Genomic DNA, 72,089 nt, shown 5'->3' with positions numbered 1-72,089 from the left:
GGAGCAAAGCGTTCATTGGGGTCTGAGGACCAGCAGTTGCTTTCTGAAGTTTGCACCTGATGTCTGGGTCAGACTGGGCCATGAAATGCGTAGCCAAAAGGGCCTGTACCTTGGGGGAGGAGGGGTCCATGTTCGCTCGGGATCCATGGCCCTGTAGGGTGAGGTCCCCTAGTTGGCATTCTAGAGATTGTAAGAACAAACGGTTTTGTACTTCTCCAGCAGCTTCCATGACTGGGATAGACTGAGATGTTTTCTGTGCCACCGTGGTGTTTGCCACAGAATATGGCAATATCTAATATCTATTATATATTAGATAATATTATCTATCTAATATATCATCTATTTATCTAATATCTTTTAGAAAGTCAGTCAACTTGTTCCCCACCGTCATTGTTACCTGGGGCTCTTGTGGGGAAATTAGAATTGGATGCCTCAAGTCCAAGGGAGTCCCCTGGACTCTTACAGGATATTGGCGCAAGGGAAATTGCCCTGCTGTGGAAGTGGCTCCTGGTCCAAATTGTGTGCTCTGTTGGTTCTTAGATGGTGATACTAAACCAGGTTCCTGGGTTCCAGGGGTTAACATAGAAACTACTATTTGATCCCCATGGGTAGGGGAAACAGGAGGCGGTGAATATGTTGGCGGCACGGGGGGGCAGTTGGAACAACTGCAGGTGCAGCCTGTTCAGCTGTTGGGGGAGCTGGATAGGCTGGAGGAGGGGGGTTTAAGTTTTGAAATAATACGTCCCCACTCTCATTTTCTCCCTCTTCTCCTTGTAGAATAGCTTACCCATAGGTTTTCTTTCTGACTGCTGCACCATAAGGTGGCAGCCCTCTGACCCTTTTCCTCCTGATGCAATAGCATAAATGCTTCTACATATGGAATCTCATGTCTTTTCCCCACTCTTTTGCAAAACACTTCTAACTGCGAGATCATAAAATAATTGAGTGACCCATTCAGGGGCCATCATTTTTCTGATCCTAACATATATTGGATCCACACCCTATTACAATAGTATATCATGTCTTTCTTAGTCATAGGCTCATAGCTATGTTTTGCCCGTTTATCTAATATATGCCACAAAGCTCTCCTTCAGGATAGATGGAGTATTTCCCATTTCTATAAGCTTGAGAACGTCAAAACACAAAAGACGCAAACAAATTCCAACACAAAAAGCACAAACAGATTCCAACGTCGATGCACACAAAACCAAAAGCAAAACCAACAAACCGGTTCCCAAGGTCAGGGTAGAGTCCAACAACGATTCCCCTCTCCAACAGGGTACCCCAACCAAACAAATTGGCTTGTCCTGTGAAGGAAAAGCCCAAATTGAGGGGGGAATATGTTCCCGGCGTGCACGCCAGAGCGTTACCTTTCAAAATCAAGTCGGTCGACTCGTAGACTGACTTGATTCGTAGTTGAAGCAGTTCCTTGCTTCAACTGCCAAGCGCTGGGGTAGCTGGTGCCCCTTTGGGGCATTTTGAAGGGAAAATCCTTAGGACATATGGTTCCGGCAGCTGCTAGGGCTTTGCCCCAATGTTCCCTGACGGGGACCGGCTAGCCACAAGCTGCAGGGCTCCTGGCTGGCTAAGCCAGATTTGTTACTGAGTCCAAGCTCGCTCGGCTCGCTGCACAACAGATCAATAAGTAGGAGACGAGGTCCTGAGGCAAGGAAGACGACTTTATTTGCAAAGCCGGCAGCCCGAGAAGATGGCGAACTAGGGTCCCCATAAAACTATCTCATCAGGGTCTGGATGCCAGTTTCTTTTATAGAATCAGGGAAGTAAAGTAAAAAGGCAGAATGGAGAGGGAGAGGCGGGGAGGAAGCAAAGTAAAAAGGGCCAACAGTCTTGCAAAACGTCTCCTGGAATGACCAGCCTGGGGAGGGGATGTGTTAACTACTTCTTTCTTGCAGCCATTCACAGGTGGGTAGGGTTCCCAGAGGCAGGCCATTATGTATGATTATAATAACAAAAGCAATGAAAAGCAAAGGCTAAAGTCAAAGAAACAGATCTAACATGGAGTCAAAATTGGCTCTTCCCTGTTACACTATGTGTCTCTAGTCTCGCAGCAGACTAGTCCAGGCTTGTTCACATGGCAGTAGTTTCCAACAAAAGGAAGAGTCTCGATTCACAAACATTTTTCAAATCTCCCAAGGACCAAAGCAAGTCATATGAAGCAGCTCAGAGACTGTGCGAGAGGGGAAGGCTGAAAGGGACAGATAGAGGGAGAGGTCAACACACTGTCGACAGTTATTGCAATAATCTACCACTAAAATTGTGCTTTTCTTTGGAGAATATTTTCTTTCTGGAATTTTTTTGCAGGTCCTCAAATGAACATCTCATCTATCTCATCTTCTCTCTCAATCACTCTTGTTCTTGCCGGTACACACACACACACACACACACACACACACACACAGACACACACACACACACACACACACTTTCTGTCATCTAACAGAAATGCAGTATCCTTGATGGAGAACATGTAGACCAGTAGTGTGCTTCAGAATGAAGACAGTAAAATGTTCATTTCTCGCCCCATCTGAGCTCTCCGATATGCCAGTAGGTATTGGAGGCTATACAACCAGATTGCTCTCAAAAATAAAATCCTTAAATTAGCCTTTTAAAGGGAACAAAAACTGCCTGTGGACTAGCCGTCAACAGAGAATTGCTGACCACAGCAGCTGGAGCAGCGAGGCACTGCCGGGCAGGAGCCGCAGCCCAAAGGCCCTCCACCCTCGCTTCCGTAGCTGTTCAACAGGGGGCCCAGGCAGCTTTCAAGTTTGAGTTTCTATTTGTGCTTTGCTTCCGTGTTAACTTCCAATTTAGGCTTTTTAAATGGAAACTCAATCTCAAAATCAGTTTGGATGCCAGAAAAGCAGTTTTTGAAGAGGCAAGGAAACGAAGACATTATATGTATATAAAAAATGGATGAGGAACTGTAATAAGAATTTCAAGAGGGACTCTTATTCTAGGGTGCTTTTCTTTGTTTGTTTGTTTCCCTACGACGGTCTCTTCTTTATCACTAAATAACTCAGAAACTTTGATTAAAAAGTTTTAGAGGTTACTCCAGAAATGTATATTTAGAAAAACATAAAAACTATATGATCAGCTCATTTGTCTGAATATGAAGTATCGACTGGATCTCTGGCTTAACATGTTTAAAATACATGTTTAGATTCAGTCCTTCGTTTGGTGCCCTCTTGGGCCACTTTCTTATTCAGGCTAGTGTTCACCAAGACATTAATCCAATAATTAAAAGGAGAGGTACTAGGCCAGTCTAAACAGTATTTTCCTTCTGAAGACACTCAAAATAATAATGAAAAAAAATCTCTGTCAAACAAATCATACCTACAGATATTAATTCCTAGCTTAAGCACTTTTTATCCTTACAACAATTAAGTGAATTTGATAAGTTCCCCCTATTTTATAGAAGAACTAAATCTCAAAGAAAGTAAGCATTCATTCTTAGCTGGTGGAGTGGTGAGGCGAACTCTAAAACTCGTACTCTTTCTATTGCTCACTCCTAGTTTCCCTTAAAAATCAACAGAAACATCCTATCTCCTATATGTAGAAAATGGTAAGCAGTTGTTTGTTAAATTGAACTAAATTAAATGTTTGCCTTTTCCGTATCGATCACCTTGGCCGAGGTAATATACTACTTCCATTACTTTCTACTAAAATTACTTCTTCAAGAATTTGTCATTTTAAACTTTTTCTTTTCTTTGAACACATAGTTCATCTTAAACAGCAGCAGAAGAGGTGTCTTTTTAACTTGAAACTCATCATGGACAGATATTTTTGTAAAATACAATAAAAATTAATCACTAGAAAAATAACAAAGACATAAAATACAATCCAGGTTTTAAAAAAGATTGTTCGATTCAATAGACGTCAAGTTACATTGCCAAATTACTAAGGAAAGTTTGCAAGTGCACTTACTTTCGGTTTGTATCCCTGTCTCCTTGAGGACTGGTAATACATAGTTGCTGAACCCACATCAATCCACTAGTCCCTGAAGCCACTTTAACTAGTACTTTCCTATACAATTATTGCCCTCACAGAAAACACCTTGTTTAGTGCTCACCTTGGCGACACATATTCTAAAATTGGAAATGATATGGGAAAAATAAAGCATTTCATATATTTATGAAATGATAAAAAGTCTCCAGTATCTATTGTGAAGTAAAAATAAAGTGCAAAAGAAGTGTGGATAGTATGCTACACTTCGCGTAACAAAACAGGGAAGTAATAAAATACATAAGTATCTGCTCATTTTTCTAAAAATTTACCCAGGAAAGATAAACTGGATATCAATGATTAATTACCTAATGCTGGTTGGTAGAAGTAGAGTTATTAGGACATATGTCAAAAATTGGAGACAGATTCTATACTATATATTAATGCTATAGAGATGTTAAATTTCCTGAGGTTTTTTTTTAACTTTCCTTTTTTTAATTAAAAAAAGTTTTTTAACATCTTTATTGGAGTATAATTGCTTTACAATGGTGTGTTAGTTTCTGCTGTATAACAAAGTGAATCAGTTATACATATACATATATCCCCATATCTCCTCCCTCTTGCATCTCCCTCCCAACTCTCCCTATCCCACCCCTAATTTCCTGAGTTTTATAATTGTACTGTGGTTGTGTATTAGTATGTTCTTGCCCTTAGGAAACACACACTGAAACATTCATGTGTACAGGGCCCTGATGTCTACAACTTATACTCAAATGCTTCAGGGAAATAATGTTAGCAATTAATGTATCTGGCTGAGGGCTGTGAAGATGTTTTTGGTTTCATTCTTGTATCTCTTCTGTAAGTTTGAAATTCTTTCCAAGTAGACGGGATACTTTGTTAACTTAAAAGATAGATATTCAAAACTGAAAAAAGGAAGAGAAAAATCAGTAGCTAGCTTTTTCATCAAATTCACCAACTTCCCACACTTACTACTGCATTATACTTTTTATTTTAAAATACAGTTGATTTACAGTGTTTCAGGTATACAGCAAAGTGATTCAATTTTATATATATTCTTTTTCAGATTCTTTCTTTTCCATTATAGGTTAGTACAAGATACTGAATATAGTTCCCTGGGCTATACAGTAGGTCCTTGTTTGCATTGATATACTTTTAACCTTGAGACCTTGGGAGGAATAATACAATAAATTTTTAGCCTGCATTTACCCTGACAGAATTGTGTGCAGTATTTAAAAATCATGCACTAGGGCTTCCCCGGTGGCGCAGTGGTTGAGAGTCCGCCTGCCGATGCAGGGGACACGGGTTCGTGCCCCGGTCCGGGAAGATCCCACATGCCGCGGAGCGGCTGGGCCCGTGAGCCATGGCCGCTGAGCCTGCGCGTCTGGAGCCTGTGCTCCGCAACGGGAGAGGCCACCGCAGCGAGAGGCCCACGTACAGCAAAAAGAAAACTAGACGTTGCATCTAATTAATCTCCTGCCAGAGGCTTAATCTGTGAAATTCAGCTGCCACGGAAATAATTTGACTTCAACTGTTAATAGTAAGGCTATTTGAATATGTGGCAGACAGGGCTTCCTAAATATTACCCCTCACGCCTACAGTTTCTAAGAGTGGGTTTCAGATACTTGAATTCTTTAATATCCTCTGTTTGAATAAAATAAAACCATGGAAGGTATTAGATACTTTCAGCCAACACATTTGTCAACAATCAGCTAAAAATGAGACATTTTGAGAATGGAAAATTGAAGATGTTTCTAACAGTGGGGAGTGGCCCTGAGGACTACCTCATATCTTAATGAGGTTCTGTATGGTCAGGCCACTCAAGATGGCTGTTCTCTTGCTCTCTGTACACGCCCTGCCCGACCAGTGCCTGCTTCATCTACACCCTAGGCAAGTGACTGGCCTTCCTAGTACTTGCCCCGGGCCCCAGCTGGTGACTGTTCTCATCAAAGGGGCGGTGAGGGGCGTGCTCCTCTACTCGTTTCCCTGGTAACTAATGAGCCCACCTGACATCAATTCCCCTATAAGTAGTAATCTCCCCTTTCCCCTTCCAGGAGTGAAGACTGCCGCCTCGTCTTGCCTGCCGTCCGTCCCATATGGTGGGGTGTCGCTCCAGGACTTTGCTTCAGACAGGTCAGCTCCCCCATCCGTTAAGCCATTGATGTCTCTGTTGCTGACTCTGGGCTCTTTCTTCCGTCTTGAGGCTGGGCAGGTGCAGGCCTTGTAGGCCTGCGGGGTGCAGTCCAACAGGTTCTTAGGGCCTACATGAGGCTCAAGAGCAGGGTGACAGTCAGCAGCAGGAACGTGTGCCGGGAGAGGTGCCTGTTGCGTGCCTGACATGATTAGAAAGATGAGCTTAAAATTAAAAGCAAACAAAAATGCACAAGCAAAACCTAGCTCTGTGAAAACAGCCAGGTCAAAATATTTGTTGTGCCGAGTAGGGGAAAGGAATCAGGCCCAGAAGGGAAGAAAGGGTGTGTGTTTAAGGTGTTGGGAGAAAGAGAGTGTGTGAAAAGCTACTTGTATTCTAAAGGCTCTGAGACCAGAAGAGGCGGCTGCAGGGGGCCCACCTGTGCAGTCAGAAAGGGTCGGTTAGATGGTTCTTTGCCTCGCATCAGCAGTCAGGTGACAGCTCTCAGTCACCTTGTTGTCTGGGGTTAGGGGTCTTCACATGATGTACAGGGTGACTCCACCTGGGTCACCTGGTTCCAATGACTGTTGCTGTTTTGTATCTGGTTTTATCCATTTACCAGGGCTTGTTTCTTGTCTCCGAAGAAGTTTCCTGCCCAGGTTCCAATCACAGAAGGTTTCTCCCTATAACGAATTGGTTAATGCCGTCAACATTTTAAACAGTCTGAGATGAAAATACATTAGTTTAATGTCTATCATTATTATCTCCATGACAGCTTAGGGCCTCCTAAGGGATCGCTAATGGTACCAGGTCTCAGAAAGCTCCAACAGAGGAGAGGGAACCAGCGACAGACATTTCCAAAGAGAAATTAGATGATTTTTTACAGATCAGGGCTACAGAGAAGAAGAAATTGTAGTTTCATGCCGCGGGGCTCTGTGTTCTATCGGCCCCACCTGTAAACTGAAGCTTAAGCCCAGGTCTTTCTCTGTCTCAACAGGAAATTGAGATTCATTCTCCTTAAAGTCAGTTGACTGGTAAAAGAAAAGAAATGATCATGTCCTTAGCACAAAGAAACCAAGATCACTGAAGTGAATAATCCAAAATTGAGCAGTCTAATATAGTAGCCACTAATACATGTGGTTATTTAAATTTAAACTTTAATAAATTAAAATTAAGTAAATGTCAAAATTCGTTTATCAATTGCACTAGCACGTTTCGTATCTTCAGACCACATGTGGCTACTGGCTACCATATTGGGCAGCACAGATAAAAAAACATTCTATGATAGTGGAGAATTCCGTTGGATAGCACTAATAAAGACTTTATTCATGCATGGTGAGATTAATGCCTACATTTATTGGAGCTCTGATTATGTGTGTTCAGTTTGAGCCCTGAACCCTCTTCACTGATGATCAGATTTCCCAACAAAGAATTTGCAGCAACCATGTGGCAATTCCTCACTCCCATGGGTACCAAAATTCTTAGGGGATTCACAATACTTGAAGAGCCATCTCTGCCCGTAAAGAAGTCTGGGCATCAAATAATGTCCTTCTATCTACAGTGCAAAGTAGTCTTTCAGGCATAAAATCTTGTGGCCGCAATATTGTTTCTGAAGAAGAGAAAACTTATTAATTTGGTTAAGGCCCCATGTGTGTCTACTTGACACTAGGGGGGAGGGCTAATAGCACACATTATTCCTCTTCACTTAAATAGTTTCATACTCAGAGTTTCTTCATAGCTACCAGGTGACTGAGTTTGATTGCCAGTCATCCTCTAGCTTTCGAGTCTTGTACTAGAAATTCTTTCAGCTCAGCCATCTCATCATCAATTCCATCCAGAGAAGGCTCATCGTTGCCAATTCGGGATCCTCCAGGAAAAACAAACTAAGTGGAACTCAATGCTCTAGGGCCTTAGAAAGTCATAGAAGTCAGTGCTTGTATATTTCTTGTTTATAGAAACTACATAGTCCTATCATAAACTTCAGGCTTTCTTGATTGGCTCAGCCAGCCCACCTCTCTGCCTGCCTTCTCTCCTCCTAGAAATATTTGTTATAACTTACTGCAGAGGTGACACATTATTAATTTATTAGGTCTTTGTGTGAATGTCATCAGCCATGATCTTTTCCAAGTATGTTAGTAGTTTAATCGTTCTCTCTCATTGATGAATTAAAGGGCTGTAGCTCATGCATAAGGACTTTCAAGCCAAAGAAAATATGGTGGTGCATTTTTCTCCTGTGTTTTCTTCTAGAAGTTTTATAGTATTAGTTGTTCCATTTAGATCCTTGATTTCTTCTTAACAGTAAAGGGATTCCTTTTGTAATATGATCTCTTTGGTGCATCCAAAAAAGACATCCTTTATAATATGAAGGAATTTCCCTCATGTTCCCTGTTGGCCTAATGGACACTTTGAATCCTCATCTTCCTTGATGTCTCAGCTGCTTGAATAATTTCCTTTCAACCCCCTGGGTTCTTATTCTCTTTCATCTATTCCTCCTCTTTTTCTGACTTCTACCTATTTTCTGCGATCTGCTTCTTGTCTTTCTCAGTGCTCTGATTTATTCTCTTCTCGTGGTCTTGAGATAAACGTGGCTGCTTTAGGGGAATAAATAATCATGAATAACATGGTTAGTTATGTACTAAAATCAGGCTCCTGCTATTTGAATACTGAGGTGTGTGGCTATTTGAATACTGAGGTGTGTGGCAGAGAATAAATTTGCAGGCCTAGCCAGCGCACGTCGAGCCCTGCTGACAAATGCAGCAGGAGGAGAGCCACAAGCCTGCCTTCTTGTAGTCGACTTGGGCCTGACTGAGTGGCGTAGCTCTTCACGGAATCCTGTCCCCATAAGGGGAGCCTCGCAAGGCTTCAAGCTATGCATGCCCATTTTTGTAGTCTAATTTTGTTAAGCAAAAAACTCATCTTACCTCCTTTGGAAAGAAATGAGGGAGGGAAATTGGGGATGAGTCCAAGTTATTTTCCCAGCGTTGTTCTCTCCGGGGGAATGGAGCAGAAGTGAAAATGTGGAAATACGAGGAGAGGGCACTAGGCCTCCTGTTAGAACCATTTCTCTGTTTATTACTTACAAGTATATATCTGCAGCACAGACCTGTCCTCGAATTTTCCAATTTTAACTGTTGCTGTGACTTTTCCACTGAGATGTATGGCTGGCAGCTCAGGGTTAGCGTGTCCATCTTGTTAGCATGTGTCCTTCTACTTGTTAAACTCTTCATAGTATGAGTCACCTCCACCTACCTGATTGCTCTGGCAGGAAATCTGGGAGTCTTTTATTTCTCTCTTTCCGTCCTATGGGCTTCATGTCCAAAATAAGTATTTGTCTCATCCGTTCATCTCTGTCCCTTCTGCCACCAGCCTTTTTAAATAAATTTATTTATTTATTTTTGGCTGCGTTGGGTCTTTGTTGCTGTGCACAGGCTTTCTCTAGTTGCGGTGAGTGGGGGCTACTCTTCGTTGCGGTGCATGGGCTTCTCATTGCGGTGGCTTCTCTTGTTGCAGAGCACAGGCTCTAGGCACGCAGGCTTCAGTAGTTGTGGTGTGTGGGCTCAGTAGTTGTGGCTCGCGGGCTCTAGAGTGCAGGCTCAGTAGTTGTGGCACACGGGCTTAGTTGCTCCGTGGCATGTGGAATCTTCCCGAACCCATGTCCCTGCATTGGCAGGCGGATTCTTAACCACTGTGCCGCCAGGGAAGTCCCTGCCACCAGCCTTTGCAAAGCAATTATCACATGTCATCTGGACTATTACAGTATTTTTGTGTTTCCTTCCCTGCCTCTATCCTTACTTTCCGCCAATCGGTGACCCATGCAATAGCCACAGAGAACTTTTAATCATGTAAATCAGATTTGAACGAGCCTCTGCTTTAAAAGCTTCCATAGCTTCTGATTTTCCTTAGGATAAAACACACTTCCCCTGATTACTCCATATCTCAGGAGCTTCTTTGTTTCCTTTTTTACCTTCCGCGCAGTCATCATTTTCTTTCAAGCAGTGTCTTAAGTAGATGTCCTCCACTCCTCTACTATAATGTCAGCTCTGTGAAGGCAGAAGCTGTCTTTCACCTGGTTCATCACTGTGTCCCCAAAACTGGGGACCTTATGTGAGTGAATGCTGGGCTGTGGGGAATGCTTTGGATACATGATTTCATTTGATGCTCACAGCATCCTGAGGAGGTTGCCAATATCTCCAGCTTAGATGTGAGGGAAAAAATACCCTGAGACTTAGCATGGCTCAATAACTTGCCCAAGATCACACAGCTCTTTAAGTTATAAATGTACACATGTGGTATATGAACCCATCCACTTTTGTTGGCCCCAAATTCTGCGTACCCCACCACTTGCTATTCTGTTATGTGCACGTGTAAACTGGGAAAAAAAGTAAAACATCTGCCCAACCCTTTTCTTTCCAAATGAAGTTACCCAACAAACAGCTAGGCTCAAGAAACAAGACAAAGCAAAGCCAAAAACAGAAAAGAATAACTTTCCTTTCTATAGGGAATATTTTAACAGGTCGAATAATTAAATTTTAGGGGACTGTCCTTGCCTCTGAGAGTAGAACATTTGCTGTTGAAGAGAAACAGCAGAAGCACAGTTGAATACAATGCAATATTACCACAATCTGCAGAAATGAGCTCACCCTCAGATACTTAGAATCGAATCCATTCCTTGATTTATAATTTTAAAATTAGGAAACGATTTGAGGGGCACTTACTGTGTGTCAAGCAGTATGACTTTGTGTTATAAGGGTTACAAAGACACCGGCTCTGCTCTCAAGGAGTTTAAAATCCAATGAGAAATGTGATGTTGTCAAAAAAGCTACAGTGAACGTTGGACACAGGAGCCAAGTGAAAGAGCTCCCAATGGCCAAAACTAGAACAATTTGAACAACAAAAAGTAACGTAGTATTGGATTATAACTAAAAGCGTTAAATACCTGTGAGTCCATATTGATATTAAGTTAATTATCAAATAAATATATGTGAATGAGAGCTGACAAATATGCAGGAAAATTCCAAATAATTGATGTTTGAAAATTGATAATTGAAATCAATTATCAGTTGATATGTGAAAATTCCAAATAATTGATGAAGGCCCACTCAAGGAGTCAGGGCCTTACTTTTTGCCCCCCCAAATGTGGGCTACGCTGAGTAATTTCCTCCAAAGAGTGTAGTGTGGAATGAAGGGGAAGAAAAAGGAGTAACTTTAGAGTGGAGAAACGTGACGAACACTACCTCAACCACGTGGTCAAGGTTAACATTAACAGTGATGTCATTTTGACAGCATGTATCCTTTGTAAGATGTGATGAAGTGGAGCTTTACCTCTGTGGCCGTCCTCTTCAAAATCTATAACTCCAGACTAATCATGAGAATTATATTAGACAAATCCCAATTGAAAAATACCCTTAAAGCTAACCAGTATTCCTCAAAATGCTCGACCAATACTCCTCAAAACTGTCAGGATCGTCAAAAATAAGGGAACTCTGAGAAAATGTCACAGCTAAGAGAAGCCTAAGGAAACATGATGACTAAGTGTAGTGTGACATCCTGGATAGGATCCTGGAACAGAAAAAGGCATTAGTTAAAAACGACTGAATAAACTATGAACTCTAGTTAATTATTGTGTACTAATACTTGTTTATTCATTTTAACAAATGTACTGTAAAAATATATGGTGTTGCTCCTAGTGGAAACTGGGTGTAGGGTATATTGGAACTCTCTGTACTGTCTTTGTGATTTTTCTGTAAATCTAAAACTGTTCTAAAACATAAAGTTTTTTCTTTAATTAAAAAAAAAAAAATCTGGGGACTTCCCTGGTAGCACAGTGGTTAAGAATCCACCTGCCAGTTCAGGGGACACAGGTTCGAGCCCTGGTCCAGGAAGATGCCACATGCCATGGAGCAACTAAGCCCGTGTGCCACAACTACTGAGCCTGCGCTCTAGAACCTGTGAGCCACAACTACTGAGCCCACACACTACAACTACTGAAGCCTGTGCACTGCCACGAAGAGTAGCCCCCGCTCGCCACAACTAGAGAAGGCCCGCGTGCAGCAACGAAGACCCAACACTGCCAAAAATAAATAAATAATAAAATAAATAAATTAAAAAAAAAACCCAATGAGAAAGACAACTGGGCAAAGAACTAAATGAGATACAAGTCAGAATAAAATAAGAACTAAAGCAGAGGAATAAGCCAAGCATCTTTCTGACGCACGGTTTGTATTCTGAGTACTGAATGCACTCATGCATAAGATACCTGATAAGCTTGACGATTTCCTTCAGTCGTTTTGTTTTACTAAGTCAAATGCTTCACACCTTACATTTTTATTTGCCACGTGTCTCTCTGTATATGAGACTGAGAACGTGTAGCGTGCCGTTGAAGACAGAGAGTTGTGACGGCACCGACCAGCGTCCCAGTGTCTGCGGTGTCTACAAGCTCTGTCTCCTGGGGCAAGTTCATTAACTCTGTAAGCCTTTCCTTCCTTATTGGTGAAAGAAGATAATAATAGCATCTAACTCGCAGGGTTTGGGGGAAGATTAAAGGAGACAGTGTCTATAGAATTCTCAGGGTTTTTGGCACCTAGTAAGTTCTGAATGGCAATGGCTGTTATTATCATGATGGTAATGCACGTTGAAGGTGGTATCGAATTCCTTTCTTTTTAAATTTATTTGGCTGCGTCAGGTCTTAGTTGCGGCTCGCAGTCGTTGCGTTATGCAGGATCTTTTGTTGCGGCATGGGGGCTCTTCGTTGCAACACGTGGGCTTCTCTCTAGCTGTGGTGTGCAGGCTCCAGAGCGCGCAGGCTTAGTTGCCCCGCAGCATGTGGGATCTTAGTTCCCCAACCAGGGATTGAACCCCTGTTCCCTGCATTGGAAGGCAGATTCTTAACCCCTGGACAACCAGGGAGGTCCGCTGTTGGATTCTTTATAAAATACAGAAACATGCGTGGTGTGTTTTTTTTTTTTTTTAAAGCACCTGACCCCTCCCCCCAAAAATCACATACCGTTAAGCTCTAGTTCTTGCTCTACTGCTTTCTACTCAAATGCCTTTAGTGATGTTCATCCTTGATCTGTTCCAGACAGAGGTACTGTGGTGACAGTAAGGCAGTGGAGGTAGAGACCGTTCCACACACACGGGTTTGTTTGAGAAGCTACTTTCTCCACAGATAAACTAAAAGGTAATTAAGTGTGTATACTTAAATTTGTTGTTTATCAAAGGTTACAGATCCTGAGAAGTAAAAAAAAAAAAAAAAAAGTCTGCATTTCTAGTGTATATGATTGCTTTATTCTCATAAAACTTCCAATGGCCTTCATAAATTTCATAAGTGAGATATGTCAAAGGACTAGCCATGCCCTTCCAAGGGGATCTGAATTTCTTGTTCAGTGACTATGTGCTAATGTCTCCCAAGTGGAAATCTACAGCCAAGATCCCCTTAGGTCCCCCTCATTTGTACAAACAGCTCCTCTATCATAAACTCTTCCAGCTCCCTTTGTCCAAAGCAGGTGTTCATTGTTTGGTTACACAAGCCAGTTAGCCTTATGCTTCCATATTAGACAGTGGCTTTTTTTAAAAAATTTTATTTTATATAGCATGTTCTTATTAGTTATCCATTCTATACATACTAGTGTATATATGTCAATCCCAATCTCCCCATTCATCACAGGAGTGATTAATCAGGAGTGATTTTGCCTGCCAGGGGACATTTGACAATGTCTGGACATATTTTTGGTTGTCACAACTCGTGTGTGGAGGGAGTGCGGGGGGGGGGGGGGGGGGTGTGCTACTGGCATCTAGTGGAGAGAGGCCAGGGGTGCTGCTTTCGTAAACCTCCCACAATGCACAGGACAGCACCCCTCCTCCACCAAACGACCTGCCCCAGAAAGTCGAGAGTGCTGAGATTGAGCAACTCTGATATTTAGGTGATTTCCACCTGGAGGCCCAACGAGAAACCTGGGAGGCATCTTTGATCCTTCGTCCAAACACACGATATATAGTTTTTATATATAGGACAATCCAGCAACAGAAAATTTTCTGTCTACTCGTCCTTTCAACCTTCCATTACCATTTCAAGCCAAAGTAACTATAGCCTCCAGCTTCTACAGTTTCCTCTCAACGGGTCTTCATAACTCACTCCTTCTAATCCACTTTCTGTTTTGTTTTCAGAATTACTTTCCTAGTGAAAGGTTGTGAATGTATCTATTCTACTCGTAATATTTCAAGATTAAACTAAAACTGCTAAGGACAGACTCTAGAAGGCCCTTCATCATTAAAAACCACTAGTCCATCTCTCCAAGACTACCTCTTGCCCAAACTCTATCTGCACCCTAGGCCTCTAGGCTCCAGGCGTGTTGGAGGGCCTGCCATGCTTGAGAGCTCTCCCTCTATTCCCATCCTTTGCTTTCTCAAGCCTTTGTGCCTTTGGCACCCTGGGCCCTCTTATGGAAATGTCCTCCCAGCAACTCCCAGTCTTCCTTCTAAGGTCTTGCTCAGACATTGTCTGCTTGGGAAGCTTTCTCTAACCCTTATGTGTAGATTCAGTACCCCTTCTTTGTAAATTCCTCTGTAATAATATTTATCATACGTATTGTTGTCCTAGATTGTGAGCTTCTTGAAAGCAGGTCTGTATTTTAGATCTTAGTGTCCCTAGAACCTAGCAGTGTCTGGAAAATAGTAATTGTACTTAACTTTGTTGAAAGAATAGAATCAAACTAATGTTTATAGAATGTTAATAAATTGAAAAAAGCATGGCTATATCAGAGTGTCAGCAGGAAACAGATGGAATACTCAGATTAGATAATTTGAAGATCGCGTAATAAGGGAACTCTATACATGGGGGTAGGAACCAGGAGAGAAGGTGCAGTGAATTGGGGCTAGGTATATCAGGGAGGTTGATGGTACCATGGCCTGTATGAGCAAGGGGTGCGAGCCGTTACTGGAACCTAGGGGCTGGTAGGGGTGGGCAGGGAGAGAGAAGGAGAGAGAGAGAAGGAAGGAAGGAGGGAGGGAGGGAGGATGAATGAGAGAATGAATGAATGGGAGAATGAGAGAGAGAGGCAGCTTCTAGATAGTAGCTGTCAGATCTCCTGCAGGGACTCCCTTTGGCTGAACCCAAACAAAAGCTGGAAGGAAATGGAGCATGTTGACGTAGTCCCCACGGACCAGGCTCCAAGACCAAAATCAGGCTGTAGAAGGGTGGAAAGTAGACCTGAACAGGGTAACTGGGAAACATCCAGCACCCTGACATAGTGAAGACAATCGTGGTTTCGAAGTCTGACAAACCTTAGTTTCAGATCCAAGCGTTTGTATTCTCTAGTTGTGTGGTCATGGGTAAGACGTTTACGTATCTAAACTTTAGTAGTCATTGTAACAATGCCTCTTCGAGGTTATGATTAGGATTAAATGATGTGTGTATATATGTGCCTTATAGTTTGTCTAACATAGGGTAGGCCTAATAAAATCAAGATGTCATGTTTTTATATTTTAAAAAAGTTAGATTTTTTTCCTAAACTGAGTTAAAAAAAAAAAAAAAAAGATCGTGTGCCTTATCTTTGCCAGTCCTCTCAAGTCCATCCACAGATGGTGGAACTATAGCAGAACTAGTGCCATGAATGGAAAAATGTTCCAAATCATCCCGAGTCAGTATTATCCTCACGAGCTTTTGTGTATATGTACATACAAAATGAAGCTGGAAAGCTCAAAACTGCCTGCATCTGTACCTCTACTAGCTGTTTGTTATTTTACAGTGATGCACAATTTGCTGGAGAAGTATTTACATTTTCCTCATATAGGCTATATCTGCTTTCAGAAGTTGTCCAGTTTAAATAGCAAGAATTCATCCATTGAAGATACACAATTTGGTCAAAACATCTGTTTAATATTCTGTGCAACGAACTTCATCTATTCTTCATACAGAAAGAACACATTCTTATAATAAACGTTTTTTTTTTTGGTCACGGCAATCACGCAGCTGCAGGAAACATGGTTTATCATTAGATAATCACATCCTTGGGGATTGGATGCACCCGACTGTGTCTTATGGTTTCTGTGTTGGAAATTTAATTTTCTCATAAATGTCAGAACTGTTGCCTTGCCGCATATTGCTTAATTAATAATTAAACCATAATTCCATCCTCATAAACTATATTTAAATCTATATGCTATATGTCTGTATACATAATACGAGCGGGACTAAACATAGATAACAGAATCTTTTGTATTTCAGATAACTGCATTTACATTTCATACCCTAGTATTAACTTGTACTCGTTGGTACATTATTCCATCAGTGAAAACATCGGCTCATAAAAATAATTTTATTGAAGAAACATAGCCCAATTCTTAATATCCTCCCCCTGCTTTCTAATATGTATCATCAGCCCAGATTTTTAAGAGCTCAAGCTAAGGGTAAGAATGACTGTGAGTAATAAGTAAAAGTTAACTGATCACTTTTGAGATGGGCCTTGAATCTGAGTCATGATTATGAACAGACTAGAAATATTTTGGCCATTCAGAAATGATTGGCCGCGTGTGTTGTTAAAGCAGCAAGTGACCCATCGTTTTCCTGTATTTAAAGTGGAAAATATCTGTCACTGCTGTGGTCAGATTGCTGAGAGCCTGAAGATCTGTGAGGACCTTCCTGTTATATCAGGTGCAAGTTAACTCAGTTTTGGAGCAAGATGGCCCCTGAGCGTGTGCCTCCAGGGTGAATCCTGGTCACTAGGGGGCAACAGAGTGTGGGGAGTTCTGAGCTGATGAGCAGGGTTTAGAGGTGGACAGCTAAGGCCGCTTCACACTGGAATTCGTTTTAGTTGGTAAGAAACCAAATGGTAAATTACAATGAAGTAACTTTTTTTTAACTATTCAGTATTTCTCTCATTAGCATCTCTTCTCACTATGGGACAGATATACTAGTCCCAGGAGGAGGATGAGAGCCACACAGAGCAGAGCCATTCCCCGCTGAAGCCAGCGTAAATCAGTTGAATTTCCAGGTGGCAGCAGACACGGGTGAGCCCAACCTAGATCAGTCGACAGTCAGCTAAATAAATGTTTCTTGTGCTATGCCATTGAGATTTGCTGGTTGTTTGGTTTGTAGCATGATTATGACCATAGTTAACTGCCCCTTGCCTTCTTGATCTAAGTCTCCCCTACCAACATTCGTGTAGATTTGTTGGATAGTAATGGTGGTTACCATTCACTCTATCTATTACCCTCTATGCGCCAAGTTCGTTACGTGTGCTAGCTCTGATTCTCACATAATTATTACCCAGTGTTAGAGATAAGCAGAACAAAGTTCAGAGACATGAAGTTCATCTGATTGCTTGCTTGACATCTCCACTTTGTGTTCTTACAGGCATCACAAACATTTGTTCAAAACTGAGCGCCTCATCTCCCCCTACCTCCGCCCTCCACAACCCCTAGTCTTCCCCACCTCGGTTAATGGCAGTTCCGTCTTTCCGCTGCAAAACCTTGGGGCTGTATTTGATTTTTCTCTCAGACCTCAAATCCAGTTTATTGATGAATCCTATTGACTGTACCTTCATAATTATTTCTAGAATCAGATCACTTCTCACCACATCCACTGCCACCACCCTTGTCGAGACCATCACCTCTTGCCTGGATTATTGCGTTAGTCTCTCTTCCCCGCCCCCCCCCATACACGGGCCTTTCACTGCTGTGGCCTCTCCCGTTGCGGAGCACAGGCTCCGGACGCGCAGGCTCAGCGGCCATGGCTCACGGGCCCAGCTGCTCCGCGGCATGTGGGATCCTCCTGGACCGGGGCACGAACCCGTGTCCCCTGCATCGGCAGGCGGACTCCCAACCACTGCGCCACCAGGGAAGCCCTGCGTTAGTCTCTTATCTAACCTGGCCACTTTCACTCATGCCCTTCTGCAGTTGATTCTGCACATAGAACCTAGAGTAATCTTCTAAAAATATTTGTTAAATCATGTCACTCTTCTGTGAAAAACATTCTCAGAATAAAATCCAAAGTTCCTGCAGTGATATGTAAGACTCTACACAAGTTTTCTGTAATGGAATATAAGCTTTGTGAGGACAGGCGTTATTATATCTTGCTCGCTGGTATTTCCACGGGGGCTGAACGATGCGCAGTACGATTGTAGGTGATCAATAAATATTTGTTGATTGAATGAAGGCAGGTAACCTTGAGTACAGGTTATTCATTTAGATGGAATGTAAATTCGGTTTGACCTAACTTCAGTAACATTCCAGTTTTTCATCACTCAGCCTATGTTCAACTTCTGTGTATTATAGACAGATATTTTAGTCCTTTCCCTAATGACTTGTTTGTCTTCTTCTTTCTTCTGTTCTTTAATAAATTTTACCAGGTGAAAAATGGATTGGTAGCTGTGGTAAGGATGGGGGTAGCTTGCTAAGATGTTTTGTTTGCATGATATTAGGATCGGAGAGTGAAGGGTATGACTGTTATCTCCTCTCTTAGCGGCCAGAAATGAATCTGCAAGGTAAGGCGGGGCTGAAAGGGCTCCCATGGGGGAGCTTGCCTCTCATCTTTGATGGTGACTTTTAGTTTTATGTAACTACAAAAATTTCCATTATACAATCTGAAAGCAGTGTTTTCTAAGCTTGTGACAGAATGTCTCACAGCCTTCTACCAGAAAATAGGTGGTCTACTTATCTTTCAATATTTCCTTTTATTCTGTCGATACCAGAGATGGAGCTCACTTCTTTTGTAATAAGCCTTCATGTTTTAGAGATCATTATTAAAACACCTCCTGTTTTTCTTTTCTTTCGGTTTAAATTATGTCAAGTCATTTAACCTTTATTCCTCAATTCTATTTCTAAATCTTTTAATCATTTTCATTACTTTGCTGTAAGTCCTCATCAATTCTTCACATATTAAAAGTTGAAAGTCCTCTATTGGTATTCTTCAATAGGGTATTTTTCTATTTTAGTGTTGAATATATAAGCACAGACACGATTAATTACACAGACTCTTCTGAACTGAATACTTAACCGGAATACAGATATATTCATAGTGTAAATACTATATAATGCTGCTTTATGTCATAGTGATATTTTTGACTTTTAGTTTTTATATTATTATTCAGTCAACTTTAGAACACTTAAAAAAACCTCTCTTTATGTACATACCATACTCTAAAACTTTAAAAAATAGTTTTAAGTAGCTTTCCAGGGCCTTATGATCTGTGTACCATTATAGTTTTTAGATTTAGAGCACTAAGCTTTTTTTTTTTTTTTTGCGGTATGCGGCCCTCTCACTGTTGTGGCCTCTCCCCTTGTGGAGCACAGGCTCAGCGGCCATGGCTCACGGGCCCAGCCGCTCCGCGGCATGTGGGATCTTCCCGGACCGGGGCACAAACCTGTGTCCCCTGCATCGGCAGGCAGACTCTCAACCACTGCGCCACCAGGGAAGCCCTAAGCTTTTAATTTATGAGTGAAATGACTATTGCAGTGATATTGCAAAAAAAGAAAAATGCTTTGAGGAGTCCCACCAAAAAGAAAAAGAGGTAGTTCTATGATATTTGCTTTGTTTCCACATACATTACCAAAGCACTTCCTTTCCACTAGGCTAAGAAACACTATGATCTGGAAACAGAATTCTCAGAGATTCCTTAAAAATATAACTCCTTCCTCCACCCCCTGTAGCATAAAAACAATGAGTCAACAATTTGTTCATGCTTACTTTCTGATCTTATGTTTTTAAGAATTAAAGAGATAATGCGCATCCCAGGTATTAAAGGCCAATTACGGCATAATCTCTTTTACATAGATTTAACCAATAAAAGAATTCTTGGATTATCCTTAAAATACAGGAAAAAGACATAATTGGTGCACCTCGATTAGCTTTTAAGACTTGCGGATTTATTTGACGAGGAGAATATAACTTGCTTGAATTGTCCATTTTGACATCCATCCTCTCTTGACTAAAAATGAACTAAGAACTATGTTCTTTGGGAAAGGGAAGAGACAGTTTTTCCTAAGTCCCTCTTTGGCTTTGAAGAAAGATGATTTCTGAGAAAGAGGCTTTGCATTTGTTTCTAGAAGAATTATTTTACAACCTGATTTTCTGTAAATGAAATTGTTGTTAAGTCAGTTTACTTAGAGGCGCTTGATCCTATGTTGAAATCTCTTCTTCCTTAAACATCATTGAATTGCCATCAGGAACATCCCTGAAAACTTTTATTAGCCAATGTCTGGCTGATCATATCCACTTTTTGGAATCAGTATATATCATGGAACTTGGTTTTATAGAACAAGGCAGAGATGGTACATTTTGTTGGTTTTGGAAGACAAAATTTTTTATTGTTTCAAACGAGAAAATTCCAAGACATGGACTGCATCCAATGCAATCTTCAACCTACGCTAATCTTGAAAGTTTATTTTTAAATTAAAAATCGTCAAACGAGCCAGTGTCCTTTATCGCCAGAGAGTAGATGGAAAGTATACCTAAGTAAAAAAAAGAGAATTTTTATGCTTAATGTTAGATATTCGGAGCAGTGCTGCTCAATAGAAACTTCTGTGAAGACAGAAATGTCCTGCAAGAGGGAAGAGATATGAGGATATATGTATAGGTATAGCTGATTCACTTTGTTATAAAGCAGAAACCGACACACCATTGTAAAGCAGTTATACTCCAATAAAGATGTTAAAAAATATACAAAAAAAAACAAAACAAAGAAATGTCCTCTATCTATGCTGTGTAATATGGCGGCCTCTAGCCACAGGTGGCTGTCAAGAACTTGAAATGAGGCTCATGCAACCGAGGAATTGAATTCATAATTTTATTTCATTTATAATTTTATTTCAGTTTAATTTAAAGATAAATCATCCCATGTGGCTACCATAATGGACAGTGGAGAATTAGAACAGTGACCGATTAGGACCAGTCCCCTAAACATGCCAGTGAACAATCTTGACCAGACTTTCTTATTCAGAACTCACATGCGCTTTCTTGGCAAAAGATTTGATCATTATTAGAGTTTCTTTGTTGACTTGAGCAACCTTATGGGGCCTGTGATCAGTGAGGAAGAGAGTCTCAGAGAATCCAGGCAAATAAAGAGGCGGAGAAAGGTCAACTGGACTCTAGACCCACCTTCTAATTGCAGAAGACATAAATGTAGCTATAAGCAATACTTTAATCTTAGAAGCCACCATGCTGTGTAGGACTCTACAAAGACGCATTTTACCGTCCAGGGTTCTTAAGATAGTGAGTTTTTAAGCCGAGGGATGGCGAGATACCAAGGGCTGCTGTTAGCATTTCATTTTCATGAGTTTCTCAGGGCCCAGTGGGAAAAGAAAGCAAATGAAGCCTGCTTTGGTCAAGGTCCCTTTTGTTCCAAATTTGTAGCTTGCTAGAAGAGCCTGTTGCAGTCTCCGTGGCAACACTGAGAGGGCACTTTTAGGCAGGTGTCCTTACTTGGGGCTCATGGACCAGATCTATTCTGGTTATCTATTGCTGCATAACAAACCACCCCAAACTTCGTGGCTGAAACCAACAATAAGCATTTATTTGCCTCACACACCTGCAGTTTGGGCAGGGCTCAGTGGTGACAGCTCATCTCAGCTCCATGTGATAAGGGCTGGGGCAGCCAAAAGTCTGGGGATGACTTAAAGTTTGGGGGCCTGATCATACAAAGGGTCATTTTTCTTGTTCAGTTGTTGAGGCTGGCGATTGGCTGGAACACCTCCATGTGGCTGCCTGGCTTTCTCACAGCATGGCAGTGAGTTTCCAAAGCAAGCCAGGGGGTCCAGGCAGATGCTGCGCTGCCTTTTGTGACCTAGCCTTGCAAGTTATACATCACCACTTTCGTGACAGTCATGACCCCATCCAGATTCAAAGGCCAGGGATATCTATCCGACCTCTTTATGAGATATGGATGGTTGCTTTTGAGACATCTTGAATTTGTAGGCAGATTTTGTTTTCATTTCCTTTTTCCTGTGGGTAGCATCCATAACTTAATATGATTCTCAAAGTAGTTTAGAGATATAAACAATTTTCATAACCCAAGGGGGAAATGCAGACTTCTTCACCACCTAACTAGGGGCACAGTCTTGGAAGTTAAGGAATAGTATAATAGATGATACTGCTTGATGTTATGTAGATTAGTGTTTCTGAAGCTTTACTGTACGTACAAATCAGGATCTTGTTAAAAATGCAGACTCGGAATCAGTAGTTCTGGGTGGAGAGCAGGCCTGGAGTTGGTCTTGAAATTCTGTATTTCTAGTAAGTTTCTGGGTGATGCCGCTGTTGCCGGTCTGAGGTAGGCTACACTTGGAGCAGCACGAATATAAGCATTTTTCCCCTCCCGCAACTTTGGAGCTTTGTATTGCTAGAGATATTATCATATATTATAACCCAATTATTAATAAATAATAGTTTTAATTACTAATAATTATGCAATCAAGGGGTATAACGTGAGCGAAGTGCTAGCACATAGAAGCTACGAAGGATTCATTTCTAAATCCTTCATCAACCCAGATGTTCTCCTGGAGTGACACAGCAGCAAGGTCAATGCTGTATTCACGGCAGCCACACACAGTCTGGGCCGTACGCTGCACACCTGTAGTGGCTGCCATTTGCATAGACGAGGATGTGAGCATTGATTTGTGGGGTTGTGAAATACAGTGGCCTTGAATGTTCTCAAAAAACAAAGAAAAGAGAAGCAGTGTTATTTAGAAAAGTCATCCCAATTTTCTCTACTGTTGTTCCTTCCATTTGTTTTGTTTTGAATTATCCATCCCGATTTGGGTCCTAGTCTTGTTAATTCACTGACTTCTAACATCTAGAATTGGGTAATACTATCTGAAACCCAGTTTCCCCCCTTCATTCCCAGTTCTTACCCTTTTATCAAAGTTCTTGGTCAAGGACAGTAGGTACTTAGATATTGTTCGTATAAGCCACAGTACATATATAGAGGGCTTTTTTTTTCAGCTCCTACTCTAGATCACACAGTGGTTGAGGATGAGGGTGTCTGGAGCCTTGTTGATGGGGTTGGAAGCTGCATGACCTTTGCTGTAGTCTTGTTAATTTCACATTTTCCTCGCAGAAGCTATCCACTATATACAGGAAGAGTACTCTCAACTTTTAAAATTAAATAATGTGCTATGGAAACAACAGTAACAGATTTCTTGAAATAATTACATTCTGATTTGGGAACGTTGAGGTATATCAGGTGCTCTGGTCCCTGAAGGGCATGGCTGAGCAATGACAACATTGGAGCAGCTGCCTCATTAGTATAACTGAAATGATTTTAGCAGAAGTGTAACTGGTTTATAATTTACAGTCGCATCTCACACGTGTGTGTGTGACTTTCTTTCTTTTGTACAGAACCTTAGTTCACAAACCCCCATTTCTACCAATTTTTCTAACCAAAAGTAACTTAATTACTTCCAGATTTAAATGTGGTTAACTCAGAATTTAAACTCAGTTAATATAATATTTTCCATTTTCCTATTCTCACCTCTACCCAGGGATATTCTAAGGCCTTGGAGAATTTACATTCATAAATTGTACATTCACACATTTCTCTGGTTGTATCAGTTAGCTATGGCTGTGAAATAAGCCACCCCAGAACTCGGTGGCTGATACAATAAACATGTATTACTGCTCATGAGCCGTCAGCTCGATGTTGTTCATGGTCTCGGGGGATTCACTTAGGTATCTGCAGCCCTGGGCTAGGACTCACTCACACATCTGGGGTTCATCTTGTCAGTCGTCAGGTCTAGGATGACTTTCGCTGGGTTAACTGGGCTCTCCTGCACGTGATCTCGCATCCTCCAGCTGGGTAGCCTGGACTCATTCAGGCGGTAGTGGCAGGGTTTCTAAAGAATACGTAGAAGAGCGAATAGGCCCTTGACGTTCAGGCTCAGAATGACACACTCGTGGCTGCCCTTCGTTCTATTAGCCAAAGTCAATCACAAAGCCAGACCAGTTTCGAGAGTTGGGGAGATAAATTCTACTTCTGGATGGGAGTTGCTACAAAATCACGTTGCAAAGACTGTAGATACAGGGAGAGGTGAAGTACTGTAACCATTCTTGCAATCGATTGACTGCACTGGCACTGGGGGAGAAGCCGCAGGTTTTTTCTGAAAACTCCCATCCTTGCCCACCTCTCTCTATTGTACTTTGGCCCCCCAGGTTGTTGAACCTCAAGCCCTTTGCTTAGATCTACAACTGGTGGTCTAAATTTCCTCTGATGCCCTTTGATCATGATGGCGGCCTACTCTGTGTTCTCCTTATCCTGGTGCGAGATTCCTTTTGGGTGTCCACTCTATTTCTTGACCAGTTTTAAGCTACCCGTGCACTACGTTTAACTTCATTCACAGTTATTGCCACACAACTTACTAAACATTTTACTGAGTTATCTCATTTTGGGGGGTCTGTCTCTACCACTTAGAGTGTAATCTCATTCAGAGAGGGATTTTTGCCCTTTTTAATTATTGCTATATCTCCAGCACCCAAGACCAGTTCCTGGAACATGATAAGCGCCCAGAGAAGTTAGCTGAATGGCTAAACGATCACATGGGAGGACTCAGAGAGTTCTCCCCTTCATGTCCATCTGCCTACACATCTTCCTCATTTTTTGGATTCTCTACTACTTAACTCTCAGCCGGCTAAACAATTGCTTGATAAGTCTTTATAACAAAAAAACAAAACTTGTCTCTCAAGTTTGTGGCTCTTGAAATTGAGAACAAAGGCTTTTGGAAATACTGTCTCTGCTATTTTTCTGTTTCATTTTTACTTCCGGTAAAAATGTAATTGATCATGAAAGAAGATCAATTAACTTCTCGACTGTATTCGTACTCCCCTTGTGGTTGCCGAATGGTGGAGAGAAAAGTAATGGCCTCGAGGAAACTTACCCAGGAAAAAACCCGTTCATTAACATCTCAAAATATCATCCTGCTTTACAAGTTAAAACTTTGCCCTTTCTAGCCGATTCCAATTGTGATGCTTACTTAGAAGACTGAAAGTTTAGCTGAGCCAAGCAATTTCGCTGAATTAGTTTCATTTTTCAGAATTTAAGGCAAAAATATCATGTGTAAACTAATTTGTAATGGATGAAATGGCACTAAGTTGAGTATCAAAAATCACACACGTGTGTTTTTGCTGTTCTTATACTACGTTTGTAAAATTTCATTAACACTAATTGAAGGAAACCCCAGTCTGAAATACTGGGTAAATATCAATAACTATATTACGACAACCTACAAGTGCACATGAAGAATAGATTAAATTTCCTATACACCATGTTTCCCAAAATCTAGTCCCACAATTACTGTCATCATGTCGGGTGCTCTGCCTTCTTTGGTTTGCCTTTCTGATCTGTTTTGAACGATGTCAGGATAACTTTCCTCAACTTCACATTATATCAGGCCACTGGCTAAAAACTAGAAGTATATCAGTTATTACCCATTAGATATAATCTAGATTTCTTCAGTCTGTGTTCAAGATTTGCTACAGGATGGTCCAAATACCTTTTCTTACTTTATATTCTGTTTTTGACCACCTCCATGTGACAAGTTTACTACACGCTGTCGTGAAACTCAGTCTATGATGTGGATGTGAAGTGGCCCAGAGATAGATAATATTGTATTGAACCTAGTAGAAGATGTCACAGCAGCACACAGTGGACTCTAGAATGCACTCTATATTAAAGCCTGTCCTAACTGATCCAAGAGAAGAGGTATGCATATTACGGCGGTCATAGAATAATCCAGACAAATGCATTTGGATGGGTTTTCTTCAGTGCCTCGGGCTCACAACTACTCACCCCTTCCCAGGATGCTACCAGTCATGTGATTGATGCTAGTTTGTTCACATGAGCCCGGTCAGCCAACCGATTCTTCTTCTTGTTGTCAGAAGCATTCTTACTTATTCAAACAAGAAAGGAAACTGACATTTATTGAGAACTTTGTGTATGACAGTTTCAGTCCCACAGATTTGACAGAATCTATGCCCATTGTACTTCATGTTAGTGGTAGGTGTTTGGTCCTTCTTTTCTTATTTTTCCTCTTTTGCATGCCATCAGCACAGGTAAGCTGTTGACTGTAGATAAATGTTACTTAAGATTTAGATTGTGAAATGCCAGTTTACATTCTGAATTATGACAACTTCCAAATCTTAGAAGATTTATGTAAATTATTGTTCTTGGGAGTGTTTAGGTCTGTATGCATAGATCTGATCAAACTTTGGCTTTTCATTTTCTGAGAGTGAGGAAGAAGGTTTTAGTTAGCTGTGTCACTCTATAATTTTTTCTTTTTGCCAGTCTTTATGCATGTTTTATATTTATGGATGGACAGCAAACAGTTAATTTCTAGATTTTTCCAGGAGATGAGCATCTTGGTTGCTGTTTTTGTTTTTGGCAAGATGCAGTGGAAATGACAGAAAAATGTAAGAATGATAGGGGAAAATAATTCTAGTTGTTAGGCACATACAAACAATAGGAAGGACAATACTTATAAAATTGAAGTTGCTACACTCAAAGATGTTGTAGAGCAGTAAAAGTTAAGAGAAGCCAGTATTTGAGGGAATTATGGACAAAGACATATCTCCTTGTATATTATTTGAAGCAAGGGGGACTTGCACAGAGAATATAATGTTGTTAGAGCTATAACATGTACTCTCTTTCAGAAAAAGACAACTGATTTGTATCATAGCTTCTGAAACTAAAATTTTACTTTAAAAGAATTTCACATTTTGGGAACTGGGTATCTATAAGACTATTTGCCACTTAGGGACAGAAATTGCCTCTTTCTACTAATTAATCATCAGCCATCTACCGAGTACTTCCTACACATAAGGGCCTTTGGTGGACGCTGGCCCCATCCAAGGACAGTGGAAAGCACGCCTCTTCGTAAGGGGGTGTATAGTCATCTGGAGAGGATCACTTGAACAAATTTTCCCTTCTTTTCCAGAATACTCTTATTTTTTACTGTTCTTTCTAGATCTCGAGATACTTTTTGCCATTCTCCTCTTTTGGGGCCCTCTTCCTCCACCTTTCTCTTGTTGTTGGTATTTCTCAGGTTCGATGAAAATCTCCATTTGTGTGATCTCGCCCTTTACCTCTGCTTTACCTACTACCCATGTGCTGATGACACCAAAAGTCTTCTCTCTAAATTGAACACAAGTGGCCTAAAATCCTGTGCCATATAACTAGGGTGATGAAACTGGAACATTTGGGGGGATTGAAAATAGTGCTATTAATTTTTTTTTTTTTTTTTTTCTGGGGCAGTGACCATAAACAGAAACCACCCTGGGCAAATCTGTAGCTATGGTCACCCCACATGTACCCAGGAGCCCATTGGATAGCTCTACTTGGGTGCCTTTCAGGCACTAAAATATGATGGGCTGAGAGAACTCCATTTCCTGCCCTTCTGTTTCTGCTCCTCCTGCATTTTCCACCTCAACACAATCATCCCTCCAGTTGCCCGAGCCAGAAATAGGGTCAGTAGCCATGACTTTTCCTGATCCCTCATCTTCTCTTTTATGGGTCACCAAATTCCATCATGTGTTTTTCTTAATAATGACTTCTAAATCTGTCCCCTGGGTCCATGTCTCCATGCCTGTTGCTGTTGATTTAGTTGAGGCTCTCAGTTTCTCACCCGGATTACGAAATAACCGATTAAAAGTTTTACTGCAGACCTTCTGACATGAATTCCTTGAATCCTTTCTTCAGATTGCCTGTAGATTGTGTGTGTATCTATATACATCGCTCCTCAGTTTTAAATCTTCCAGACTTCCTCCAAATTTCTTTCAGGATGACGTCTAAATTCCTTAGTAGGACATTAAAACCCCTTATGACTTGGCTCTTGTGGGCCTTTCAGCCTCCTTTCTCATCGTTCCTCACCTAAACCACACCTTTGTGTTTGCTCCTCCCTCAGCACCCGGACTGGCCTTCTCTCCTCCATTCTCTCATTCAGGATCATTCTTCACATCTCTTATTGGCTGCTACTTCTCCAGGAAACTGTTCCTGAACCTTTATTGAACATCTGCATTTATTCTTCCTTAAAGAGTAATTCTGATTACAGTTTTCCCTCAAATATTCAATTATCTATTTATTATGTTTTTTACAATTGCATAATGTATATACAGTGAAATACACAGGTCTTCATTGAACTATTGGATGAGTTTTGACAAATGTATGCACGCATTTATCCAACACTCCATCAAGATATAAAACATTTATTATCACCCCTGAAAGTTCCCTTATGCCCCCTTCTAGTCCACCCCCATCAACCACTATTCTGATTTTTATTGCCACTCATTAATTTTGCCTGTCTCTTACTTCATAGAAATTACTTGTTTTCACTAAGCAATAAGCCAATATTCATGTTTATAAATGGTATTGCTTTATTAGATTTTTGGTGGACACAGTTGATTTAAATGTCTAATGTTGATGAAGAAAACTTTCTAAGTATTGCTATTTCATAATGTGCTTGCTATAACCAACAGAAATTATGGTCATTGTATAGGCTGGTTTTACATTTTCATAGACTGCTTAAGGCCTATGTTTTGGGAATTCAATAGTATCTTCTTTTTCTGTTATAAAAATGAGGAAGAGAGTGGGTGTCTGCCTCATTCAGCAAGATGCTGCTTAATAAGGCATACTCGTAATGTTAGAAAATATGCTAGCTATGAACCAGAATGCATGTAACTTGAGCAAGACTCCTAATGAGCTCTGTAGGGGCAATTGCGCATTAGAATTCCAAATAAGGAGAAGCTAATTGTCAGCCACATTTACAGTCAAAGGAGAAGGATTAATGATTATATTAACGTCAAGATGGGAACTGTATTGCATATCAGGATGAAAACCTAGTGTGTTCTCACACATCACTTCTCAATTGAGGCCACTTTTATAACAGAGACTTCTACCCGGAAGTGGAGCGGGGGAAGACTTTGTCAAATTGCAAAGCAAATGGATTCAAATGAAGGCAAGAACTTTATCCAGTTCATCACCATTAATTGTTCCACAGCACTAAGAACAGAGTCTGACATAGACACTTAATAAATAGTTAATAAATAAATCATTGTGGTTATTCCTAATGTATGGGAGTAGCTATTGAATTTTTGAGTATGCTGTCACATTTAATAATCTTCTGAGGAAAAGAAGTACTTTCATTTCTTAAAATAATATCTGTTCAGCTCTCCAGTGAAATATCGTGTGTAGAAAATGGAATAGTTGAGATGTTTGGAGGGGCTAATGAGCCTTGCTGGTATTACTGAAGAAGTAGTCTTGATAGTTTTAAATGATCTGCATTTGGAGCCAGACTCCTTCCACCTGACACTAAGGTTAAAACAGCCAGCAGGTTTTTCAACTCTTGGCCAAAGCACTGAATTTCCACCCAGCTATAGTTCAGTCCCCATTCAGTAGCCATCTCCACACACACAGTGCCTTTCAATTGATAGCCTCTGAAGGGCTATACTTTTGGAAAAAAATAATAATTTTCATTTTCCTCAATGTAACCCATAAACCATACGAATACCCCATATTTTTATGAAATTGCTATAGAACTGAGAAAATAGGTATCGACTGAGGCAAAGGACCAGTTCTGACACTTCCTTTTAAGAACGGGGTAGCAGTTTGTCAGACTATCTGGAGGTGTAGCTTAGCTGGTGAATGTTGCAGATTTCAAAGTCACTCTGCCTCTAAGGGCTTCTCTGAAAGTAAATTCTACATTAATGGGTGTCATTGCACAGTTGTTTATCCCAAAGAGAATGTGTTGTCTATTCAGGTGAGCAGGTATTTTGTGTATGCTTCCTTGCGAAGTTTAAAGCCCATTAAACTAATAATTATACATGTTTATTAAATATGTTAAATGTGTCATTTGGGAGTCTGATATGGGATAGTGGATAGTGGAATTAAGAAAATAAGATTAATCAGTTGAGTGGACCACAGAAGAAAAGTAAGAGGTGTGGCTCGCTGATAAAGTCATTTGACTTCCTCAGATTTCAAGTCCCTTGTTTGTAAAACGAGAGGGTTATGTTATTCAGTCTTTGAAATCCCCATATCTCTAACTAGCTGAGATGTTGTAAGCATCCTTGCAATGAGAATAAGAAAGATGGAAGTTGGCTTTTTAGAAAGAATTATGAATCCACTTAAAAAACCAAAGAGACTAAACACCGGTGAATAGGACCAAAAAAAAAAAAAAATCTTGGAGGAAATTTGAAAGTCTATAAAATAGTCAAGGAGGTTAATTCCTTGGTTCCTGTTAAGCTGTACTGTAAGATATTCTGTTTGGGTCTGAGCAATGATGAAATTACCTTAACATTTCTTTGAAATGAGTATTGGGTCATTAAATATGGGACTGTTCTATTTCTTTAGCAGGAAAGTCATCAGGAGGGGAGAGACCATGGGGTGAAGGCGGGAGAGTGAATAGAATCTGGGTGGTTAAAACCAAACAAGTTCACATCAAGACTGAAAGGGCCTGTTTTTAGGGCATCACAAGTTCCTAAAGCACTTGAAATACAACACGAGTCAGCTTAGTTACTTTATAATTATCAATTTGTTTTGGCCAGGGAAATGAAGTGTTCTTATGGAGATCTTTTCTGCTCAGCAAGTAGAGTTGAAATGTAGGAAAACAGAGCGATGAAAGAAGTTCATGCTGTGTGTAGGGCTGAAGCATTGCCATTACCGAGCACCATGGGCCCCATGGGCTGGGGTAGGTGACTCTTAAGCATTAGTTCATATTTTTCCAATTAAGCATAAGTTGTGTTTCTTTCTGTGTTACAAAAGAGTTAGTTATTTAGTCCCCATAAGGAGTATTTTATCAAAAGCAACGATTATAGCCAGAAACAAAGGAGTCTGTAACTGGGTTATAGGCCCTCCCCCCATTCTAACTGGATTCAATTCCATATATAGCTAATTGTGATGTAATGGTGATAGCTTTTGGAATGAAAATAGTTGTCAATAGAAGAGGAAGCTGGCAAGATATTATGAATGAAAAGATGAAATGAGCAGATGTATAATGTAAGCATTTAATATTTAGCTTGACTTTTTTCTTAGCCTGTTATTTGTTCAGTCTGTATGAGTTCGTCTTTCTGGGTCTTAGTTTATACTTATAGCCCTGAGACTTACTTGGAAGAGATACATCAAATAGGTTAGATATCTTCAAATTTCAATTTTAGATGTAAGTTAAAGATTATTTGTTATGTCACAATGTTGTTTTAATCTGAAATCTATGTTTTATGCCTACTAACATCTACATTATCTATTGCCCTCAAAAGGAGAAGGAGTCTCCCACGTACATCATTCCAAGATAGATCGGGATCTCCAGGTTATACAGGTGGTAGATCAGGTGATGATCACTCTGTAAACATATAAGATACGCTTCTCTGGTTGATTCATTCAGGCTTTGCTCTTACACGGGCACCAAATCAGATCCAATAGCCCATTAAATGGGAGTACAGTCTGGTTGTGGTGTCCATCATTCCCTTATTTGCAATAGAACATGACGGTTGTGAATTTAATTTTGTGTTTCGGTTCAAGACCCACCGCTTCTACCAACTAGTTATGTTTCTCCTCTGAAAAAGCAGAGGTAAGAATAATGCAATCAGAGGACTATTGTGGATAAAACAAGGAGATAGTAGTTAAAGGACTCAATAGACCAGCTGACATATACTAAAGTCTCAATGGATCTTAGCTATGATTGTTGCCAAGGGTAATCTGACCAGCCAGACAGGGAATTAACCCTTCCCTTCATGTTCCCTACACTGTTTCATGTGCATGTGCTTCTCAAATTTGGGTCAAATTAGAAGTTCTTCCTTGTGAGAATCCTACTTGAGGGCATCAAGAGAGGGAAGTTTTGTCTATTTATTTTTCAGAAGGCAAAATTAAATCCTGAGTGGCATGGTGCAGTTAGTTTGGAGTTGTGGATGCTGTGTTCTCATTCGATCTGATCATGCAATTTCTCTGTCCCATGTCATGTCACTGCTGCTTCTTTCACTGTGGCCAGTTATGGGATGGGGAGGATGTCCAGTGCCACAATATTTCCAAAATAATTGTGTAGCAGAGTAATATTTTTGAAATATCAGCCTATGCTTCTTTCTCTTGAATTTCCTCCTATCCTTATACTCCCCAGTGTTTGGATGGTTGGGTTAACTCTGTGTTCACAGCAGACGGCAGAAGTCAGTTTTTGGTGTTTGGATTTCAAAAGCTTAAATTTTAGAGGGGACGAAAAAACCCGGGGCGTAAACAAACATTTTGGAAAAATTGTAAGTCCTGGAGTAGGTCTTTCCTCCTCTCAAGATTAGCTAGATGCCCAAAATGAGGCAGGAGGAATCAGAAGCTTGGAAAAAGAAGCTTGGTTTGGGGGTTCCCAGATAAGGGGCCCTGCGACCTATTAATCCCCACTTTCCCTCGAATCTTGCCTAGGTTTGTGGAATTCAAGGACAGAGGACGCTTGTAGTTCACGCCTGTCTCCTCCCCTTCCTGGAGGGAGCACAGCAAAGTGGGAGACATGATTGTGTGGTAAAGATAGTGGATTTGAGACCCTGTCACAGAATTTCCTGGTGCCCCATGCAGGGCACGAGCAGCAGAATATGTTCTATGCCCCTGACAGTGGCATGAACCTGGCACAGGTAGCTGGTGCCTCTGAAGAGGCCTTGCAGTTGAGACAAGGGGTTCAAACAGTGACCTGTGTGGAAAAACCAAACACATACACCCAAATGATGGCATTTTGGACTTCACGGTAGAAACCAGCATGAGAGAGTATTGCATGTCACCCAACACCTTGTAACTATGCAGGCCACCTACCTTTGGGAAATTTCCTGGCATTTCAATTTCTATCTAATGGTAGACTGGGAACTCAAACTGTGGTGTACGTTCAGATATAGAAAGACCTAAGTTTGTGGAATGAGATTATTATCTGCTCAGGTACAAACATAGTTTGGGGACCTGAACACTGAAGGGCATGCCAGTAAAAAAAGCTGAACATGCAGTCAGATTTAGATTGTATTCCGAGGTAGAACAGAAGCAATGACAAAGGAAATGGGAGAGAACTGTCATTAGCATGAGCACATCCATTCCCAGTGTGTGTGCAAGAAAAGACACACAGTTGGCTTAGGTCTGTCATGTGGCTTCAGTTCATTTAAAAGGCAGATGAAGCTAGTTTCATTCTGGCCTGTGTTACCAAGGAGAACAGGAGAGGTAAGGAAGCTCTGTGGCAGAAGCCAAATGAGAGCCGGGCTCTGCACTGTGTGGGCCGGCTTCTTAGAACGTGTGTGTGCTGATGGACTTGACATTAATGAGACGACCGACGTGCTCTCAGCTTGCAGCCACAGCTAGTTCTGAAGAGGGAGCCCTAATTTGAAACAGTATTTCTCCAACCTGAATGATCACAGAAACCCCCTGGGCACTTCTTAGAAATAGGAATTCCTAGGCCTGAGTCCAGATGTCCGGGGTCGAGGCTTTAGAGTGATATTTTCAATATGCGTGTCAGGTGACCCTGAAGAGAATGCAAACATAGACCAAGCATAATTTGGACTTAGATACAAAATGTCGCCTAAGTATATCAGAATGAGTGACAGTTTGGGGTAGGGCCAAAGACAGTGGCTCTGGAGAAGATTGCCTGGGTTTGAATCTGTGCCTTCGTTCTCTCTCCTGTATGATGGGGACAGGAGATGCTAACTCTTGGGCTTGTCGTGTAACGTGATAGAAGAGCACCTGGCACACGGTGAGCCCTTAATCACTGTTAGAGATCATTGGGATGCTTTTTGAACACTCCACCAGGAATGAAACCATAAGGGCGTGTTCATTGAAGAGTAGCAAGAGCTAACATGTCTATAGGTCCTTCTTGGTTTTAAAAAGTATGATCTTATTTAATATTCATAAGTTTGAGATCTGGGCTGCGGGAAGCCCATTTAGTCCGGGAATTTCAGCTTCAGGAGAGCTGGGTAACATATGTGACGTGCCCAGCTGGAAATCCTTGAGTGCATCTCGGCGCTTGGGGTGATGACACAATGGCAATAAGTACTGAGCTGAGCTTTTCAAACTTTAATGTTCATAGGAATCCTCTGGGAGCTTGATAAAATATAGATTCTGATTCAGTAGGTCTGAGGTGGGCCTGAGATCTAGCATTTCTAATGACCTCAACGTGATGCTGACACTGTTGGCCTGCAGACCACAACTTGAGGAGCAAAGCATTCCTTTAAGCATCTTAGCGTCCCTGATGTATATCTGGCATATGAGCTGCACTTAGGCTTATGAGGATTCCCCAAAGGGCAGTAGACCTTTGCTTCCTAGGAGCAAACATAAATGATTTCTTGAGACAAACAATGTAGCCTCAGTATACTCTGTTATCCATGCGGTACAAGAGAGACCAGCTTGTTCTAATTAAGCAAATTGAATGGTGTTGTATGCACCATGCATGATCTTCAGCGTTTGGAGCACTGAAGTTCAGTACTATATGTGTAGCACAAAAGCTGCACTGGATATAATTTACTATTACTGGTGAGGGGGTATTTTAGGGTCTTGTAGATATGTTGGGATCATTACCCTGGCAAAGAGTAGAAGAGCTGGTTAATAGAGATGTCCAATTGATAGAATGCTGCATAAACCGGCTTTCAGGATACTTTTGGTGATGATATCCAGATGAACTCGGAGAGATGACACACCAGAAATACATGGACCGGTATCCCATTATCAGTCTTTGAACGATCCCGTTAGATTCACAGTTTATCTCTTCTGTGGCCTAAAAGCCAGATGAACAAGGACAAGCTATTACTTCAATCTGCAGTTGAAAGGCTGTGTGGCGTAGAGATTTACTGGGTATCTGCTTCAGTCTCAATCATGTTAAAAGTCAATGTTCAACTACACACACTCTTAAAAAGTGTACTGGAGAAGAAATTTAACTGTGGGGATATTTGTGTATGTTAAAGCCTTCAGATATGTAGGAAAATATATCTGAGTGTGAGAGAATTGAACTACAGTTCATTGGCCTTTAGTAAAGTTATTTAGCTCTAATCCTTAGGTGGATAGAAGAAAATCAGAAGTGCTTGATTCAGCTAGATGCCAAGTAAAATGAAAAGGACAAAAAAAGCCTAGAATTCAAGGAAAATAATGCTATACAAGCTTTATCAAATCCTCCCTACCAACACTGTAATTCTCAATAAACCTCAGCATGACAGTTCAAAATAAAACAGGGATGTGACAAGACAGTAATTCTCAGAGCATTAGAGTAAGGTTCAGTAAGTTTCCCTTCTCAGTGTTGGTTTTTTTTTTTGTTGTTGTACACGGGCCTCTCACTGTTGAGGCCTCTCCCGTTGGGGAGCACAGGCTCCGGACGCTCAGGCTCAGCGGCCATGGCTCACGGGCCCAGCTGCTCCGCGGCATGTGGGATCCTCCTGGACCGGGGCACGAACCCGTGTCCCCTGCATCGGCAGGCGGACTCCCAACCACTGGGCCACCAGGGAAGCCCCCCTTCTCAGTGTTTTCCCTGGGATTCTCCGAGGCACCTGAGAGAGCCAGGGAAGGGTAATATAATTTATTTTTACCTGTCCAGGGACTGATTTCTTTTCTTCCTTTTGTGGCCTCTTAAGGCAGCCAGCATTGTGATTATTGAACTTCTCTTTTAACACCTTAACCATGAAGTGGGAAGGGAAGTATGAGTTACTGTGGTAACAGCAATGCCGTATAACAAGCAACCGAGAAATATCCCCACCAGTATGCATTGATTTTGCTCATGAGTCTGGTGATTGGCTGCGAGTCAACTGGTCTAGCCTGGGCTCAGAGAGGGTAGCTGCATCCTCCTTCTGGGAGTCTTCTGCGAGTCATATAGTGATGCTGAGGTGCAAGTGGACAGGAGAAACACCCGCAAGGTTTCTCAGTGCTCAAGCTGGGAAATGGCACACTGTCATGTCTGCCCTGTTCTCTCGGTCAAAGCAAGTAACATGGCTGAAGTCAAAGTCAAGGGGTGGGGAAATAGACTCTTTTAAGAGGATGATCTGCAAAGTTAGAGTGCCCAGGTACGTGGATGGTGAAGACTTGGGTTGTTACTGTAATATACCTTGGAAGAGAGAAGGACCTGAAACTTACATCTGTTTTAAGTAAAAAATGACCTGTGTGGGGAGGAAGAGAAGACCAAGATGATAGAGTTGCCCAACAAATTACAGGCTGCTCAGTTCAGTGTGAGTTTCAGCTAAACAATAATTGTTCCTGTCTAAATGTGTCTCATGTGCTATTTGGTGATTGGCTGGAGGTAAACTGGTTTCTATGGGGTCCATGCCATATTTTGGACATACCTGTACTACATAATTCTCCGTTGTTTATCTGAAATTCAAGGTGAACTCAATGCCACGTTATTCTGCTGATCTGTATCTGGCGATCCTAAGGCTGAAGTTGCCGAGAGTGAGAACTGTGCCTCCAAGAAGCCAAGGAGGGGTGACTCTTAGAAAAGCTTTGAAAAACTCTCTTCTTTCCTGCCTCCCAAGATACTCTACCACATTCCTACCTTTCTTCTTATCTGTTTCCCTCCAGGGACACAGTTTTTGGCAGAGAGATATTTGGCCGGTGCCAGGACGGTAACCGGCTTGCAGCCTTTCTGATAGATTGGGCAGCCGAGTGGTTGGTCCCACACCCATGCAGTATCCGCTGTTCAATGTTTTGATTTTCACTCCTGGTTATTGGCAGACATGAAGGCACCTGAGTGTGAGTTCATGATGTAGGCACACTGAGAACGCTGATAATTTGGTGCTTGACAAAGCATTCATCTTTTTTTTTTTTTTTGGCCTTGCCCCCTGGCATGCAGGATCTTAGTTCCCCGACCAGGGATCGAACCCGTGCCACCTACAGTGGAAGAGTGGAGTCTTAACCACTGGACCGCCAGGGAAGTCCCAAGGCATTCATCTTTTAATGTGCCCTAAAATATTTATTTAAAGGTGAGACTAAGCATTGTAGGAGGAAAGAGCAAATTGGATGACCCCCTCAGCAAATGGAAAAGCTGGATGGTTACAGGAACTACGCTTCTAGAAAGCAATTTAAAATGTATCTGTGCTTACCTGACTATTACTTTTCTATTGCTAAATAATAAATTGGCACAGACTTAGTGGTTTGAAACAGCCCTCATTTATTGGCTTACAATGGTCTGGGTCCAGCATGGCATGGCTGAGTTCTCAGCTTAGGGTATCACGGGCTGAAATCTGGGTATCCACCAGGCTGTGTTATTTGGAGACTCTGAGGGAAAATCCACTTCCGAGTGCGTTCTTGTTACTGGCAGAGGATTCAGTTCCACTCAGTTGTGGAACTGAGGTCCCCATCCTCGTGCCGGCTGTCAACAGAGGCCACTCTGCTCTCGAGGCCACCTTCATTCCTTGACACGTGGCCCCCTTCATCCTCAAGCCAGCAACAGCACCTCAGATCTCTGACTTCCTCCTCTGCACCCAGCCAAAGAAAACTCTCTGCTTTTAAAGGGCTCGTGTGATTAAGTCAGATCCACTTCGATGCTCTCTGTAGCTGCTTTTTTGGCCGCACCACGCGCAGCTTGCAGGATCTTAGTTCCCCAACCAGGGACTGAACCTGGGCCCTCAGCAGTGAAAGCGTGGAATCTTAACCATTGGATCACCAGGGAATACCTTGCTTGCTGTATCTTTTTTTTTTTTTTTTTTTTTGGTGTGCTCGCCCCCCTCTCTTTTTTTTGCCCTCGCTTGCGAGGCAGAGGCTCCGGACTCGCAGGCTCAGCGGCCATGACTCACGGGCCTAGCCGCTCCGCGGCATGTGGGATCCTCCCGGACTGGGGCACGAACCCATGTCCCCTGCATCGGCAGGCGGACTCTCAACCACTGTGCCACCAGGGAAGCCCACTTGCTGTATCTTAAGATCAACTCATTACAAAATTCCTTTCCAGCAGTGCCTAGATTAGTGTTTTCTGGAGTAACTGGGTGAAGGTGTGCGTACATCAGCGGCCGGGAATCTTGGACTAGCATCTCAGAATTCTCGCCTACCCCCAGTGACCATGTCTTATAAGGGGGCTTCACAACATTTGTCCCACCCCGGAGATTCCTCTCCCATCTCCAAATCCAAGTATTCCATTTAGCCATGTGCAACACTGTCTCAGAAATGATTGCTTCTTTCTTCATAACATTAACTTCCCAGGGATGGCTTCAGCGCCCCTGACTAAGAACTCTGCCCTACCGTTTTGTGACTCTCTGTTTGGTCTGCTGCAGTAATATTCTTTTGTCAGCTACTTCATTCCATTTTATATTATATGTACCTGGTAGTCAGGAAGAATATTAAAAAAAATTTTGTCCATCTCTCCCACTTTCCCATAGCGAAGTGGTTTGAAACTACTGGGATCTTATGATTCACTTTCCTTCAGTAAATTTGTGGCACATATTTTTTCCTCTAGTTCTGTCTCATTTTTGTATGTATCTTATACATGAAAAAATTCCACAATGGCATGAGCTACCCACGTAATCTTGCTGCTGGAAGAGAGGTTTGCTGCCCTTATGCAGTTGTTCATTGATGTCAGCAGTTGACTCCATGTTAATTTCTTCTTTGATGATTAACAGCTCAGATTTATTTGCAGACATTTCATTTTGCTGCTTGCACGTGGATGATCTATTTTTCCTCAGGACTCTGGCTTTTACAAACACCATAATTATGTCCTATTGCATTTATTCCAGAAGATGGCGCTGCTGCTGCTTCTTCAGCAAAAGAGCATAGTAAAATAGGATGCAGAAAGCCTCGGTGGATATTTTAGCGTTTCGAAATAATACAGCAAGCATCCATATTGACAAAAATATATTTAAAAGATGGCATTTGAGAATACCTACTACATTACTTTTCCTCCTTATGTTGAGTTTAGTTTTATAGAAGAAATCACAGCTCACTCATTAAAAGAATTGGGTTGAGGCAAAAGGGGTAGAGACCCTCTGTGGTGCTCTGTTGTCACAGTCAGGACTCACTTGGTGACTGACTTGAACAGTTATTCTTTTTAAGAGGACAGCAGTGGTGTCTGATACTAGACACACAGATGCCCCACAGAGGCTGTCTTAAGTGATTCTACTTTTTTTTTTAAAATTGTAGTTAATTTACAGTGTTGTGTTAGTTTCAGGTATACAACAAAGTGATTCAGTTACATACATACATATATATATATATATATTATTTTTCAGATTCTTTTCCCTTATAGGTGATTCTGCTGTGAATGATGATGTCACCGATGGTTTCACTTAATGAATAAACTGTACACACTGTCATTCATAGAAACTTGAGCTCTTGCCTTAAATTATTTACCTTTTAAAGAGTTCTTTTTAAAAACTACATTAATACTGTGAAGTAGTCAATAAATGTCAGAGATTGAACATTCTTTTATTCCTGGAAACCTCGTGTTGAAATGTAGAATTTGGTATTCAGCTGTTTAGGTGCTAGATGTTTTTCCAATGGATCAAATCCTATTAACGAGTACTGTAATATTCTTCCCCTGTTCTCCTTTCATTTGAGGCCATAAGGAAGTAGAATGGAGGGAAATAGGGACTAAATGTTTACTAGTGACATGTAATCAAGACAAAAAGTGATTTCTACCTAAAATAAGAGGCTTGGAAGCAAAGGAGTGCCACTGAATGCTTCAGGAAGGTAGGCTTTTAAAATATCTTAATTCCGTGATTACTCAATATACTGGATATTTTTATAGATATTGATGTTCACATCATGGCACATCTTTTTTTTTTCTAAAAATTTGATACATTTTAATCTACATCCAATGAATTTGATGGTATCTCATTAGACATCCTGGTCTCATAGTGTCTAGTCATTCACTTGTTCTTTAAACAAATACTTATTTAGTGTCTATTTCACGGCCAGCGCTGCTCTAGGTTCTACATAGTCAAGAATCCCTGCTTTGATGGAACCGACAAGATAGTGGAGGGAGGCGTGTTTTAGTCCTAACCTCCAGTATCTGTGAATGTGACCTTATTTGGAAATAGGTTCTTAGTAGATGTAATCAAGTTAAAATGAGGTAGTACTGGATTAAGGTGGTCCCCAGGCCAATGACTAATGTCCTTATAAGAAGAGGGAAATTTGGACACAGATACCAACACGGAGGGGAAACTAAATTTCTATTGTTATAAGCCGCCCAGGTTGTGGTAATTTGTTATGGCAGCCCTGGGAAGCTAATACAACAGGTAATAAAAATTCAAGTAGCAAATTATATAATATATTAAGAGGTAGTTTTGAAAAAATAATGCTAGGAAGGGGGATAGAGAGTATCAGGCAAGTTGCAATTTTAAATAGAGTAATCAGAGAAGACCTTGCTGAGAAGGTGATATTTGAGCAAAGAGTTAAAGGAATTGTTGGAGACAGGCAAATATCTGAAGAGATTGATTGATCAAGGCAGAGGAGAGAACAGGTGCAAAGGCCCTGAGACAGGAGAGTTTCTGGGTTGTATTGGTTTCCTAGGGCTGCTGTAACAAATTACCACAAACAGGGTGGGATAAAACAAGAGAAACTTACTCTGTCACAGTTCTGGAGGCCAGAAGTCTGAAATCAAGATGTCAGCAAGGCCACATGCTATCTGAAGGCTCCATAAGAGAATCCTTCCCGGCCTCTTACAGCTCCTGGTGGTTCAAGGTATTTGTTGCTTGTGGTTGCATCCATCTAATCTTTGCCTTTGTCTTCACGTGACCTTCTCCTCTGTGTCTCTGACTTGGCCTTCCCGTCTGTATATCTGTGTCTCCTCTTCTGTTATTTATAAGGACATATCATTGGATTTAGGGTCCACCTGTATCGTCCAGAATGATCTCACCTCAAGGTCATTACCTTCATTATATCCGCAAAGGACTTCCCAACCCCCCCCCCCCCCCCCCTCTAAGGTTGTATTTACAGGTCACACATTTTTTTTTTTTTAATTAAGTAATTAATTTATTTTTGGCTGTGTTGGGTCTTCGTTGCTGCACGTGCGCTTTCTCTAGTCGCGGTGAGTGGGGGCCACTCGTTGCGGTGTGCGGACTTCTCATTGCGGTGGCTTCTCTTGTTGCGGAGCACGGGCTCTAGGCGCGTGGGCTTCAGTAGTTGTAGCACGTGGGCTCAGTAGTTGTGGCTCACGGGCTTAGTTGCTCTGTGGCATGTGGGATCTTCCCGGACCAGGGATCGAACCTGCGTCCCCTGCATTGGCCGGCGGATTCTTAACCACTGCGCCACCAGGGAAATCTGGGATGCATCTTTTTGAGGCCGACCATTCAACCTACTTACACGTGTGTTTGGGCAACAGGAAGGAGGCCAACAGGGCTGGAGCCGAGGGACGGAGAGGAAGAGAAGTAGGAGATGCTGTTGGAAAAAAAACCCGGGTAGAAAGTGGAAGGATCACGTAGGGCCTCAGAGAACGCTGTACAGACTCTGGCTGTCACTCTGAGTTAGAAGGAATACATAGGTTATTCATTAGTAGTTGATTGCCTGACAAGTTTGAGTTTTAAAAAATTGGGGAAATACAGCTAGAGTGTTTAGTTGTGTGCCTTTGTAATTTATTCATCGAGACTGAAAATCTGTAATGCTTTTCATTTGTAGCTCAAGAGAAACTGAGAAGGTAAACAATTTTCCTAAGGCACATACTAGACTAGATTACCACCGTTCACCGGTGCATCTTTGAACCTGTCGTATCTCAGTTGGAAGAGGGAAAATAAGCCCCCCAGAGGTGCAGATCAGCTCCCACTGCCTGTTCTCTGCCTTTGAAGGTAGAAGTCTCTTAGCTCAGAATTCCAGATCAGAAAGCCAGGTCAGTGCTTTCATGCAGCCTGTGTTTATTGTGTATAATTTCCATTTCTACCTGGAGGAGAAGCACTCAGATTCCACCCCCAGTGCAAAGAACGTCCTTACAGCACTGGCCAGTTTTTCCGTCCACGTTGACTCTGCATTTACTACCTGTGATCTTCTGTGCAAGGTGGAACTTTCAACATGGTGTTATTGGGCATTTCAGGCCTGTTGTACAGTAATGCTAAGACATAATAATAATAGGGCAAAATATAGTATTGAGGACAGCTACTGTTTTTTTCTTTTTTTTAAAATGAAGTTCCTGCCACTACCAATGGCTCCTGAGACCTATTCTCAACCCAGCAGCCAGAATGATTTTTTTTAAACATATGTCAGTTTATGTTACTCCTCTGCTCAAAAACCTTCTATAGCTCTGCGTCTCACTCAGCATCAGCGTCATAGTCCTTACAACGAACTTCGAGATCCTAAGGGATCTGTCCCTGTTACTCCTTAAACTTCCTCTCCTGCCACTCTTTCCCTCACTCACTGCTGCTGTCACATGCCCCCCCCCCCCCCCCCGTTCCTGGATCTTGCCAACCCTGCTTCAGCCTCAGGCCCTTTGCACAGCTGCAAGGAATATGTATGCTTCATTCCCTCTCTTTATTCGGGACTCTGCAGAGAGGCCTGCCTGCCTCGGTCAACCTGCTTAAAGCAGCCACACTCTGCTGCCACCAGCTGTTCGTTCCTTGTATCCTTACCTTGCATTTCGTTTCCCCAAAGCATTTATCAATGTCAGCTTTACTAATATATTCTTTATTCCTTTCTTAAGCTATGTGACATAATGGAAGTCACATAATGGAAGTCTGTGACATAATGGAAGCTGCTTCATGCTCAGCACTGGAACAGTGCCTGGCACATATTAGGTGTTCAATAAATATTTGTTTAATTAATGAATATAATGTGCCTGACACACTGTGGCATGCTACTAATACATTATCTCACTTTATCCTCACAAAGCAAATATCACGTTATTACCCACATTTTACACATTAGAACACGGAAGCTTAGAGAAGCTAAGTAAATTTCACAAAATTACAAAAAGTAAGTGGCAGAGATGGAACTGAAATCTGGGCGATCTGTCTTGCGAGTCTGGCTGTTATATGCCTCCATTTTATAGATAGTATCATAGCACAGAAAGTTTGGGTCATGTTTTCAAGGTCACAGTACTAGACTGCAGTAGAGCCCCGGTTCAGATCCAGTTTTGATCAATCATAAAGTCCTTATTTTTAATCACGATAGTAACTGTGGTGAACCTAATCCATGGCTGATCTTTTTTAAAAAAATAGAGTAAAACCCCCCACATAACCTACATTATACCATCTTAACCATTTTGAAGGGTACAGTTCAGTAGTGTTAAGTATATTCACATTGTGCACCAGATCTCTGGAAGTTTCTCATCTTGCAAAACCGAAACTCTATCCCCATGAAGCACCAACTCCTCATTTCCCCCTCCCCCAGCCCCTGGTAACCACCCTTCTACTTTTTGTTTCTATGAGTTTGATTACTTTAGGTACCTCACAAGAGTGGAATTACACAGTTTTTGTCTTTTTGAGACTGACTTATTTCTTTATTTCACTTAGCATGATGCCTTCAAAGTTCATCCATGTTGTAGCATGAGATGGGATTTCCTTCTTTCTTAAGGTTGAATAACATTCCCTTGATGTATGTAGCACATTTTCTTTATTCATCCTGTGATGGACATCGGGTTGCTTCCATCTCTTGGCTATTGTGAACGATGCTGCATTGGACACAGGCGTGCAAAGATCTCTTTGAGATCCTGCTTTGAATTCTTTTGAACATAAACCCAGACGTTGCTGATCATTTCGAAAGTCCTGTAACTGTTCCAAAATATATTAGTGGGATTTCATAACTCCTTTTTTGGCCCTAGTTTGTTTGTTTGTTTACCGGTACGCGGGCCTCTCACTGTTGTGGCCTCTCCCGTTGCGGAGCACAGGCTCCGGACGCACAGGCTCAGCGGCCATGGCTCACGGGCCCAGCCGCTCCGCGGCACGCGGGATCCTCCCGGACCAGGGCACGAACCCGTTTCCCCTGCATCGGCAGGCGGACTCTCAACCACTGCGCCACCAGGGAAGCCCTATAATTTATTTTATGTAAATGTTTTTCATCTCTTTGATGCTATGACTATATTCTTTCAGTATTAGCAGCCAAGTAATCTAACATCCAGCTATTCTAAAACGTCAGACAAGTCTAATTGTTCATCATTTATTTTTAAGGAAAAAGGACTCACCCACGATTTATTTTACATTTTATTGATTTGTCTGCTCAGCTCCTTAGTGATAAATCCAATGGGAAATTCTGGTGATAACTGTCATTTGTTCTTAACCCAAACTCTAGATTTGCTCTTCCTATTCTGTTAGAATAGCCTTAGAAGTCTGAACTTTCATGGAATTTCCTAGTATTTTCCCCTCTCTTTCCTGCCTTTGGAAATTTATTTAAAATTAAAAATGTTTTTGATTTGATACATTTATATGCTGTAATATGATTGCCATTGTAATGATAGTTAAAACCTCTATCATGTCACATAATTATCATTTCTTTTTTGTGGTGGGAATAATTAGGATCTAGTCTCTTAGCAAGTTTGATGATTATAATACAGTATTGCTGTCTGAATTCACCATACTGTGCATCAGATCTCCAGGACTTGTCTACTAGTTGTAAGTTTGTACCCTTAAACAACATCCATCCTATTCCCCCTACCCCAACCCCTGGTAACCACCATTCTACTCTCTCTGTTTGAATTCAGCTTGTTTAGACCCACATATAAGTGAGATCATATAGTGTTTGTCTCTCTCTGTGTGACTTATCTCACTGTCCTCAAGGTCCGTCCATGTTGTTGAAAATGGCAGGATTTTCTTCCTTTTCATGGCTGAATAATATTCCATCGTAGATATTAACCACATCTTCTTAATTCACTTATCTGTTGATAGGCATTCAGGTTGATTCCATATCTTGGCTATTGTGAATAATGTTGCATTAAACAAGGGAGTGCATATATCTTTTTGATATCCTGTTTTCTCATTTCCTTTGGATATATACCCAGAAGTGGGATTGCTGGATCATATTGTAGTTCTATTTTTAATTGTTTGAGGAATCTGCATACTGTTTTCCATAATATCTGTACCAGTTTACGTTCCCAGTGACAGTGCACAAGGGTTCTCTTTTTCCGTTCACTTGCCATCCCTAACTCTACTTGTTACCGTTTGTCTTTTCGATAATAGCCATGCTATCAGGTTTGTGGTGACAACTCATTGTGGTTTTGATTTGCACTTCCCTGATGGTTAGTGATGTTGAACATCTTTTCGTGTACCTGTGGGCCATTGGAGAAATGTCTATTCAAGTCCTTTGTCCATTTTTTTAATTGAGTTACTTGTGTTTTCACTATTGAGTTTTATGAGTTCCTTATATAGTTTGGATATTAACCCCTTATCAGATACATAGTTTGCAAATATTTTCTCCCATTCTGTAGGTTGCCTTTATACTCTGTTATTTGTTTCCTTTGCTGTGTAGAAGTTTCTAACAAATAAAGTGTAAGTTTCTCAAATAAAGTGTAAATAGTAGAGGGAATGTGGGCATCTTTGCCTTATTCCTTATAGCATTCATACTCATAGTATTTCTTTATTAAATAAAATCCTGGCTTTGGTCCCTTCATATATGTAATCAGATTTAGAAAAATAATCACTGAGCTTTTCTTTTCATCGTAAATGGATGCTGAATATTGTATTGTTGAGTACCTTTTTAGCATCTGTGAAGTTCATCACATGCTCTTTCTCCTGAGCCCTGTTAATACAGTGGGCTGTTTTAATAAGTTACACGTTTTGAAAAAACCTTACTTGTCTATGATATACTATTTTTTAGTGTCTTAATTCTGTTTGCTAATATTTTATTTTGAAATTTTGCTTTGATAGTCATAAGTGACACTGGGCTATATGTTTCATTATTGTCCACTTTCTCTTAAGTTTTGGTATCAATGTTATATTCCCTTCATAAAAACACTTCGTAAGTGTCCCTTCTTTTTCTATGCTTTGAAACCGTTAAGTGGCATTGTGTCTCTTTGTTCTTTGCTGAGTTGGCTGTGTTCCCTTGTATCTGGGCTTGGTCTTTTTGGTGGGGGGAGTTATTTGATAACTTTCTCTATTTCTTCTACATTTGTTGGTCTACTTAAACTTTCTCTATTAGGATTAATTTTAGTAAATTATATTTTTTAAAAATTATAAATTTAACCTACATTTTTCTGATATATTTGCAAAGAATATGGGATTTTTCGATCAGTTAGAATCCTGGCAAGAAACAGATGGTATAGTTAACCTGGGCATTTTGAGGAAAGTTAAATTAAAGGGCAGTGTACAAATATGTGGGCAAAGTTTAAGGAAATCAAAGAGGAATATTACAGAACTCTGGGCTTGTAACAATGGGGAGCTCTCACCAATCCAGGGATGGGGTAAAGAGAAGGCATGATTACTGGAACCCACAGGGGGTGGTTTTATAGTGAGGGCCACCTGGCAGGAGCTATAGCCTTCGGAGAGGAGTGCAGCCAGTCCAAAGTAGCCTAGTTGGAGGGTTCTTAGAGGGAATAAATATCCCAATTGCATTTCCTTACCATTCTCTGATTTTCCATTTAGCCAAAACCAGATGGGAACCAGGGGACAAGAAAGCTTGCAATGTTTATGAGTCAGCCCTCCCTCTGCACAGGGCAGGGAAAAGAAAGTAGGGAGGGATAAATGGGAGAAATCCAGCACAATTTTTAAAATTTAATCTTTTAGTGGTTATTTTACCCATGCCATTTCTTATTTTGTGTATTTTGTGCTTTATTTTCTTGATTAGGTTAACTAGTGGTTAATCTGTAGCTTTTTTTAAAAAAGCTTATTTCTTCCACTATCTTTCTGTTTTCAACCTAATTGAATTTTGCTTTTATCTTTATTCTTTCTACTTTCTTTCCATTTCTTTTTTTTTTTCTTTTTTCTCACCTTTCCAGTCGGGTGATTGATTAATTTATATTAATCCTTTCACTTGTATTTTTAAAAAATTTATTTTATTTATTTATTTGTGGCTGCATTGGGTCTTTGTTGCTGCACGCGGGCTTTCTCTAGTTGCGGTGAGTGGGAGCTACTCGTTGTTGCAGTGTGTGGGCTTCTCATTGCAGTGACTTCTCTTGTGGCACAGCACAGGCTCTAGGTGCACGGGCTTCAGTAGTTGTGGCACACGGGCTCAGAAGTTGTGGCTCATGGGCTCTAGAGTGCGGGCTCAGTAGTTGTGGTGCATGGGCTCAGTTGCTCCGTGGCATGTGGGATCTTCCCAGACCAGGGCTCGAACCCATGTCCCCTGCATTGGCAGGTGGATTCTTAACCATTGCACCACCAGGGAAGCCCTCACTTGTATTTTTATCAGTATATAACAAGGCTGAGAAGTTTTCTGTGTGCTAAGCGTATCCCAAGACTACTACTTCTGTTGTTGTGTCTATTTCATGCCTCTTCCTTTGGACTTCCTGTGTTCAAAATTTGGTAACTGCAGATATTCAAAATTGTAAATAAGACTTTTAAGGAACGCTAAAAATCAGCGCTCCTTTGCTGCATATCACCAAATACCCATTTACAAGATGAATACAAAGAAAACAGCAGCCCTACAGTTATGAGAATTGGTGCTTCTGGGTTGCAATACAATTATCAGTGACAGCATTACAGATGGAGTGAGAAGTGGTTAATGCGCAAATAATCTTGGTGAAAGTAACAACAGAGTGTTCTGGAAGCTGTATTTGATGCTTGAAACCTGGCTCCAGGGAAGAGAAGATACTAATACCACAGTGTCACAGTAGAAATGGCTTCCCAAAATGTGATAATAAAAAGAAATGCTATATTTCTTAATTAATATGTTGTTTTACGTTAGGGGATTTTACATATACTTATGCATTATCATATTAATAAATATTCAAATGGAACATTTGAATATATCAATTCCATTCCCCAGACATTTTTAATATATTCAAGTTGGAAGAATTACTTTTTTTTTTTTTGGGTATGTGTATGGGGTGGGGAGGTGGGTATCTTCAAGATGGGAAAAGAAGATAATCACCTTAATTTGAGATTTCCTTAAGAGCATGCATTTAAATATGAGTTCTGTCTCTTAAACTCTTTTCTTGGGAAAAGTTATTTAGCTTCCAAAACCATGGTTACCTCACTAATAAGTTGGGAATATTGAGTCTGACCTAGTCGGATGTTGTTAGAATTAGCAGTTTTACATGTAAGTACTTATCACAGTGTTTGACACATAGATATTAATTCATATATTAATTAGAGGTTAGTTAGGATATGATTATTACTGTGTGTTTGTTTCTCCTTTTACCCTTTTCCCTACTGGGGTTCCATGAATCATGTCTTACTCTATCCTAATGTCCCAATGCAGTGTTGAGGACAGAGTAGTTACTCTAGGAATATGTTTTGGAAGGATCTTTTTTTAGCCCATGAAGGCATAGTGTAAGCCAGGAGTTTAGGGAGGGGGAAGGGAGGAAGCAAGTACAATAGTGATAGTGCAAAAATTAAATTGGAAATAGAAACCAAGCAATTTGAAGGCAACCCATTAGACTACAGCTAGTTAGGGAGCTTATGGAGGCAGCGTGATATAATAGAAAGAACAAATGCTTTGCAATTAGAGCTGCATTTGTATTCGATTTTCTTCACTTCCGAGCTGTGTATCTTTGGGGAAGTTATTTGACAACTCTGAGCTTCAGTTGTCACATCTAAGATGTAAAAATAAAATAAAAGGATAAGAAAATGGCTGGAGATTACAATTGAATAATATTTTTCTGAGGATGAATTGAGATATTACGTGCATGTCTGTGTCTGTGTAGTACTAACAGTACTTTGCAGGATAGAGGAAGCATCCAATAAGTCTTTCTTTAAAGAACTTCCTTCTGAACGTGAAAAAAATTTAGATCCCAGTTTTAGTGAAACTAAGTTGACAAAGAAGTGCTTCTTTGACAGTGAGCTGTAAGATAAGGCCTATAGTCATTTTTCATGAAGGTCATTGTGTGATTTTTCGTCTATTTTTTGTCCTTTTCCTGTGATCTACACGGTGACATACAATTTTGATAAGGAAGAGTTTAATTTTTCATAATTCGAGTGCTCTAAAGAAGAGACAATATAAAATATAATGGACTTTTTATGACTTGCTTTGGAAAGAGAAGAAAGCTAATATTTTTGCTGTTAAACCTAATAAAGAGGGGCTTCCCTGGTGGCGCAGTGATTGAGAGTCCACCTGCCGATGCAGGGGACACGGGTTCATGCCCCTGTCTGGGAAGATCCCACATGCCGCGGAGCGGCTGGGCCCGTGAGCCGTGGCCGCTGAGCCTGCGCGTCCGGAGCCTGTGCTCCGCAATTGGAGAGGCCACAACAGTTAGAGGCCCGCGTACCGCAAAACAGACAAACAAATAAATCTAATAAAGGGAAAATTGTGATCCTTAAGAGCAAAACATGATGCTGCTATGCCACAGTCAGTGATACACGCACTTAGAGTAGCTTGGAACTAGCTGTGTGCATTTGCTCAGCTCTCCTTGTGACCAAACATATTTTTCTGATTAATTTCATTTAAAACATTTGGTTTATCATTTTGACCTATATTTGGTATATAAGTAGTGTCAATATAGGCTTGCTAAGTAAATGTTTTCCCCCAACTCTTGATACTATTCTTTGGGAAAAAATAGCTTTATTACTTTTTTAATGTGGTAGAACTCCCCCATCAAAGGATGATAATAAACCATGATGTTAATAGTGTGAGCAATTCTTTGTCATCTGTGCAGCCATTATGCTGAGAAATAGCTGACAGAATGAACCACATTTCTTGTAATGGTGTCAGTGTTTTGTTATAAAGCAAACTAACCCTCCACAACTAAGCCCAACTAAGGGGTATGTGTCGGAAAAAAAAAAAAAAAGATGTTTCAGGAGCAGAATCTCAGGTGCTTTAGATGTTTTTTCCTCCTCTAGATGTTTTTTTTACATTGATGAACGAGCCATTGTGCTGATTATTATCTGGAAGTTACTTACAGTTAAATACACTTCCTAATATTGATTATCTTGAAGGGGTACAGTGAGTTCATAAAACTGTTTTCTACTTTATTAAGCTTTAGAAGTTTAAGAGATGGTGAAGCAAATTTCAGACTTAGTCAAGAAAAGAACATAGAGAAGGCTAAGATGTCTGATGTATAAAGGTTCCCAGAAACTTATATAAGTATTAAGGAATCAGTATATGCATCTTCAGAGTTTGAAGTACCGATGGAGGAAAAGAATAAAAGAGTGAACAAGGGCAAAGTGAAAAATTAAGTGATAACTCATGCTGAATTTCAATGTTCAATATTTGTGAAGTTCATGGGAATAGAATTTAGGGTTGTAATATTAAAAGTTAATAAGAAAAACTTAGTAATGTTACCCATTTGTGAACAACTCAGGGAAATGAGGGCTAGAAAATATGTTTCTAGTCATAGCTCTATATAGTGTTATTAAAAGTTTTTGTTTCTCAACTCAGGTCCAATGGGAAATATGTATTGGAAAGCCTAGTTAAAATAAGGCATTTATATATATATATATATATATATATATATATAACATATATATATATGTATGTATATATAGGAGTGAGATCAAACTATGACGTTTAAACTTAAGTATGGAAATTTCATATAATTAGATATCGGGTGGCCTCTAAGATCATGGTAGTCAAATCTCTAGCACCACTCTAGGATTGTAGTAGTTTGTTCTATTTTTTTCAAAGTTTCACTTAAATTTTCTCTCCATGGTTTTGGTACCGCTAGTTTTCATCAATAAACGCTGTCACTAAAAATTACTGTCAAGCTGACTTTTTGCACCAATGGTATAATTTTAGATCTAGTCATTTCCTTCTTTCTAACCTTACAGATGGGCTTTTTAATATCACCTATCTACCCATAGCTATCTATTCGAAGCTAACTCGAAGGAGTAGATATAGGATTCATTTTGGTTTACCTCCTTTTTAACAAGTAATTTGGAACACCAGAGTGGAACTCCTGAGATACGGCACAGACTTCATAGCCTCAGACAGAGTGATGTATGGATAAAAGGGGTTGGCACGTACAACTTGGTGACTTACGAGAGCTCGCCCAAACCCCAAGACAATCGAATTTTAAGTCAGGTCTGACTCATCTAAGGCACTTGGAAAAAGATACTCAATTATTAGCTCTTCTGAAAATTGGTTCAGAATCTTATAGTGGATGCACCCCAAGGGGGACTGAGAGCGTGAGGTGGCGATTCCTGGAAACGCTTGGCCCATAACTTCAGTGGGAATATCTGAGTTCTCTTCATACCTTGTCTAGGCACTACCCTCTTCAGAAGGCTTTGGTGCAGTGATCACGGTAAGAACTAATTTGGCGTGATCACAAGAGGAGCGCATGAAAGTGGCTGAGCCCTCCCTTTCATGATAGATTTTCTACACAGTGGAGCCCAGGACAACTTAAATCACAGATAAAAGCTACCATTGAAGATTAGTATCTGAAGAACTTCGGTATAAATCAGCCCAATGCATTCTTGTCAGAGATGACGAAAGCCAGGCTCGGGGTAATTAAATTAAAGGGTCACACACGCACATAGTCGAAAATTCCAACTCTAATCCTTATCCCCTGACTCCTCTTCTTGGATCCTTCTTGTATACATCATTCTCTCGATTCTCTGGGAAGAATATTAATCAGTTCTAAGCCCCAGTTCATCCACAGCTTCTTCAATGCTGCTATTACTACTACTAACTCTACTACTGATTGTAGCTAACACTGATAAAGCGCTCACTGTATGTCAGGCCTTGTTCTCAATTACTTACATATGTTAGCTAATTTCAGCCTCACAAAAATTCCAAGATAGATGTCATAATCATCCGCATTTTATAGGTGAAGACATTGAAATTTAAAGAGATCAAGCATTGTGTCAAGGTCATAGTGCTAGTGATTATTTTAATAAAATAAATCCCTTAAGCATTCAGATATTACACTCTGATTAAATTCTTGAGAAATGGAATTGTATGATAGAATTTGTGAGCTGCATCTGTCTTGACGTCTCCCCTGCCCCATCCCCCTCCCTCCCTCCCTCCCTCCCTCTCTCTCTCTCTCTCTCTCTCTCTCTCTCTCCCCCCCACACACACACACACACACACACACACACACACACACACAATGATGTACGTTTAGAGTGTGACTGAGTATGTTTAATTAAGACTCTTCTCATAGGACCTGTGCCGGAAATTTGTCTGGCGAGCAAGACTGTGTGATTTGCTCAGCGGTTCCGAGAATACGCTTTTCAACCCTGCATTATTGTTTCTCTTTTCGCCTCTCTCTCTTCCTCCTTTTCATTCTCCTCTTCCCTCCCTCTGTTACACTCCGCCTTTTCCATTTTTCTCCTTCTCTTTTTCCACTTCTTCTCCTTTCTTCCAAGTGTTTTTGTCAGAGTTCCTGTGACCCTCCTTCCTAAATATTCCCTTTATAATCATCTGAGTCATTTGTTCCTTTTCCGCAAGAGTTAATTACTTAGTTTCCTTTCTTTTTTTCCCCCCCCTTACTGGAGACATAACAACTAAAATGCTGAATCAGTCTCTCAAATAACTTGCTGCTTTTTTCTTTTGGATGTTGACATTAATTACAGTAGTCAGGGCCCTGTCTTTACTTGTAACAGATGCAACCCAAACCCTTTAATCCTTATCTGCTCAATACCATGCCTTCTGAAGATCAGTGAATTTGTTCAGGATGCTGAGAAGCAGATCTGTTTTTCTGCCTTTCCTCTGCTGTTTTTGGCTTACTCTGTTTTCAGCATTTTACAGTGCTGTAGCTTTCAGACATAACTGTGCTTAAGGCTTAAGGAAACCAAAACATGCACCATGAAAAGGATAGAAATGAAAAACTCTTAATGTTTCCAAAGGAATGATGCTAAGAAAAAATCATTCAGAGGAAGATAACTCTTATTATATTAATAATGACTTATAAATATTTTGATAGATTTGAAGTTTGGCTGGGGGAAATAGTAACTCAAGACTGTTCTAGTAAGGATATGAAACAGAGAAAATGAGAGTGGTTTTGAATTAATTATCATGTGATAGAATTTCTCTAAGAAAAATAATGCATAAATGTTTGTAAAGAGGTAACAGAAGTGGGAAGTTAATCAGCTCATGTCATCTTTTACATTTGCTTTCCTAAAACTGACGTATTGAGAAATATAAAAAAAGGAGATGAGACTCCTCTTCAAATGAATACTATCAATCACGTTAAAAGATTCAAAAACTGGATGAAAATTACTCAAAGGATTATGATAAAGAGAGCAGGGGAAGGGATAATTTGTCTTGAAATGATGCCGACAGGGAGAGAGAATGTGGCAATGCGTGGAAGCGGAAATGGGCTGACCTTTTGGAAGGGGGGTGACTAAGGTTGGACACCCAGAGCTATTTTGGGGGAAATCAGTCAACAGATGTTTCTAGCATCATTTGGCAAATGTAAAGTTCAAATTGTTACTTAGAGCTGAGGTGGGCAGCATGATAACAGAGAACAGAAGCATTAGAAGTAGCTATTGGCCGCCCTCATCTGGAATAAATTTGCATAGGCTTCTGCAAGTATTTGAGAATTAACAGCCGTTATACTAGTGTTTACAAACAGAGATACTCAAGAGAACTAGCAACTGCTGGGGCCGCTGGTGGTGAGAGGAGAAGGAAGGGAAGGTTCAGTGTTTCCTGTTGGTCCGGAAGAGTTTTAGGACAGTGAATCCGTTAATAGCATAATATTTAAAACTCTGCTTTGAAGGTTTATCCATAGCTCAGGGACATCTTGTTAGTTAAATTAGAATTTTAAAAGCTTCTTTTGAGAAATGTAGACTTTTATAAAAGAAAACATCGAGTAACATAATGTACAAAAATTAATTCATGTGTTTATTTTTACTGGGATTTGTTTTAGGGGGAAGGAAGAGTCATAAAACATCTTCGCTAATTGTTCAGAATGTCTATATTCGTAAGTTGAAAATCATGAGATTTTATACCAGTAAATGTCTCATGCTATTTTACCATAAGTATAAGTCATTGAATCTGAAAGTTTTTCTAGATATGGAGGTGGCAGTTATAGTATTAATTTTACCCAGGAAGAAAGCCGTTGGCTGAAAATCACCCCTTAAATCAGTGCAACAGTTGGGATTATTGTCGCCCAGAGCTCTGTGTCAGCTCTCATATTCCCTTCCCGTGCTGTTTCTCAGGAATGTGTTGTATCTGTGCCGTTTTAGAGGCCTTTGCCAAATTCAAAGGTTCACGGAGGCATGACACAACTGCGTTGAATCATTTATTATTGTTTAAAATCAGGTGTTTTCACCGTTTCCAAAGAGGGGTCATAATAAGGAAAATGTGAAATTATGAAAAATTGAGATAAGTTGATTGAACTAAATAATAAACCTAGTAGATGATGCTTTCTAAGGCTTGGGAGTCATGCTTCAGAGAAGACGAGTATGTTGATACGTGAAATTAATATGTGATTACAGTGAAACTGGAAATCAGTGGAGCAAGTATGGATTGATGGATTGGCTGGTGGATGGCATTAAAACTAGCTTATTTTAAACTTACTTTATGTAAAACATTATAAATATATACAGTCAAGGTGGATTAATCACTAAATATGAGAGGTAAAACTATACAGTTAATAGAAGAAAAAATAGAAGAGTATTTTGGGAACTTAGGGGTGGAAAGAGCTTCTTAAATAAAATTCCTAAAGTTTGTGCCATTCTGAAGAAAAATCTGATAACATTTAGTGAAATTAAGTGTTTATATACCATATGTCCTTGCATCTCTATCCAGGATATATAGCTCAGAGAATTCTCATGCAAGTCCATAAAGAAAATATTGAAATAGAAATTTGTCACAGGATTGTTTTTGGTAACAGGAAGTTGGAGATAACTGCTTATCATGATAATCATTTTGCAATAGATACGTGTATCCGATCACCGCATTGTACACCTTAAACTTACATAATGTTATATATCAACTATATTTCTATCAAGCTGTAAAAAAAAAAAAAGTTGGAGGCAACTTAGATGCAGACCTCAGAGGGAAGTGATACGTACAATGTGGTTGATGCATTCTATGCAGTGGTACATATAGCAGTTAGACTCAACTAGACCCATGGCTACAAAATGATCAGTAGCTCTTAAAAACGATAGTGCTAAGTTAAAACAAAAAGAGAAAACAAAAAAAAGAAAAAAAACAAAAAAAGAGAAAAAAAATGAACATGCATGCATATAATACAATGCACAAAAAAGAATGAATATCTAACATATTAGGAAATGAGTCAGTGGTAGGAGATGGAAATAGTATACTGGGGATAAAAGAGGATCAATACACAGAACAAGAGATTGGTCTTCTAGGGATGAATGATGATCATGTTCAATGAATTACAGAGTATGATTAATTCAAACTCTTGCACACAAAAAGCAAACAACCTAATAATGACTTATAAATGCAGATGAAGTAGGTATCATTTGGACAGGAAGAGGTTTGTTTATTCTCATGACCTCAAGTAAAGCAGGTGGCACGATGGCGAGGGGCATCCTGGTAGGATGGAGAAAATTTGAAAGATGCAGCATAAAAAAACGGGTTCATTCTTCAGTTCTGGCAGCACAACGTCAGCTGTGCACATTATTTAAACTGAGTCTCATGTTCCTGATTTGTATGTAACAATGATGCTAATGTACCACCCACAGATGACAGTGGTGCTTTATGCATTTTTGAGGGTCAGAAAAATAATATTATAAATAGTTACAGTTCATAAATGGGTTTTTTAAATGATGGCTTCAATTATTTTGTGTATGCTGCTAGTTCCCACATCTGTCCAGCAGTGACTTTCATTTCTATTCAGAATCATATATTTAACTTCTGGCTTGATATCTCTACTTGGATATACAACACACATCTAAAACTCAGAATGCCCCAAAGTGAATCATTATTTTCAGTTCTTTGTGCCGGTTCTTCTTAATTTTCTCCTCAGCGAATTATATTACTAGCCACATATTTCCTACGACAGACTCCTCAGAATTGAACCCTGTCTTTCCTCTCTCATTTATCCCCTCTTCCAAACAATAACGATGTATGTTAATTACAACTTCTTTTCTTTTCTTTTCTTTTCTTTTCTTTTTTTTGCGGTACGTGGGCCTCTCACTGTTGTGGCCTCTCCCGTTGCGGAGCACAGGCTCTGGACGCGCAGGCTCAGTGGCCATGGCTCACAGGCCTAGCCGCTCCGCGGCACGTGGGATCCTCCCGGACCGGGGCACGAACCCGTGTCTCCTGCATTGGCAGGCGGACTCTCAACCACTGCGCCACCAGGGAAGCCCACAACTTCTTAATTGTTCTTCTTCATCCTCAAAACAACTATCTTGATTTTGTTACTATTAGCAATTGCTTAAATTACCTCAAGATACTCCTAACATTTAAAAAAAAATTTTTATTGCAGCATAGTTGATTTACAATATCGTGTAAGTTTCAGGTGTATGGCACAGCGATTCAGTTATATATATTGAATATATATATATATATATGTAGTCAGTTATATACATATGTTTGTGTGTGTGTATATATATATACATATATATATGTGTATATATATGTATATATATACTTTTTCAGATTCTTTTCCCTTATAGGTTATTACAAAATAGTGAGAGTAGTTCCCTGTGCTATATGGTAGGTCCTTGTTGGTTATCTGTTTTATACAAAGTAGTGTAAGAAACTCCTAACATTGACCTTCTTTCCCATAACCTTTCCAATCCTTTTTGGAACAGTTTAGAATGATCTTTCTAAATCCAAATAATACTTCATTTCCCTGCTCAGAAGCCTTCCATGACTCCCCATTCCCCAATCCATAATGTCTAATCTAAACAGCTTATTATGATCTGACCTTTGCTTATCACCCTTCAACCTTTACATGAGTGTCTTTCAAACAGTAAATCACGACACCGTGGTGTCTCATGACCTTTATGTTTTGGGTGAAACATAAGCAATAGGAATAGAAAACAGAGTGCATTGCTTATAGTCTGGCTAAGTATTACGTCGTGACCTTCTGATTCACACATCCATACATAGACACACCCATACATACACATACGTACTCTAGATGGAAATTTTATTTTTTATCCTGATGCCCAGACCCCTCCATCTTACCGTTATTTCTGTGTGCTGACAATCCAGGTAGACTGCTTGTATCTCCCAAAACATATGTGTTTTTCTTTCCTTTGGGGATTTCTATCCCCGCTTCCAGAAATGCTCTGCTCCACGTGACCTGCACAACTCTTTCTGATTTAGCTTCAGAGTCACCTCTTCAGAGAAGTTATTTTTGATCCTCACATAGTCCCCAAAGCAAGACATAATGTCATTTCTATGTAATCCTCTAATATTCCATGCTTATACCTATTTGCCCTCCATTACACTATATTATAATGTCCTGTTTAGGGATCCTTTTCTCATGAAACTGATAGCTCCCTGAGAACAGGGAATGTGTGTTACTATCATCATTTTGATTTCATCTTCCACAAAACTGATGGATCAGGTTTAATCCCCCAAATCCCTCCCAGCTCTTAATTTCTAGATAAATCTAATTCTTGGACTTGACATTTTAGGTGATATTTATGATAAATTGCATAGGTATTGAGTGATCTAATTTGGTCCTCATTGTGGCTGAGCTATTACTTATGATTTGGCAGTTTAGACATGTTTGTGTCAGTTACTGATTTAATCTCATACAGTTGTGACATGGGACATTTCCCCCAATCATCCCCAATTGTTAACCAAAATATAAGATGGAAGAAAAAATGTTAAGCTTCTAGGATTGGATGGGAGCACCTACGCTCTTTCTGTAGGTTGGCAAACATGCTGATAAAATATGAAAAATTTACTCAGACATGTGTCCCCAAATATCTGGTTGTTTTGTATAATGAAGATAGTAAATCTCATTGCCATTTCTGTTTTAATCCAGATGCTCTGTTTTATATGCACACACTTAACAGTGCCCTTGCACCAGAGATACTTTAAATGATAAATGATATGTTTCTCAACATCCAATCATCCGAATACCTAATAAACTATCCTTCCCTTAGTATTTTCAATAAACTGAAGTTACTGTGTTTCCCTAAGGGAATTTTGCAACTACAGAATTAATGACAGTGCCAGAACTACCAATTTTGTTGAGGCCAAGAGCAAAAGGGGAGAAAAAAGCTTTAGAAAACGAACTACTCACCTAATGAAAACAAATCAATGGTTAGAGAAAGGACATTGTTATAAATGCCCTAGCTCTGCTGACTAAACATCCATTTTTCTTTTTAGAAGGAAAAAAAAATTCCAAGAGAATCCTTCAGGGCAGACAGTTTCTTCTCTGGATTTTGCTAATACATACATACATACATATATATATATATATATATATATATATATATATAAAAAATAAACTTATACTGCCAGACACTGTTTGAAATCCATTGACTTTTAGCACTAGTTTTAAAATGCCTTTGTAGTTCAGTTATCACTTTAAGTCCTAGGTTTATTCAAAGAACTGTTGGAGCTTTGAATGAAAGCGCATCCCGTCTTGTCGTCTCGCCCTCTGCAGCTGCCATGCTCTTAGATAGAGTAGTCGTCTATCTAAGGGCCGTTTCCTCTTTCCTATCTAAGAGTAGTTCTCTCTGATGACCATACCCTTTCCTCCTGCCTTCTGCAAGAGCCGTTTCTTATCTCCTTAAGTCAAGACCATTCTCTCCGTCTCTTGAGGAAGCCAGGAGAGAACCTAAAAATATTTGTTTCATTTTGCCTCAGCCTCCATCCATTCATTCATTTAGTGAATATTTATTTAGCACCGACTATGTGAAAGTCTGTGTTCTAGGCACTAGAGATCAGGGGACAGGCAAAAATGCCTGCCCTTGTCAGTCTTACATGCAGTGGACTCCTGGGTCTGGCTTTGCATAATCTAAATGATCTGTTAGTAGACTTTCTTAAATGTAAGTGCCTTGTACTTGTGAGATAAATCCAGAAGATATTTCACTCAGGAAGACCGGATTTAATGAAGTCTCGAAAAGCTATATCAGTTAAGGTTGAGTTATGTCATATTAAGATACAGGGAGGTATAGTACTAATTCCTCTTTGTATTCCTATGACTATGATGTTAAATGTTTTAATATATTGCTGACACACACACAATTTGGTTCAGTTACACACACACACACGCACGCACACACACGCACAAGTGGCACATATTTGCAGTTATATGATCTGGATTCCAGTTTCACAATCCCTGTTCATAATTGGACACTTTCCTGAAAGCTGACTCTTTATTATGCTTTTGAAAACTGGAGTTCTCTTTCTCTCTTAAAAGAGTGGTAAAATTCCTAGATTTACAGAATAATTAGGGGACCATGCCTGTTCACTTGAGGCATCCTTCATGCTACATTTCTGAGAGCTTAGCAGGTCATTCAGCTTCCTTTCAAAGCATCCCAATGATGGGAATTTCATTTCTTTATATGCAACTCCATTCTCATATTAGTCTTAATAGTTTTTTCTCTACTAATTTGAAGTCTGCTTTCTAAAATATTCACATATTGGTTCTAATTCTTCCTATAAAGTACCCCATGTGCCAGCTTCCCATGGTTTTCCCTTGGCTCTTCTTACTTGGGGGGTCATTCCATATCCCTCATCTTTCCTTTCCTGGCATGGTTTCTAGATCTCCCTCGTTTTGGTCACCTTCCAGAATGATGTGAATAGACTTTCTATAGTTCCATATTCCTGGTAAACTGTAGAATGCAGAGCTGGACATATCATCCTGGATGTGGTCTGTCTAATATAACTCTTACCACCAAATTCTCGACGGTCTACATGCATGTATGTCCTCTATGTGTGCTGTATGTTCATAACTTCTTTCCCCAACAAGCCCCAGCACGGTGAGCTTGTGGTGAGCTACGCATACAACATATAGAAACCTTAGGGTCACCATGAAAAGCCAACAATAAGGTTAAATCCACAAGGTCTATAGTGACTTTGTTAGTTATTACCGCAGGGATTCGCTGAGCCAGTTACCTTGTTGTTCAGCATTCACCAACCATCACAAGTGCCGACAAGGAAATTTGCACCTCTGGGTCCAGTAAAATGTGAATTATGAAAAAAAAGGGTTTCAGTTGTACTTAAGGGGTAATATATTTTTTAAAAATGTATTCTCTAAGGACACTCTTTAAACGAAGAGACCAGCTCTACTCTTGAATATATTAAATGTTTCTGACCATGTTACTCTTATGTTCCAAACATAAAGCCAGGTTTTGAAGACTAAAACAGGAGAATCCAGAGAGAACAATAAACAGTTGAGGAGTTAATCATAAAAAGAAATGGTTCTCCTTGAAGGTGTGTGGTGTGTCTTAGTCACTTCAGGCTGATACAGTAAAGTACCATAGACTGGGTGGCTAATAAACAACAGAATTTATTTCTCACAGTTCTGGAGGCCGGGAAGTGCAAGATCAAGGCACCAGCAGATGTGGTGTCTGGTAAAGGCTCCCTTCCTGGTTCACAGATGACCTTCTTCTTGCTGCATCCTCAAATGGTGGAGAGAGTGAGAGAACACTCTGGGTCTCTTTTATAAGGGCACTAATCCCATTCATGAAGACTCCACCTCATGACCTAAGCATCTCCCAAATACTCCACCTCTTAATACCGTTACATTGGGGGTTAGGTTTTTTTGGTTTTTTTTTTTTTCGGTACACAGGCCTCTCACTGTTGTGGCCTCTCCCGTTGCGGAGCACAGGCTCCGGACGCGCAGGCTCAGCGGCCATGGCTCACGGGCCCAGCCGCTCCGCGGCATGTGGGATCCTCCCGGACCGGGGCACGAACCCGTGTCCCCTGCATCGGCAGGTGGACTCTCAACCACTGCGCCACCAGGGAGGCCCGGGGGTTAGGTTTTAACATACAAATTTGGGGGGAGGGCACAGACATTCAGTCCTTAACACATAGTGTAGTAAACACCACTAAAGTGTGTTTCTAATGATCCTCAAAATGACAAGGCCAAGAAGAAAAGTGAAGCTTAAAAAGTATAAACCGTCATCATTAAAAAGCATCCATGATATTGGTTGCAGGCAACAGAGTAAAAGCTATGTAACTTTGGGGAATAATTAGCTGGTCATTTTTGCATACACTATATTAACCTGCAATCAAACAAACCAACACACTGAATTATATCAGAACTGATACAACCAGGTGTGGGTAAATGGCAAATGTCAGCTTTTAAGCGTTTTATCCTTGCATTATAAAATTCAAAATATCAAACATGTTCTGTGAAGACAGATCTAAACAGACCTGTCTTGTGGGCGTAAAATTTTTGTAACGTCATGGCTAGTCCTGAACTAGATCTCTTTGGGTATCTATTAGATGGCGTTTATATGGAGGAGAGATTTTTTTTTCTAAAGGAGAAGAGAGGCTTTTCTTTTTGACACCCCAGAGTAGCAGTTGGCATGGAAGTGGAGGGTGAAGACAATGGAAAATACAGGATGGTGGCATTTCTCTCATTTGCTCTGAGAGATTTGATTTTTTTTTTTTGAGATCTGACTTTGTTATCAAATGAAATATGTACATTAACAATTCAAGCAATATAGGAAATAATAATCTATAAATTTGAATCAACTCAAATTGTCACCAGAATTCATCAGTGTTAATATTTTGGGAATCATTACAGACACCTCTTATATTAGGTTAGCCCTCCATGTCCATGGCTTCCACATCTGCAGATTCAACCAACTGCAGATGGAAATTGTTTTTTAATTCCAGAAAGTTCCAAAGAAACAATACTGGAATTTGCCACACATCGGCAACTATTTACGTAGCATTTACATTGTATTGGGTATTATAAGTAATCTAGAGAGATTTACATTATGTGGGAGGATGTGTGTATATTTGCATACATATGCAAATGCTGCAACACTTTATATGAAGGACTTGAGCATCCACAGGTTTTGGTATCTGTGGAGGAGTCCTGGAACTCATCCCCTGTGGATACTGAGGGACAAATTGTATACATACAGATAGAAAAATGGATAGAGAAATAATTTTATAAAAACTGGATCATATTATATAGGCTAATTTATATAAAACTATTGAATTTTATTTGATTAATTTAAAGACAAGGAAAATGAAGTGAAACTGAAGTTATTATTTGTATACTTCAAGACAAGATGCACCAGTTCCTAAAATATCCATTTAAGACCTAGGCAAAAGGTTGTATAAAGCAAATAATTAGCTTCCATTATGCCCTTTTCACAAGCTAAGTTTCATTTTTAGGTGGTATTAGTTTTACTCTCTTTTATTAAAGATAATGTAGTTAACATTCTTAAAATTTATTCCACCTTTTGATATATATATATATATATTTAAATTTATTTATTTATTTATTTATGGCTGTGTTGGGTCTTCATTGCTGCGCGTGGGCTTTCTCTAGTTGCATTGAGCAGGGGCTACTCTTTGTTGCGGTGCACAGGCTTCTCATTGCGGTGGCTTCTCTTGTTGTGGAGCATGGGCTCTAGGTGTGTGGGTTTCGGTAGTTGTGGCACATGGGCTCAGTAGTTGTGGGTCGTGGGCTCTAGAGCGCAGGCTCAGTAGTTATGGCGCACGGGCTGAGTTGCTCCACGGCATGTGGGATCTTCCCGGACCAGGGCTCAAACCTGTGTCCCTTTCATTGGCAGGTGGATTCTTAACCATTGCGCCACCAAGGAAGTCCCCCACCTTTTGATTTTTGTAGTGCATTTATGTTTTACTTTGCAAAGATTTACAGTAGAATCTTTAAGTTACACACTGATTTTACAAGCTAACCTTTAATCTTTACAATCACAAGCAAATTAATTAATATTTCTTATGTTTACAGATGGTAGATATTTAAACAAATTGAAGTAAATTCTGTAGGCAAGAAGAAACTCTTTAGAATTCTCAATCCCTTTTCCATTCACCCCTGGATTTTATTGTTTTGAATTCCCAGAGAGCTGCATAGTGAATCAATGCACAATATTAAGACAGTGGAATCAACACTGCAGGAGAACAGAAATAGTTTTGAATTCTCTCCCCAATCGCTCATTCACAGTAGTATTTGATAACTCGCTTAAAGGCAGAATTGTTTGAATACCCAGTTATCTGCATATAGATTTCCTTTTGTTCCTCCATGTGTCTAGGGAGTAGTTTTCAAGTAAGTGTTAGTATTTAGAATATTTAACATATTAGGTTGTAGGCACAAAACCATGTATGTTGAACTCTATTAGGGTTTTTAAGGGTAACTTTAACCTTAATATGACTTATCTTTCACATGTATTAACCTCCAAGTTGCGAAGTCACAGTGCTTTATGATATTTAATGTGTATATACACATATGTGTATGTATATATATGTGTGTGTGTTTACATATATGTATATATACTTGTATTTGTGTGTGTGTGTGAAAGAGAGAGAGAAGGTGACAGAGAGAGTGTTTAGTAAGTGCTCTGATCATTTAAGCTTCTATATTTAGTTTCAGTGTTCCCCATCAGTCCTTTTTATCTCTTGGTTTCCTGAACTTTTTTGTAGAGTAGTTTTTCAAAAAATGTCTTTAGGAATTGACTTTTTAATGTTTAAAATTGTCTTTCTGTTGCTGATCTTCTTAAATAACAATGTGTCTAGATATCGTAGGCTTGATCCTCAGAACTAGTAGATGGTGTTCCATTGCCCTCCGACATTGACTACTTCTGTGGAGAATCGAGGAAAGTCTGTATTTCCCCCTTGATAGGTGACTTGATTTTTCTGCTGGATGCCTGAGAAATTCTTTATTTACATTTGAAAGCTTATTGAACCTTTGCATTAGAACCGCTTCAAATTTTTGGTGGTGTGACCTTTTGATTTTAAGATTCCATTCTTCATTCTTTTATATAAAATCTTCAATAGTTATCACTGAATTCAGTTTCATGTTTGAATTATTGTATTCTTTATTTGTGGAATGTCAGTTATACATATGATTTTCTTTTCAGACAAGGAATCTGTGGCAGTTACCCTCGGTAACTTTGAATATCAAATACTGAAATTGTCTTTTTCCTGTATTAATATGGGAATGGCAGCTTGGTTAAGATGAAAAATTTTACATCTCTTCTCCTCCTTCTGTATTGTTTTTTTTGCTACATGGAAATAATCACAGATATACCATAGTAGAGATAATAGTATAATGGACCTGATGTATCTATTTCTCAATTTTAAAAATTATCATACATAATTGATGCTGTGGGCCGTGGTAGAGTCAGAAGGACTGGAATTACCCTTCTGCATAAATAATTACAAAACTGGAAAAATATATGTGGCAGTAGTCTTTGGACATTGGACGACAGTAAATTCAGGACTGTGATCTCTGTGAAAAGCGAAAAAATTGACATAAGCCTAAGCCTTGTGACTGCCCTGGCCTGTTGCCCTTTGCTGTCCCACCTTCTAGTGACAAGGATCCCAGAGCAGGGAAGTTTCCATGATTTGAAGAGACAGAAAGGCCGAGGTGGCTGGAGCTTGTAGGGCAGAGTATGAGTGAGGAGAAGAAGCTTCATGAAGAAAATGCTTCAGAAACCTGCACAGGAGTCCCCTGGAGTCTCTTCCGGAGAACTAAACTGTGTGGGGGGAGAAATTCCATGAAGCTGAGTAAAAATCAACCAGAAAGCTGTAAAGCTGAACAGCTCCCAGAGGTCACCCAGGGCTGACAGGAGCAGACCGCTGTCCCAGTGCCAGCTGTTTGTGTATTCCTGGCATCAGCCGCTAGATGTGGTAGTGAGCAAGCCTTCAGATGCTTCCAGCTCCCAGCCTGGAGCCACTCCGGCTTGATCTGGGGTGGCAGCAGTGCACGGCAGCTTTGCACGGCAGCTTTGCACGGCAGCTTTGCCCGGCAGCTTGAAGCAGGATCTCAGTTCCCTGACCAGGAATCAAAGCCAGACCGTGGCAGTAAGAGCACCGAATCCTAACCACTAGACCACCAGGGACTAGTGCCTAGAAGCAGGGCCCTGGCTCTTGTCTTCTTTGGAAAAAGAATTTCAGCAAAGAGACAGCAATTTGTAAAGCAGATAGAGCATTAGGAGCAGAGTACGTGCGGAAAGACACACAGGCGGGCTCAGAGGGAGCTGTGTGCCTTTGGGGACAGTTTTCTGGGTTCCTTCTGGCCAGTCATCTTGCTTGTCTGGCTCCATGTCCATATCTTGTCTGACTCAGGGCCCTCCCAGATGCGCGTGTGCATCTGTTAGCCAGGATGGATTCCAGCGCGAGGGTCTCTGGGAGGTTGGCAGGCTATATTATGGGCTAGCGCCCTCTCCTTTTTCTGACCCCTGAGGAACTTTCTGTGCATGTGTAGTTCGGGAGGCCTCCTTGACCTCAAGAATGGGAAATATGTAGCCTCCTTATCTTTTTACCCAAGCAGGGCTCAGCTCCTCTCTGCTCCTGCCATTATCTTTATCTTGACATGTCTATCCTCAGGAGAGAAATTCCAGCGGTTCAGCCTGGATCCCGTTTATCTCCTGCTGCCGGCTGATCTGTGTGGAGCAGAGACAGGCTCTCTCAAGTGAGCCCTGCCCAGGTTGAAAATTCATGAGCAGAATAAATGTTTTCAACCAAAAAAATTTGCTACCATTTCTTACTCAGCACTAGATTTCCAGAACACAGCATATATGCTTTCAATTTGCAATTGCTACATGCTTTTCTCAGTTACTGTGTTCTTTCCGAACACCAAGGTAAAAGTGGTTCTCTGGAGGGGGATTCCTCTCTCTCCTGTAACTCACACTTACCTCCCATACTTGCCCTTCTAGGTCAGGGCAACCTCCTAATTCCAGGAAGTGCTTCTCTACATCAGAATGATGCTAAGTGCCTGGTAAGGAGATGGGTCTGTGTCAAAGCACTGCCAGAATGTTTTCTATTTGGTGAGTCTCTCCCGCTAGAATAAGCTCTGAATGAAATTGTCCTCAGAGCAAAAAAGTGCTGTAACAGAGTCCTCCCCTTTCCCCCTGCAACTGTTCCAAGTTCAGAAGTACTGATGGTGTTTTCTGGGTCTTCCTTTACTTATTTCCTACCATACAGCCCTCATTTTCTTAGCCGGAGCAGCATTGTCCCTAAGTGACTTTTCTTCAGTCTGAAATTCATGTCATACATTTGAAACTAGTTTCTAGTTCAGCTCCTGAGGAAGAATGTTCCTTACTCTGTTTCCCTTTGGGCATAAAGGTCACTTTTTTTCACCTTATTCTTATGCTGGCTCATTAGCTAGGATGTCCTCTATTTCCCAAGTAATCTATTATGACCATATATTGTTCTTTCAGTGGGGATAAACGCACACACACAGTATGGGAAAAGTTTTATATACTTCAAAAACCTACTACAAAGAGAACTTAAGAGCCAAAGATAAACTGGGAAGTTATTACCTGCAGATATGATAGAATCAGGGCAGGCCCTAACCTCAGTACTATCAACGTTTTCAGTGGGATAAACTGTGGTTGTAGGGCCTATTCTGTACATTGTAGGATGCTTTAGTAGCATCCCTGGTTTCTCCCAACCAGATGCCAGGAGTAGAACCCCCAGTTGTCACAAATAAAGATGTCAATGCCAGTAGCCCATGTGCTGTGCAAAATCCACCCCCCAGTTTGGAACCAATGATTCAGGGCTAGTCTCCTTTATTAGCTAGGCTGTGCTCTGATATATTTCTTAGGTTACGTAAGGTCTCAATGTAAAATGTTTATTTTTACTCACATCACAGTCCTTTGCAGGTCAGTTGCCTTTTCTCTGTAGCTTTTCCCCTAAGAAGGCTGTCTGGGACGGCTTCCATATTGATTATTTAGGCCTCTGCATGGCAACTTCAGGTTTGCTTATTGCAGTCTTGCCACCTTGAGTTCTTCCCTTCTTGCTATATGGATGAGAGAGAGAGAAGAATTCACAACACTTTTAATGGCCTCAGATGAGAAATGATGCATGACTTCTACTCATGTTACAGTTGGTGACCTAGCAGTCATAACACCCCAATCTAAGTGAAATGAAGAAAATAAAACTTCCTGTGTGCAGAGGAAAGTAGTGGTGTGGTAAACCAGTCTCACTGTTATTGCAAAGCATAGCTTATCTGAAAATGGTCCCTTGAAAATTATTTTAAAATCTTCAGTTTTCAGTGTCCAATGTGAAAAATTACAAAACCTATAGAGCAGTAATTCACCAAAGAAATACAAATGAATAATAAATATATTAAATTGTTCAACCTGCTAATAATCAAAGGAAAAATTTTAAATTTTTTTCTCCTATAATATTGACAAATGTTAAAGTATAGTAATAGTGCTGACATACTGATGGGGATAAAATAAGATAGCACTCATATATTGCTGGTGAGATGGTGAATTAGTAAAAGCTTTGTGGAAAAACACTGTCACTATGTATCAAAGACCTTATAATGCTCATACTTTTTAAAAATTGAGATGTAATTAACACGTAACACTATATTTGTTTCAGGTATACAACACAGTGATTTGATATTTGTATATATAGTGAAATGATCACATTAAGCCCTGACACCTGCTTTTTAATGTTTCTGCTCCTCCCTCACTACTGATTTGACAACTGTAACACTGTTTCCAGCAGGATATTAACTTTGCTTCAAATTGAAGCTTTCATTCTGTGGCTTTAGGAAATCAGGTAACTCAACCTGTTCAAAATCTATGCTGAGGGTTTCCCCGGTCCGGGAGGATCCCACATGCCGCGGAGCAGCAGGGCCCGTGAGCCATGGCCGCTGAGCCTGCGCGTCCGGAGCCTGTGCTCCGCGACGGGAGAGGCCACAGCAGTGAGAAGCCCGCGTACCGCAAAAAAAAAAAAAAAAATCTATGCTGAGCTAGCTAATGCATTTCGGAGGGTTCCTACTTGAGTATCTGTACTTTGTGAGAGCTATTTTTGTGTCTTAGTGACTTTTAGTTTTGAACATGGTAAGGTTTAGATATGGCCTAGAGCAGTGGTTCTCAAAGGGTGCTCCCAAACGGGGCTCATCAGCACTGCCTGGGAATGCACATTCCTAGGCCCCGTCCCAGATCTGATGAACCAGGAACTCTAGGGTGTGGGACACAGCCCTCTGTTTTAACAAGCCCTCTAGGGACCTCTGACACACGTTCCAGTCTGGGAGCCGCTGGACTAGAGCCTTGTGTCTCAAAGCATGGGTGGTGAAACACTAGAAATTACAGTTATGTCTGTTAGTCATCTGGAATCTCGGGCTATGCTTCAGAATTACTCGATCAGACTCTACACTTCAAGATCCCCAGGGGTTTCATGTGCACATCACAGTTTGACAAGCACTGAGACTCCCCACCCCTGTGATCCAGTTACTAGGTTTTCTTAGGTTTCAGTTGATTGGGGATGTAACCCATGCCTTGGTTATGTTTTCTTAATGGTTTATTGAAGCATAATATACACACACCTTATAGTCATGGTATTTTTGAAAAGTCCCTCAGGTGATTGCAATGTGTAGCCAGGGTTGAGTACCCAGAGTGAGCGGGGAAAGCATAAACATCTTGTATTCTTAATAGCCTTCTTCCTTTATCCACCGAATTCACATTTTAATTTCTCTGTTCTTTTTAAGAGTCTGTCTGCCATTGATGGTAAAGTAATTATGCTTGTCTTTTCTCGACAATGTGGACAGTAAGCACATACACAATTAGGATGCTCTAAATGTGTTAACTTTTCATAATATTCTTTGAGGAGTCCTTTCTCGAGGCTGCCAAGGATTTGAAAAATTTTGCTCGCTCAACTTCATGAATATTTAGTGAAGAGCGTGGATTAAACTGGGCTGATCACCAAACAGGTGCAAAGGGACCTGCTTAATAAACGGTGTATTTCCATGGCATCAACATAGTTATATTCTTTGCAGACAAATGAATGTGATTTCGTTTGTATGCGTGAAGCACACTTTCTCTGTTGGCCCAGATGTTGATTAGCAACACTAGAAGTGAGGGGGTCGATCTGAAAATCTGGATGGAAAGCTAAAGTATTTGTTCACAATCAAAAATATTTGTGGCTCAACTGGCTCAAAGGGTAAAAAAATATTATGCTGTTTAGCCTCTTTTCCACAAATACTAAGCACCAGAAAAACAGTCCAGATTGTGCAGCCTAGGCAGAGTGAACAAAGAACGGCACTAATCCAATTTATGTGGTTAAAACTGTGCCAGTGATACCTTCGCTCATCACGGCTTTTGGGCTAAAAGTGAACAGGAATGTCAAACTATAAAATGAATATCCGCCTTTGAGCGTGCCCACCTTCAGTATTAAAAGGGAAACAAAGGAAACCGAACAAGCAGCAGTTACGGCTTTGAGTAGCATTCTTTTTACAATAGCAAGAAACAAGCTGCTTTTAAGCAGTGGGCACAATTGTTACTGAGATCCAGGTTCTGAGACCTCATGTTAAATGTGAACATAAGCATCCATAAACCAGACATATTGACAGAATATAATTTAAACTATGGTTCCCTGTTTGTAGTCCCAGGGATCTGAAATTCATCACTAACTGAAACATTCAGTGTTGAAAGCTTGCCGGGGCTGAGGACAGATTGTGAAAGTGAGAAGCACCAAAAAGCCTGGATGCGCGTGTTAAGCTGTATGCATTCAAATCTGGGGTTTATTTTCATGCTATAAAAACGTGAAAAGGGCACGGAAGAAATAAAAGCACCAAAGTAAAAACTAAGCAATATTTTGATTTTAATGAAATCAACATTGATGAATGAGACAATAATTCGTTTTAATATGGTAATTAAAGATGAACCAAGTATTGGAACATTGCTGGTGGAAATGTAAAATGGTGCAGCCCCTTTGGAAAATGTGACAGTTCCTGAAAATGTGAAATACAGTCACCATATGGCTCAGCAGTTCCCCTACTAGGTATATACTCAAGAGAAATGAAAATATATGACCACACAAAAATATGTTCATGCATGCTCATAGCAGCATTATTCATAATAACCAAAAAAGAAAACAGCCAAAATGTTCATCAGCTGATGAATGGATAAACAAAATGTGTTATATCCATAATATAGAATATTATTAGGCTCTAAAAAGGAACGAAGTACCGATAAATGCTACCTGGACAAACCTTGAAAACATTTTGCTAGGTGAAAGAAGCCAGTCACAAAAGACCACATGTTATGAATTCTTTTATATTAAATATCCAGAGTAGGCAAATCTACAGAGACAGAAAGTAGATTGGTGGTTCCTTAGGGCTGAGGGGGGGTCGACTGCTAGTGTGGACAGGGCTTCATTTTGGGGGTGATGAAAATGTTCTTAAATTCGATAGTGGACATGTTTGTATAACTCTGTGAATATAGGAAAAGCCACTGAATTGTATACTTTAAAAGGGTGAAGTTTATAATTGAATTATAATGTCAATAAAGCTATTAAACAGAAAAAGGTGAATTAAGTAGTGTTACCAAATACTGATTACTTCAAAGAAGCTGTGACACGGGGAGCAGCAGAAGTGGTATAGAATTTATCGTCTAAAACAAAGGCAATAATGAAGATGAATGGGCACTATGTAATTCTGTCAGCTGGCGGAAATAGAAACTTTTGCAGCCAAAGTTTAAACAACGTAGAAAAAAAAAATTCAGATCATGTCTATAAATTTCAGGTTTAGACTGAAGTGAGAAAAAAACCTCAACCAACCAAATTTAACGACTCAATGAAATCAACAAAATAACTGTTCTTTGAGGCTATTAATTAGTAATATCTCTGTACATTGTCTAATTTTCTGAGACAATTCTTGTTTTATTATTATTATTGGTATACCTAAGAAATGTTTCAGGTAAGACAGAATGTGTGAGGTATTAGTCCACGGGAAACTGTGGAGTACATGGGTTACTTTATGCATTACCACAGTCAAGATTAATTAATGAATTAATCATTAAAAAAAAATCTTACCCAGGGAATCCTGATTTTATACATATATACATTTTTTATAACAATGTGTAGAATTGGAGGATTTTTTTTTTTTTAGATGTTGGGGGTAGGAGTTTATTAATTTATTTTGGGCTGTGTTGGGTCTTCGTTTCTGTGCGAGGACTTCCTCTAGTTGTGGAAGTGAGGGCCACTCTTCATCGCGGTGTGCGGGCCTCTCACTATCGCGGTCTCTCTTGTTGTGGAGCACAGGCTCCGGACGCGCAGGCCCAGTAATTGTGGCTTACGGGCCTAGTTGCTCCGCGGCATGTGGGATCCTCCCAGACCAGGGCTCGAACCCGTGTCCCCTGCATTAGCAGGCTGACTCTCAACCACTGTGCCACCAGGGAGGCCCCTGATTATGTTTTTTCCAAGAATTTTGGACCTAAGGGGTTTTTTTTTAGTTAATTAATTAATTAATTTTTGGCTGCGTTGGGTCTTCGTTGCTGCATGCGGGCTTTCTCTGGTTGCGGCGAACGGGGGCTACTCTTTGTTGCGGTTCGCAGGCTTCTCATTGCGGTGTCTTGTCTTGTTGCGGAGCATGGGCTCTAGGTGCGTGGGCTTCTGTAGTTGTGGCTCGCGGGTTCTAGAGCGCAGGCTCAGTAGTTGTGGCGCACGGGCTTAGTTGCTCCCCAGCACGTGGGATCTTCCAGGGCTCGAACCCGTGTCCCCTGCATTGGCAGGTGGATTCTTAACCACTGCGCCACCAGGGAAGCCCCGGACCTAAGGGGTTTTGAATTTTAGATTTGGGATTTCTTATAATGTCCTTACTGTCACAATAGTTATGGAGCTGAAACTTGGGTCCATGAAAAAAGAAGTATTGCCTTTCTCTCCTCCCTTCCTCTGTATAGCCTAGCTCTCAAATAGACTAGTTCATATAACAATGATTAGTCAAGGGTGGGATCCCATCAGATGGGGATAGAATTATAATATAAACAATCATATACGAATGAAGTAAAGGTTAACAAGAGGCAGGAACACACGTGTTTAGCTAATTTCACTCGGGTGGGTAAGTCTCCGGAGACATTTGGAAGGGGTTAATATGACAAAAAAATTGATGAGGGATATAATTTGGATCATAGATTAAAGGATTTACGGGAACTGGTGTACATAGGACAGATACTACAGATCTGCTAATTCTCCAACTTCCTTTGGTCAATTGTTGTAAGTAATAAATAATGTAGATTTTCTACATTTTCTTACAGGTTCTAATACTCATTATCATCTCCGACTGAAGGAAACCTAGGAACTCAGAGCTGGGCAATCAATTA

The sequence above is a fragment of the Aethalodelphis obliquidens genome, unplaced genomic scaffold, assembly GCF_003676395.1.
Source record: "Aethalodelphis obliquidens isolate GAN/ISIS:26980383/991018 unplaced genomic scaffold, ASM367639v1 scaffold107, whole genome shotgun sequence".
Lineage (NCBI taxonomy): Eukaryota > Metazoa > Chordata > Mammalia > Artiodactyla > Delphinidae > Aethalodelphis > Aethalodelphis obliquidens.
This window is presented reverse-complemented; position numbering follows the sequence as displayed.